Consider the following 69712-nt stretch of genomic DNA (forward strand, 5'->3'; position numbering starts at 1 on the left):
GGCCAAATTTCCCATGGGCCTAATAGATGACCACAGATGGGATATTAAAGCTGGCCCACTCCTGGGAGATGGATGGAAGATGGGTGGCTTTGGCTAGAGGACTCCCCAGTGGCCTCGCCAAACTTTCCTTGGAACTGCACTGCAGTCTAAGATGCTTCCACCCAACTTCCTTCCTTCTCTCTCTCCTTCACTCAGGGTCAGACTTGTAACATGATTTGATGGTTCTCCCAGGATCTCCTGGCTCCCTCCTCATTTTCTCTAACAGATGCTTTCCCCTAATAAATGTCTTATATATTTAACTCCATCTTGGTGTCAGCTTCTCTGAGCACCTGGACTAACACATTCCTAAACCTGTTAATGCATTTTGTACTTGTTATTGTAATTACAAAATTTAATGAAATGTAACTAAGCCATAGAAATATGAGTGCAAAAGGAAAGTGAATTGTTATTTCTATGAAAACTAACTTTACTGCCCTGGAAAGTTTTGAAAAAGATGGTCGCTAAAAAAAAAATAGCTGTTCACAAAAAGACAAATACTGTATGATTCCACTCATCAGAGGTATCTAAAGTAATCAAATTCATAGGAATAGAAAGTAGAATGGTGGTTACCAGGACTGGGGGAGAGGGAGAAATGAGGAGTTGTTGTTTCATGGGTTATAGAGCTTTAGTTTTGCAAAATGAAAGAGTTCTGGACATCTGTTGCACAACAATGTGAATATACTTAACACTACTGAAATGTACACTTGAAGTGGTAAGTTTTATGTTATGCGCTTTTTTACCACAATTAAAAATAAAATTTTTTGCACTGGCCCCATGGCTTAGCGGTAAAGTGCATGCGCTCCGCTACTGGTGGCCCGGGTTCAGCTCCCGGGCGCACACCGACACACCGCTTCTCCGGCCATGCTGAGGCCGCGTCCCACATACAGCAACTAGAAGGATGTGCAACTATGACATACAACTATCTACTGGGGCTTTAGGGAGAAAAAGGGGAAAAAAAAAAGGAGGAGTATTGGCAATAGATGTTAGCTCAGAGCCAGTCTTCCTCAGCAAAAAGAGGAGGATTAGCATGGACGTTAGCTCAGGGCTGATCTTCCTCACAAAAAAAACAAAAAAGAAAAGCCAGCCCCAAAAAATAAATAAATAAAAAAAATTTTTAAAAGCTATTGATTTTTTTTTTAATTTTATTTATTTATTTCCCCCAAAGCCCCAGTAGATAGTTGTATGTCATCGCTGAACATCCTTCTAGTTGCTGTATGTGGGACGCGGCCTCAGCATGGCCGGAGAAGCAGTGCATTGGTGCCCGCCCGGGATCCAAGCCCAGGCCACCAGCAGCGGAGCGCACTCACTTAACCGCTAAGCCATGGGGCCGGCCCATAAAAGCTATTGAGTTTGGCTTGGGGAGACCACTGTAAAAGACTTGGGAAACTCTATAGAAACCCAAGAGTCTGCACTCAGATTGCTTTGCAAGAGTCCCTTAAGCTCTTATGCACTTTATAGAATCTGGAAGTCTGGACAATTTGTTATGGGTATTGTCATGCAAGAAAAGAAATGTGGAATTCCAATCAGCAGACCCATACTCAAAGAAAAAGCCTTAGCATTACATCAAAAGATTGGCAAGTTAATACACATTTATATGTTTTAAGTTAAAATGTCCAGATACATATCATTTTTTTATGATACTCCTGACTTTTTTGTTCAATTGACCAACTTCTGGTATCAGTTGCATCAGATAAGAGGGCTTCTACTGAAATAATAATATTAAATGTGAATTGCTGTATTGTGCAATTACTATATATCCAGAGTGAAAGGCTTAAGTATAGACCCAGCAGAAGGGTGGGCAGAAAGGAGGAACGTTCAGGATTTGGCTAATAAGCGGAGCTCGGGGAACGATGTCCTTCAAGGTTGAGGAGGAGGCTGAAGTCTAGAGGCAAGAGGGGAGGGTGTGATTCTTGGGTAAAACCATCCCTGATGATGACAAGCCTATGGTGAGTCCATGGGAACACAATGGGTGGCTGAAGGAGAGACAAAGGTCACTGGAGTGAGGAAGAATCAAAAGCCTCAGGTGTTGGGTGGGTCGTCTAATGAACCCAGAAACCTCCCAGACTGGCAGCAAGATTGGGCCTGGAGAAGAAATTGAGGGGTAGTGATGTGCTAGAAGCAGCTCCTACCGGCTCAGGAGAGCCAATTGTTAAATTTTCAATTTCGTGATCTGGTTGTTAAACAGCCATTATTAAAAATTTAATTATGTTTACTTACAATTAAGTAAATTATATTAAAACCAAGGTAATAAATATTCAAAACTCGTCACTTTCTAATAACTTTGTGCCATTTTACTATCGTGCTCTTGAAGTTTTTACGTTTCTTGTATCTGTGTGGTGAATATTCTATATAACGGTTTGCTGTGGTGCATCATTGCACAACTCAGCATTCAGTGACATCATGTTGGTAGCTCGAAATCAACCAGGGTGGAAGTACTTGCATCACAAAAATTATCAAACACTACCAATAAAGAGCTTGATTTATTGTTTTGTTAATTACCTACACTCATCCATCAGTTGCAACCATAGGTGGCTGTGGATACAAGAGTTAAGGAAAAACCAATGAAAAGATTCTGTAAGAATCAATTGGCTATAGGGAATTTACAATAAAGAGTATGGTATATTTTATTAGCTGTGGGTTGTAACACATCCTCTATATCAGCAAAACTTATAATAAATACATGTGTACATTTTTCCCTGAAGAGCTGGTTGTTAAACATTTACCAAACACACTACTTAACCAAGGTCTCCTTTCCTTGAGACTGGCAGTGGGGTGATGGTGAGCAATACAGATGTGGGCCTGTTCCCTCATCCCTGCCCCAAACTCATAGCCTCATGGGGAGTCAGGCACCTAAGTAACAACACAACAGTGGGTGGCAGGGAGGGAAGGTGCTGAGCGCCAAGCAGAGGCATCTAGTCCGGGGAGGCCTCCAGAGGATGTGAGACTCATGTGGGCACTCAAAGAATGAGTAGGAATCAGCCGGCCAGAGGAACAACAGGAGCAAAGCTGAGTTGTTGACAGAAACAGTAGGGCAGAGGTGGGAAGTTGAGGGACACAGGGTGTGGTCTGCCTGCAGGCAGGAGAGAAATCAGCAGGCCAGGGGATGCTTGTTCCTCTGGGCCCTGTTATAACTGGAGGGTGAGGAAAGAGCAGTTTTTACGCAAGAGGGTTTTCTGGACCCCAGACCTAAGAAGGGTAAGAATTTCTGGGAAAAGAACAGGGATGAGAGGTAGGTGAGGGGAAGAGAGGATGGAACAGCATGTGCAAAACCAAGGAAGTGAGAGATAATCTGAATTCTTAGAACTGCAAGCAGTTCTGAGTGACAGGAGTGCCTGAAGGGGAGGGCGTGCAAAAGATAAGGCTGAAGAAGTGGCCAGGGGTGAGGTTAGGCAGGATGTGAGCCAAGCCAGGGAGAGGATATGTATCCACAGGAGCAGTGGGGAGCCTCAGGAGGGTCTAAGTAGAAGAGTGGCATGATTAAGACCTTTGTGGCCGCTTAGAAGAGAATGGCTTGAGGGGTGTTAGGTGGGGAAAGACTGAAGGATGTGCTATCTTTGGGGAGACTATTGCAGAGGTGATGGAATAGGGTAGTGGCTGTGGAGATACAAAAAGGAAGATTGATTCTAAAGATATGGGGAAGCAGAATTGATAGGACTGAACTTCCAGGGGTCTGGCTTGGGTGACTTTTTTTTTTTTTTTTGTGAGGAAGATGAGCCCTGAGCTAACCCATGCCAATCCTCCTCTTTTTGCTGAGTAAGACCAGCTCTGAGCTAACATCTATTGCCAATCCTCCTCCTTTTTTTCCCTTTTTCTCCCCAAAGCCCCAGTAGATAGTTGTATATCATAGTTGCACATCCTTCTAGCTGCTGTATGTGGGACACTGCCTCAGCACGGCCAGACAAGCAGTGCGTCAGTGTGCGCCTGGGATCCGAACCTGGGCCGCCAGTAGCGGAGCGCGTGCACTTAACCACTAAGCCACGGGGCCGACCCCAGCACAATCATTTTTGAAGAGTACTGGTCAGTTATTTTGTAGAATGTCCCTCAATTTGGGTTTGTCTGATTTTTTAAATTAGATTGAGGTTGTACATTTTTTGGCAAGAATATCACAGAAGTCAGTGAATCACATCAGGAGGTATATGATGTCAACATGTCTTATTACTGACGATAGGGCCATTTTGGAGGCAGGATCACAGAAGGAGGGACAAAAATAGAGAAAGGATCTGGGGTGCCAGTTTAGGATGGGGCTGGAGGGCAGAAGAGAATTCAGACCAGCGGCAGAGCTCTGGGGGCGCCAGGCACCTCAGAGGTAGCTGAGGACTTGGGAGGGGTGAGGTTGCCAGGGGAGATGGTGTTTGGCTGAGGAGGAGGAAGGGAGACAGGGGAGGTAAAAGCAAGACTGGCTTTGCAATGTATCTAAGTGGTCAGGCAGGTTAGGACTGGGATGTGTCCTGTGGATTTGGCATCCAGGGGCTCAGCCAGTTGTCCAAGGCTGGGACTTGTGAAGGGCATTTTTTCTCTCTGGGCAGTTAGTGGGAGCTGGTTTGGTTGGGCACTCCTGTTCTAACTCGACAAATGAGCAGTGGGTGGTGCATGTCCAGAGCTGCTGGCTAGGCTGCAAGTGGTGGTGTGATGAAGATGAGCTGTGTGTAGGCCAGCAGGCTACCCAGCGCCCAGTGCTTCTAGCCACCAGCACAGCAACCCAGCTGGTGGAGAATTAGCTCTGCAAGTGTAAGTCACTGCATGCGTGGGTGCCCCCAAGTGGTCTATTGGAGGCACTGACAGTAGAAGGGAACGTGAGAGGTGGCCATTGACTGGGGCTTTATATACAGGCAAGAGGTTGCAGGTCTGGAATCATCCTTGTTCCCTAGGTTCAAGCTGCCCCAGGGATCCCCATTTCCTTTATGCTAACAGTACTTTACTGAGTTATAGTTTACATACAATCAAATACACAGATCTTAAGTTTTCAGTTTGATAAGTGTTGACAATTCTGTATAGCTTGTAACTACCACTCAAAACAAGATCTAGAATATTTCCATCATCCCAGAAATTTCTTTTCTGTCCCTTTCCAGTCAATCTACCTCCCTCCCCAACCAGCAATCACTATTCTGATTTCTATCATATAAATTTTCCTGTTTTTGAATTTCATATAAGTGGAATTATATAGTATGTATTTTTTGGTCTGGCTTATTTTGCTCAACATAATGTTTTTTGAGATTCATCCATGTTGTTGTACATATCAGTTGCTCATTCATTTTTATTGTTGAGTCATATTTCATTGCATGAATAGACAATTTGTTTATCCATTCTCTTGGATGGCTGTTTGCAGTTTTTAATTATTATGAATAAAGCTGCAATGAATTTGCAAGTCTTTTGTGAACATATGTTTTCATTTCTCTCGGGTATATACCTAGGAGTAGAATTGCTAGGTCAAATAGTAACTCTATGTTAAACTTTATGAGGAACTGTCACATTGTTTTCCAAAGTGGCTGCACCATTTTACATTCCTACCAGCAGTGTATGAGGGTTCCAATTTCTCCACATCCCCATCAATACTTATTATTATCTGTCTTTTTGATTATAGCCATTCTAGTAGATGTGAAGTGGCATCTCATTGTGGTTTTGATTTGTATTTCCCTGATGACTAATGATGTTGAGCATGTTTTCATGTGCTGATTGGCCATCTGTATATCTTCTTTGGAGAAATTTCTTTTTTTATTTTTTTAAATTTTATTTATTTATTTATTTATTTCCCCCCCAAAGCCCCAGTAGATAGTTGTATGTCATAGCTGCACGTCCTTTTAGTTGCTGTATGTGGGACGCGGCCTCAGCATGGCTAGAGAAGCAGCCCGTCGATGCACGCCCGGGATCCGAACCCGGGCCGCCAGCATCGGAGCGCAAGCACTTAACCGCTAGGCCACGGGGCCAGCCCTGGAGAAATTTCTATTCAGGATCCTTTGCCCATTTTTTCTTTTTTGTGAGGAAGATCGGCCCTGAGCTAACATCTGCCAATCCTCCTCTTTTTGCTGAGGAAGACTGGTTCTGGGCTAACATCCATGCCCATCTTCCTCCACTTTATATGGGATGTCGCTGCAGCATGGCCTGACAAGCGGCGCGTCGGGGCGCTCCCAGGATCCGAACCGGCGAACCCTGGGCTGCCGCAGCTGGAGCAGGTGTGCTTAACCAGTTGCGCCACCAGGCCGGCCCCCCTTTGCCCATTTTTAAAGTGGGTTATTTGCCTTTTTCATATTGAGTCGTAAGAATTCTTCATATATTCCAGATGCAAGTCTCTTATCAGATATATGATTTGCAAATACTTTCTCCCATTCTGTGGGTTGTCCATCTGGTCAGGGAGAGAAGACAAATACAGGAAGGGGGGTGGTGGGCAAGAGGTGTGGAGAGGAGAGGCACTGTATGGGGACGTCTAGGATGAACTCTCTCAGCTTCAGGGTTGCCTACTGGGGTAGTGAGAGGACTGGACGAGCTGCTCTAACATCAGCATGGCTCTGCAGGCAAGAATGTGTGTCACTGTACACTCAGTGCTCATAAGACCAGGAGCATGGAGTGGGGCACGGGGAGCAGGAGGCCCTTTTTTAAGAATGGAAGCTCCATACCGCAAACTTCCACAGGACTAATAGGTTACCTTGGAGGCAGCATGATGTGCCTTGAGAGCCAGGCAGACTTGGCTTTACATCTTGGTTGTAGTAGATGCGACTCCATAGTGCCCTCCTCATACCCCCGTAGCCATTCCTGATGGCTTATTACTACAAGCCCCTGGGATTTTCTGCCTGAGGGCTTTCTCTGCTCAGAAGGTGCACAGGGAAGTCTGGAAGTACCGGGAGCAGCCCTCAACCCTTAGTTTCCTCATTCCTTTGGTGGGACAGCTGCATTGTATTCTACACTGTGTCCCAGAGGTCCCCAGTAGGATTGACCCCCATCGCCCACAGTTGTAACCTGCTCATTATTGCACCCTGAGTTGGTTTCCTTTCATTTCTTTGTTTCAACTTCCTGCACTCCTCCATTAGTGCTTCCTGGGATCATCTCTCAAATAGACCATTTGTACTCACATCCTTATCTCAGTGTCTGCTTCTAGGGAAACCCAACCTAAAGATACTGGTTCTTCCATTTCTTAGACATATCATTATATTTCCTTGGGCAGATCACTTTATCTCTCTGAACCTCACTTTCTGTTGCTTTGTAAACTGGCCCCTGTACATGGAGGGCAAAGAGAGACTGAAGAAACAGGCAGACCACTCCAGATTGGCAGGTGGTAGTTTTAATAAGCAAGGGAACTTAAGAGGCTTGTCTTGGACAGCTACAAGACCAATAGATCTCCGCACTCACCCACCAGAATCTTAAAAGTTTATATAGAGATCTTAACTGAGTTCAGTCACGTACACTAACCAGATGGTCTCAACAATATTTTACTCTCTCAAGGCTGTGTCCTTGGAACAGTTCCCACAATGGTGGGCAGAAAGTACATTCTAAAGACAGAGGAGGGGATGAGGAGCCTCTGATTGCCTGGGTCCGGTTTTCTGGTCAACTGGTGGTCATGTCCTCTCAATTACCTCCTCCAACACTTTCCTCATCTACAAAATGGGGATAAAAGCACTTACTTCATAGGATAGTCATGAGGCTTAGCATCTCGTTCAGACATAGTAAGGGTTCAGTAAATGCTAGCCCTCTTTTCTTTTCAGTTGTTTACTGGCCCGTAGCATAGGTACTCTTCTGGAAACCCTTGGGTAGACGTGCCCCATTCAGCCATAGCTGGGCAGGAAAAGACAAGCAGCCTGGAGCTGGCCCCGAGTGTGACGGGATTACTGCTCCCAGTTACTTGCTTCCTCCTTGCAACAGGATTAAACACCCGCACTGTTTGCTGTACCTTGCGTCCTCTAGAGGGAGCATGTATCCCTGTCATGCATTAGCCATAAGACATGCTTTGGGGAATGGCATGTGAGGAGATGTGATGGTCACCGCATTTGAGAGAAAGCTTTAAATGTGTTATTGCATGGTTTGGCTCAGGGTTTTTCACTCCTGCCCTCCACGATGAGATAGACATGTCCTCAGAGCCTGGCAGACACTATGAGCTAGCACTTATTAAACACTTATTGTGTACCAGGCACTGTCCCATGTGTTACATGTGTCTACACGTGTTAATTCATTTCATCCTCATAGGAACTTTAAGATACCGGTCCTATTATCATCATCCTTATTTACATATGTGGAAAACTAAGATTTAGTAATGATGACTACCTTGCTCAAACTTATATAGCTGAGGGCCGGCCCCGTGGCTTATCGGTTAAGTGCGCGCGCTCCGCTGCTGGCGGCCGGGGTTCGGATCCTGGGCGCGCACCAACGCACCGCTTCTCCGGCCATGCTGAGGCCGTGTCCCACATACAGCAACTAGAAGGATGTGCAACTATGACATACAACTATCTACTGGGGCTTTGGGAGAAAAATAAATAAATTAAAAAATTAAAACAAACAAACAAAAAAACATATAGCTGGGAAGGGGCAGGCAGTCTGCCTTTTAGGTCCATATTCTTTTTTTTTTTTTTTTATAATTTTATTTATTTATTTTTCCCCCAAAGCCCCAGTAGATAGTTGTATGTCATAGCTGCACATCTTTCTGGTTGCCGTATGTGGGACACGGCCTCAGCATGGCCGGAGAAGCGGTGCGTCCGTGCGTGCCCGGGATCCGAACCCAGGCCGCCAGCAGCGGAGCGCGCGCACTCAACCACTAAGCCACGGGGCCGGCCCTAGGTCCATATTCTTAACCACTGCACTATGCTGTTTCTCAATAGCAATGCTTGTTAAGTAAAAGTTTGTTTAAATGACTGTCACTACTGAAGCATTGTTCCTTTCCATCTACCCAAATTCTGAAGGCACAATCCACTGGAACAAAGATGGGTTTCTTTTTATTTCATTTTATTTTGTGAGGAAGATCAGCCCTGAGCTAACATCCAATGCCAATCCTCCTCTTTTGCCTGAGGAAGATTGGCCCTGAACTAACATCCGTGCCCATCTTCCTCTACTTTATATGGGATGCTGCCACCGCATGGCTTGACAAGCGGTGCGTCGGTGCGCGCCCGGGATCCAAACCTGAGAACCCTGGGCCGCCACAGCAGAGCGCGTGCACTTAACCGCTGAGCCACTTGGCCGGCCCCAAAGATGGGTTTCTGACTTTGGACCTGGGCATTTTTCCTGCCTCAGTTGTTAGCCAAACAGGAGGCCCTTCTGATTCTCCTGATTGGGGAAAAGTCATCTGGGGTCCTCAGATGGGAACTTAAACATTTCTCCTGTCAGACCCACATGAACCACAAGATATCTCTTGTAAATTCCGTGGGAATCCCACACATGTCCCCTGTAGACTTCAATGTGGATCTCAAACCCCTCTCCTGAAGGCTTATCTGAACCCCTATATCCCAACGTCTCTCCCATAGGAGCCATGCTTGATAACCTCCTCAGGTTTCCATCTCAGTGGGTCCTCCCACAGCTCTGTGAATCAGCTGAAGCTTGCATTATAGCTGGGATAAAGAGCAGTGATCATTTGGGTGAACCAGGGACAGGATCAACAGCAGAACTCCGTTGTCCTGCCTATAGTCCATGATTCTTCCCTCCTGATTGGTCTGGTGGCTAGATTATGCTTCCTGCTCAACCTTCCACAGCTTCTGAGGCTCCCCGCTTCTCTTCCCTCTCCCGCACTAGTTCTTGTCTGCCTTTCTTCACTCCTGCCCCCTTTCTATCTCAGCTGTGGGAGCGAGGCCTCACTCCAGCAGGCTGGAGCCAGACAATGGGCCCTTATTCTGGGCAAAGAAGCCCTGCAGTGTCTCCCAGCCAAGGAGGCCCCCTTCCAGGCCCAGGATGATGTGGGTGGAGGGCACTGTGGAGGGCAGGAGCCATTGGCTGGCAGGATAGAGGGTGACCCTGCTGTAGAGATCCCACAGGAGGCTTACAATGTAAACACCACTGACAATAAAAGCTTATCTTTCACTCCCAGCCCCATCTCTCCAAGTGGGTCTCCCTCAACAGTGATTAGTTCCGGGTTTTTAAACATTTACTCTGGTCTCTACTCTCTTTAGGTGTTCATCTCTGCATATCATGGTGTCTTTCATTCTTTTTTCTGTGTCTTTTTCTAAGTCTCTGTCTTTCTATTTCTTTGTGTATCTTGCCTGTCTCTATTTCTTATCTCTTTCTCACTTCATCATGTTCTCTCTCTCTCTCCTCTCTCTTTCCATGTATTTTTTTCTCTCCAGGTGTCTATATCTCTGTTTCATCATGTTTCTATGTCTCTGTTTGTGGCTCCCCTCTCTTGTCTTTCTATGTCTATCTTTCCATGGATCTGTGTGTCTATGTCTCTGTCTTGTCTCTCTCTTCTCGTCTCATCTCTGATTTTCCACCCTCCATCCCCTCTCTGTCACTTTGGGCCTGTGGATCTGAAAGACCTTCATCAGCCACCATGCTCTCCTGCTTACAAATCTCTTTCTCACTCCTTTCTAGTACATCCCAGTGGCGCCTGAGACTGCATGGGAGGTTATTCTCCCCAATTTATTATTTTTAAATTTTATTTATTTATTTTTCCCCCCAAAGCCCCAGTAGATAATTGTATGTCATAGCTGCACATCCTTCTAGTTGCTGTATGTGGGAAGTAGCCTCAGCATGGCCAGAGAAGCGCCCGGGATCTGAACCCGGCCGCCAACAGCGGAGCGCATGCACTTAACCGCTAAACCACGGGGCCGGCCCCATTCTCCCCAATTTACAGATTTGGAAGCTGAGGTTCTGGCTGCTGGTATGAGGCTTCCATCTCTGGGTCTCTTCTTCCACGTCCTCACCGTGCTTTTGTCCCAGCGGTGCCCGTCAGCCACCTGATCCGGCCAGGTCCCAGGAACTTAGCACCTCGGACAGCTCCTGCAAGGTGCGGGGGCGACCAGGCATTCCTTCTCGCGAGCGCAGGAAGAGCGGCCCTAGAGGTGGCCCAGGAGTCTCGCGAGAGCGGTTGCTGCAGGCTGGGGCGGCGCGGGCGCGCGAAGAGCCGGCTCGAGGTGCGCGCGTACGCGCTCCCGCCTCCAGCCCCGGAGCGGCTCGCGGCCGGCTCCGCGCCGCATCGCTGGGTGCAGCTCGGCGCAGCGCAGCGCGGCGGCCTTTCGGCAGCCGAGCGACAGCGGCGGGTGAGTCCCGGACCTCACGGCCCGGAGAAGGGCTTTGCAGGGAAGGTGGGCGAAGGGCGAGAGGGGGTCGCCCCCTCTCCGGCTTTGTTCCCCCTACGCTTCACCTTTGAATGCAGGGGGCAGGCCGAGTTGCTGAAGAGGTAGAGAGTTGAGGTGACCTCTGTTTGGGGCGGAGGAAGAGCGCCCGGAGTGCCTCCAGGCCCCCAACATCCCCATCCCCCGCTCCGTCGGAGGGAACCCGGGTCTTGGGTGACGTCAGACTCCTGGATGCTGGAGCCTGGGCCTTGGGCCCTCCATCCGCACCTGGCGTTCCCTGGAAACTGGCCTCCTCCTCCTGGGGATGGCTCACGTGCCCGGGGATGGGGGCGACTGGAGGCGGGTTGACTGTCGCCTTATTTGAGTCCTTCCTCCCAAGAGGCTCCTGCAGGTAGACACAGGTTGTACCCCGACCCCCCACCCCCACCCCCCGCCTCCCCGGGGTGGCCGACTTTTGGACGGTGGCCTGAGCCGCCTCAGGGTTGTGGGGGATGGGTGCACTGGCTTGAGCCTTGGGTCCGCCAGGGCTTTGGGGTGGTGTGTCGGCAGCGCCGGATGTAGCTTATTCCAACGCTGGCAGGAGTCGGTCATGAGGATGACAGTGAGGTGTTTGGGAAACCGTCCCTGTCCCTGCCTCTGGGAGCTCCTGGTCTGGGGGTTGGGGGAACCAAGTAGAGACTCGGACTGAGAATTCGCCATCTGAGGCGGTGCAAACCGGTAATGTCCCAGCTCCAGGAAGGGGCGTTTAGGGAGGCCAGGCAGACTTTGCTGCAGACACCTGGAGAAAGGGAGGCAAGACCAGTGAATGAGAGACTTCCTGGAGGAGGTAAAATTTGGATGGGAGGAGAGGCAGGAGAGAACATTCCCCAGTAATGGTACGGGCGAAGGCATAGAGGCGGGACTTAAGCACAGCGTTGGAGAGTCTGGCCTGTGAGCCCAGCCATGTGGCTGTGGCGGTGGGGTGGGGGAGTCTGGAGAATTTTGCAGCCTGTGCCCTACCTGTTCTACCTCCACTAGGCAGGGCTCTGAAAGAGGGAGATGGTTCTTGCAGGGGCATGACTGGCAGAGAGATTTTTTTGGGGGCTACACAAGTCTTGCTAGTTCAGATTTGATCTAGGCTTGGTGAGCCTGAAGGCAAAGTCCCCAGAGCTGAGAGATGACTGTCTCTAGAGACAGCCACAGAAAGAGGGTCATCTTAGGTCTAGCAAACTCCATGGAGAATGAGTGGGGTCCTGGGATGGGAGCTTTGGATAGGGGCCTTGGGCTCTGTAGCTGCTTCTTTAACTCTTTCCCTGGCTGACTGGCTACCTCTGAATAAGTTGATTCCCCTCTTGGGCGTCTCTTTGCCAGCACCTTTCTTTAGGGATGAAATAATAGGACTAAGTACTGACCTCCCTTGAGGAAGCTGCTTGTTCTAGTTTAGAGCGTCCCTCCCAGTTCTCCCTCTTCTTTTCCTTTCCTCCCCCCTCCCTCTGCCTCCCTCTCCCTGTGCCTGCCCCCTCCCAATAGCATTTCCTCTGCAGGCTGCACTTCCTTCCCTGCTGACAGTGTGGAGTCTCTGAAGGTTTCCTGGAGGAAGTGTGGTACAGCAGGGTTGACAGAAGCTGTGGGCTTAGCCTGATTGGGGGAGGGCATCAGTTGCTCCACTCCCACCACTTGGGAGGGTGTCCAAGTCTTAAGCAATTGACCGAGCTCTGTGCCCTGCTCTGTGCTAGGTCCCTCCTAGAAGCCTCATCCATGAGGAAGCAAGGAAGAGATTGGATGAGAATGAGTGAGCACTTGGTGCCCAATAGCCGGTTTAGAATTTAATCAGTGGGATGCATAGCAGGGATGTGTGGAAAGGCTTCCCAGAAGAGGTGGGATGTGAGAAAATAGTAGGACTTAGAGGAGCTGACAGGGCTCTGGTTTAGGGGCAGTGAAAGCAAAGGGATTGGCTACATATGATCTCCTGCATGAAGCTGGGTTGAGTGGGAAGCAGGTAAGCCTATGATGCAGAAGCAAAGGGTGCCAGGTGGGAATTTGTAGCTGATTGACACAAGGCCTTGAATGCCAGGTGCAGGATCAGTAGGGGCTACTGAAGAGTCATCACAGGACAGTGATAGCAACAGCAGTGCTGTTTTCTGAGGATGATTCATAGTTCTGGGACCTCAGGGCTGGGAATGGGATAAGAGGACCAGAGGTAGAGCAAGAGGGGAAATTTCCATCTTAGCAGATACACTCCAGGCAGGCAGGAAGAAGATGACTATTTCTATGCCAAGGATGAGGGGCTTATGATAGGGAGGAGGAAGGTCAGAGGTCTGGTGAGCTGGGAGCCTTGGAACTAACTGCAGGTTTCTGTCCTGATCTGAGGCCAGGCTTGACTCTCTTCTCTCTGCTGTGGACCTCACTCTCTCCACTGTGGGAGCGTCTGTCCTCCCAGCTTCACAGTAAGAAATGGAATAAACTGTATCTGGGCTTTTTGAACAAAATTCAGGTAGTATTTGCTATCTTATGGATAACTAAGGAGGTGCTTCCTTAGGTCTGCATCTTTGCGGGGATATGTAGCACCCCCCAAAACCCCTCAACATTATGAAAGACTCAGTTGAGGAGCAAATTGCTAATTCTCCCATTTTGCAGCCTAATAACTTTGGTTTGTAGAGGCCAATCATTGCTGTCTCTATCTGTCTGTCTGTCTGTCTCTCCCCCCCACCCTGTCTCTCTTTCTCTCACATACATATAAGTATAAAGGCTAGCCCTGAAATAAGAGCATCAGAGCCTGGGGTCTTCCATTCCTGTGACCTCAGCCTCCTGCAGCCCTCCCAAGCCTAAATTCTCTGTGGGCTAACCTTCATATACAAGTGAGGCAGCCTTGCCGTGTTCTCTGGCCCTGAGCTCTGGCTTCTCCCGCTGTCCACACTTTGCTACACTGACTTCTCTGTAACCATGGCCACACTTTTGGGAAATAGCCTGGGGCTAGAACGGGGGTCAGGCTGGATCCAGCTTCCTCTTTTGAGGCTCCTACAATCTAGTTATTACCCGCCCTCCCAGTGCCTCTCTTCCTTATTTTCCTGGAGGACTTAGTGCTGGACTGCAGTCTTCCCTCCGCATCCATTGTCTCACGGGAGGCGGTACCTCCTTCAGCCACCCTTTCTGCCAGCCACACCTCGGTCTGGTCATCACTGGCATGTGGCCACCTCTGAAATCTTAAACTCTAGTATCTTTCTCTGACCACAGTCCAACTTCTACTTTACCTGCTTTGTGACCTCGTGGAGACCTCTAGTTCTCTCACACCTCCATTTTCTCTATTCCCTGAGCCTAACACCTTCTGTGTCCTTCCTGGACCCCATGATCCAGGGTTTTCACACTTCTCTGGCTCATGCACTCAGTGACAATGCTACTTTGCCTGTGTGTCCCACCCCAGCAGCAGACCCCCCAATTCTGGATTGCACACTCAGAATGTGGAAAGCCTCTAGGCGCCATCACGTACTAGGGCAGTCTGGTTCTGCTTCCATACAAGGTCTCCAGCCTCAGCTGTTCCTCCATCACTTCTAGAAACCCTTCCCCTCTTCTCATCAGCTCTCCATTCCATTCCATGGGAGGAGTATTCCAAATTGGACTACTTTCCCAAAGCCCTTGACTCACAGAGAGTGGTTGGGGGTGTGTGTGGGAGGTGGAACCACCCATTTTTCCCCACTTCTCAAATCCCTGTAGGAAGGCTCCTAACCTAATGTGCCCACTCTGTGCTATGGATGCCAGTCCTTCCTGCCTCCCGAGGTTCCAATGTCCATCAGCTGTTTCCCCTTCTAACTGTATCTTCTGCCTCTCCACTATTTTCTGTAATACCTTCCTCCCAGCTTATAAGTATGCTCAAGGCTCCTATCTGGAAAAACCTTTTTTTCTGTGTGTGTGTGAGGAAGGTCAGCCCTGAGCTAAAATCTGATGCCAATCCTCCTCTTTTTTGCTGAGGAAGATTGGCCCTGGGCTAACATCCGTGCCCATCTTCCTCTACTTTGTATGGGATGCGGCCACAGCATGGCTTGACAAGCGGTGCATCGGTGCACGCCCAGGATCCCAACCTGCAAATCCCGGGCCGCTGAAGTGGAGCGCGTGCACTTAACCACTATGCCACCGGACTGGCCCCTGGAAAAACCTTTCTAACCTTATGTCCTCTAGCTGCTGCTGTTTTAAACCTATGGCTTCAGGGCCAGCCTCCATGGCCTAGTGGTTAAGTTCAGCATGCTCCACTTTGGTGGCCCAGGTTCAGTTCCCAGGCATGGACCTACACCACTGTCAGTGGCCATGCTGTGGTGGTGGCTCACATACCAAATCGAGGAAGATTGGCAACAGATGTTAGCTCAGGGCCAATCTTCCTCAGAAAACACAACAAAACCTATGGCTTTGTCTTACTACAAAAGGAATATATAACCATTGTAGAAATTTTAGAAAATTATCTTTTTAAGATTATAAGAAAATTATCTAAAAAGAAAGAAAACAAATAACCTATAATCTCACTATCAAGAGATGGCTACTATTAATCCTTTGATGTTTGGTGTTATAGTGTTGTCACTGATAGTCTCTGTGTTTGTGTGCGTGTATGCGTGTGTATTAAAATTTCAGCCAAGTTTTTTGAAAGACTAGTCTGCCAGACTTGTCCCTTCTTCCTCTTCCTCATTTCTTGGCAGCGTGGCCTCTACCCCACCACTCCCTGAAGCTGTGACCTCCTAACTGCCAAATCAGCCTGTGTCACACGTGACTGCTCCATGGCCAGGGACTTTGTTGACCCGGTACACCAGTCATTGAAAAGATCAAGATAACCTGTATTCGTTGACATGAAAAATTGTCATGAGATATTGTTAAGTGGAAAAAAACAGGTTATAAGACAGCATGTATAAAATGATCTCATTTTTGTTATATATGCTTATATATACATTAAAAACAAAAAGCAAAAACCTGAAGGTCAAACTGTTAAAGGGGTGGTCTCTGAGAAGGTGGATTTTGGAAGAACTTTTCTTTTTTTTTTGGTGAGGAAGATTGGCCCTGAGCTAACATCCCTTGCTAATCTTCCTCTTTTTGCTGAGAAAGATTAGCCCTGAGCTAACACCTGTGCCCATCTTCCTCTATTTTGTATGTGGGACACCACCTCAGCGTGGCTTGATGAGTGGTGCGTAGGTCTGCACCCGGGATTCAAATTGGTGAAGCCCGGGCCGCTGAAGCGGAGCACGCAAACTTAACCACTATGCCACTGGGCCGGCCCCCAGAACTTTTGTTTTCTACCTTATGCACTTTGATTTTTTTTTTAACTTGCACATATTTTTATACATAGCTAAAAAGCAACATATTTTCACTTTATTTTAAAACAACTTGGAGGGTATATTTTTTAAAAAAAGAAGAATAGAATCCTTCAGTGGCTCCCAAGGCTCTGAGGATAAAGCCCAAATCCTGGCCACGGCCTTCAAGGCCAGGATGACCTGGCCACTCCCATCTTTCAGCCCTATTTTTGCCTTCCTTCCTTCCCTCCCTCCACTTTGAGCTTGATGTTTGCTCTGCTTCTTTCTGTTCCTTGAATATGCCATGCTATTGGTTTCCTGCCCTTCACGCCTGCTTTCCTGATTCTCTCTTTCCCTGGCCAACTCTTATTCATCCTTCAGGATTCAGCTCCGATATTGCTTCCTCTGTGAAGCCCTCCCTGGCTCCTCCAGGATGGACCAGGGAGGTGCTCCTCGGTGTTCCCACAGCTTTTTGTACTTGTTTTCCCAGATCACTTCTCAGGCTGTGTTGTAATTGCCCATTGACTTAGCTGGGTCCTCTGCTCTTACCTCCTCCCTCTCAATTCCATCCTGTCTCCTATGTTACAGAGAAAATGGAAGCAGATACCTGGGATTCTCACCGTCCTTTCCAAGGCCTCGAACCTGCCTGCATCTGCTCGCATCATGTTCTCCTTCCCACCTGTTAGGATCGAGGCTTGTCCCACCTCCTTGTCTCCACACCCCGTGCTTCTCTCCTTCTCAGGGGCTTGCTCTATCACTTAACCTCTGTCTCTCTTGTAATTACAGCTGTTTCTTGGATCCTTCACATCTCTAGCTTATTTCCATCTTAAACAAACAACCCTCAGCTAGAGCCCTCCCTGGACTCCTGTATCCCACCTGTGGTACCCTCTTGCTGTTCTCTTCCTAGAAAAGCTTCTTCAAAGAGCTGTCTACACCTGCTTTCAGCTTACCTGTTCTATTATAGCTCTAATTTGGCTGCTACTCAAACCTACCCTCCACCCCTCCACGGCCACCAAAACAGTTCTTGCTGTGGTCACAGATGACTTGCTGTTGCTGAGTGTAACGAATACTTTTCAGCCCAGCCTTTTCATGCTGGACCTCTCAGTGCCATCTGTCACGTTCGTCCACTCTCTACACCTGGCCTTGGAGACTCCACACTCTCCTGGATTTCCTCCTGCCTCATCTGCTGCTGCTCCTCATTCTTTGCCAGCTCATCCTCTTCTGCCTTTTTTTCATTTAATTTTTTTGAACAAGTAATACATTTGCATGATTCATAATTCAGAAAGGTGTCCCAAATTTCATCAATTCTAAGATGAACATTTTGATATTTCTGAAAACATTTTAATGTCTGTGTCTTAAAATTTTTGGCATTTTACAATTACAAGTTGGCAGTGTTTTTTCTTTCTTTTGGTAAAGAAAATAATGATCTATCTTAAAATTGATGGTGTCTTGGATTAGATGGTGTAAAGATACATAATGAAAATTTTTCCTCCCACCTATTCCACATCTATTCAGTTTCTCTGTCCCTAGTGATTCACAATTATTTTTTCCTTGATATCTTACTAGAGATGCTTTGTGTATTGTTTGTATTACCAAATAAAATACATATATTTTCCCCTAACTTTTTATTTTGAAAAATTTCAAAGCTACAGAAAAGTTTAAAAAACAGTACAATGAACACCTGTACTAGGGTAGTTCATAGATTCACCAATTGTTAATATTTTGTGACATTTGCTTTATCTATCTATCATCTAATTTTTTTGCAGAACCATTTGAAAGTAAGTTGCAGCCGAGACTCTGTATCTCTAAATGCTTGAGCATGCATCTCCTAGGAACAAAGATATTCTCATATGTAACCACAATACCTAAGAAATTTAACATTGAACAATGATATCTACCATGCAGTCCCTATTCAGATTTGTCTACTTCTCCTAAAAATGTCCTTTATAGCTGTGATTTAAAAATCCAGTATCCACTAAAGGATCATTCGTTGCATTTGGTTGCATGTGTCTTTAGTCTCCTTTAATTTAGATGAGTCCCCTACAATTTTTGTCTTTTATGACATTAACATTTGCCTTGGAGAATTTTTCACAATCTGGATTTGTCAGATTGTTTTTCCATAATTATTTTCAGATTAAACATTTTGGCGACAATACTACATAGATGATATTGTGTCCTTCTATGTGTATCACATCAGTAGGCACATAATGTCCTTTCATTCCATTATCAGAAATGCTAGATTTGGTCACTCGGTCTGCCAGATCCTCTCATTTTAGAAGTTCCTTTCCTCTGTTATGATTAGTAAGTAATCTAGGAGGTGACACTCAGACCGTGTGACTCTCCTCTTCCCCAGCCGCCTCTCACCCAGTGGTTTTAGCAGCCATTGATGATCCTTGACTGTATCAGTTCTTACATAGTGGTTGCAAATGGTGATTTTAAAAAATTCTGTCATTCTTTCTATATTTATTAGAACTTACCCTTTCTCCCCTCTCTTTCTTTTGTATATCATCATGGACTTGTGCATTCTTTTCATTCACTGTGTTATAATTCATTACTGACATTATTCATATTTTTCTCCAACTTTTTATCTTGAAAATTTTAAAGTTGAAAGAATAGTACAGGAGACACTCATATAGCTTCACCCAGATTCACCAATTGTTAACATTTGCCATATTTGCTTTGAGTCTATGTCTATCCGTCTATCATTTCTTATTTTCTGAACTATTTGCAGCAAGTTTCAGACTTTGTGACACTTTACCCCTCAGCACTTGAGCACTTATTTCCTAAGAACAAGGATGCTCCTGCATTACCTCAATACCATCATCACACCCAAGAAATGTAACGTTGACATAATAATATCTAGCTTAGAGTCCATATTCAAGCTTCCTCTGTTATCCCAGTGATGTCCTTTGTAGTGTTTCCCCCTGAACCAGGATTCAGTCAAGGTTTAAACATTGGTTTTTGTTGCCATGTATCTTTAGTCTCCCTTAGTTTAGGGAATCCCTTATGTTTTTATTTAAAATTTTTTTTTTGTCTTTTAGAATGTTGGCAATTTTTAACAGTTGAGGCTAGTTTTTAGAATGCTCCGCAACTTGGATTTGTCCAATTGTTTCTCATGATTAGATTCAGGTTAAATATTTTGGGGCAGGAATGCTACAAAGGAGATGTTGTGCCCCTCCTGGGGCATCACACTGGGAATCCCATTATTGGTGAGGTTAAGTTTGATACCCTGGTTACGGTGGTGTTGGCCAGCTTTCTTCACAGTAACAGTGCCTCTTCCCCTTCGTAATTAGCAAGTCACCTTTGGGCTGGTACTTTGACACTCTGTGACTCTCTTCCTCCCCAACAGTCTTGCACCCAGTAGTTTTAGCAGCCATTGATGATTCTTGCCTGAATCAGCTATTACGTTAGTGATCGCAAAATTGGGAAATTTTCTAATTTTGTCACTCCTACATTTCTAGCTAGCATTCTCCTGCAACGAAGAGCTTTCTTTCTTCCTTCCTCCTTCTCTTTTTAAAAATGAGTGTTACTTTGGACTCATGGATTATTTTTTAAATTTAGTATGTTATATTACTATGATTATTATTTTTGATGCTCTTAATTGTCCCAGATTTGGCTGGTAGTAGCCCCTTCCAACTGGTATCCTTTTAAATGTCCCCATTATTTGAATACCTGCTTGTTTCTGGCACCACAAGATGTTCTAGACTAAGCTTTTATTTCCCTGTCCCGGCTTGAGACAAGCCTCACATTTTTTTTTTTTTAATTTTGAGGAAGATTAGCCCTGAGCTAACATCTCTTGCCAATCCTCCTCTTTTTTACTGAGAAAGATTTGCCCTGGGCTAACATCCGTGCCCCTCTTCCTCTCAGCCTCAGATATTTTTAAAGTCATGAGTTCCTACTGATACCTCCAATTCAAATCCAACATCACAGGGCCCTTTCTCACCTTCCCGTATTCCATATTCTATCTCCGAACTCTAACAGTGAGAACCCAGGTTCCCAACAACATAACACATTTACTTGTATGCTCTCTCCTACCATGCATGTGACAAAGTTTCAGAAGCCACTATACTAGTACCAAGTGTAACAATAAACCTACTAATATTTAAGATTTCTTTCCAGTTAGTTTTTTCCTTGAGCTATGTCCTTATAAGAGAACACAGAGGACTCTGATCAAGTTACTTGACCAGTTCTTTTCTCTGTGTGGTTGTGTTATCAATTTACGGTACAGTTAGCTTTATTTTTTGTTTGTTTATTTAAATTTTAGGGTTTGCTTTTCGTTCTGGTTTAAGTTTTTGAATATGTAAGACATTATATGTACAAAAGTATGTAAAAACCTTTACCCAGAGAAGTCTCACTAACTCATCCTAGCCCTTCCATCATGTAGGAAGCCATTTCATTAGTTTCTGGTTTACTTTTCCTGTGTTTCTTTTGCAAAAATAAGCAAATTTATATGCATGTCCATATTGCCCTTTCTTTCTTACATAAAAGGTAGCATACTATTATACTCGTCTGTACTTTGCTTTTTTCACTTAACAATATATGCTGGAAAACATTCCGTGGAAGTTCGTAGAAATCATCTTCATTCTTTTTTACATGTATGTAGTATTCCATTGAATGATGCACCATAGTTTATTCAAACATTCGCATTTAGTTTGCTTCCAACATTTTGCTGTTGCAAAATAGTGTCATGTTGAATAATATGTATTTGTTGTTTCTTATTTGTGAGTAAATAACAGAAGTAGGATTATTGCATCAAAAGGAAATTTTTCTTTTTTTTCTGTGAGGAAGATCAGCCCTGAGCTAACATCCGTGCTAATCCTCCTCTTTTTGCTGAGGAAGACCGGCTCTAAGCTAACATCCATTCCCAGTCCTCCTCCTTTTTTTTTTTTCTTTCCCCAGAGCCCCAGTAGATAGTTGTATGTCATAGTTGCACATCCTTCTAGTTGCTGTATGTGGGACATGGCCTCAGCATGGCCGGAGAAGCGGTGCGTCGGTGCACGCCCGGGATCCAAACCCGGGCCGCCAGTAGTGGAGCACGCACACTTAACCGCTAAGCCACGGGGCTGGCCCAGGAAAAAATATTTTTATTCTCTCCTCCCCTCCTTTTTTAAAAATATTAAAGGTATCGTATTATAAAGACTGTTCTCCATCTTGCATTTTTCCGACGACTAGTAGTTGTAGAGATCTTTCAATATCAGTATTGTTAAATTTTATTTATTTATTTATTTTTGGTGAGGAAGATTGGCCCTGAGCTAACATCTGTTGCCAATCTTCCTCTTTTTGCTTGAGGAAGATTGTCCCTGAGCTAACACCTGTGCCAGTCTTCCTGTTTCTTGTATGTGGGACACTGCCACAGCATGGCCTGATGAGCAGTGTGTAGGAATGTCTGCTCAACTTTTAAATGTTGCATTGTCTTAGTGCTTGATTGTAGACCATCTTCTGCTTTTTATTTTGTGTATATATATCTCCACCAAAGTTACCATTCTAGCAAGATGATTTCCCATTCACTTCCTTGCCTTACCTCACCAACAATTACTTAATGTATGTCTCAGTGCAGGCTTCCCACTGAACTCCCGACTGGAATATTCCCCATGCCTGCAAGGCAGCCCTGTCTCCAGGTCTTGCAGCGCTTCAGACTCGGCATGTCTATAATGCAGCGTCTTGTCTTACCCGGGGACCCTGCACCTCTTCTCATGGGTGCTTCCCATGATGGGGCTCTCAGTAAACAGCCCCACCATCCATTCAGTGGTTTACTCTGGCAAGGGGTCTTCTTGATGGCCTCCCTCCTCCCACTCCCCAAATCTACCTCAGGACCCCTTCAAGCTTGCCCGCTAAGGGCCTCAAGATAAACTCCCTGACCACCTCACCTCTCCAGCCTCCTCTCCTGCTGCTTCTCTATTTACACTCTTTGCTTTGGCCACAGTGGCTTTCTTTCCCTCACTTAGAAGTGTGAAGCTCCTTCCCGCATCAGGGTCTGTGCATGCTTTCCCCTCTGCCCAGAAGGCTGCCCTGCCCCAGGCAACTCCTCTGTATTCTTCAGGTCTTTGCTTACTGCTTACATTTAATTTCCATGACTGCCCAGACCCAGGTTAGATCACCTTGATATATGCTGTGCATGTTTTCATAGCAGCCATCCTTCTCTTTTATATTATTACTGCACAGGTCATTGACTGTTTCATGCAGAGGGTAGGGACCACATCGGTCTTACTCATGCTATCTCCCCAGTGCCTGGTAGATAATAAATCCCCAATAAGTGAACAAATGACAGAAGACAAAAGCAGGAGGAGGGGAGCCCAGCCTGTGACTGAGGCCAGGGCTCTGCCATGTTCAGGGTCAAGGAATAGAATTTCTTTCAGAGGTTTCTGGTCCCCTTGGGCCTTCTCTGTCACTTGGCTTTCCCTGCATGGGTTCCCCTCCAAAGTTCCTTTCCCACCCTTGGATGGGGTTTTCTGAAGACAGACTTTATGCCTTGAGGCAAAGGGCAGGAGTCCCTGGCAGGATGTAGTTGGTGGAATGGTGGCTCTGTGAAATGGGAGCTGCCTCCATGGACTTCATCGCTCCATGTGAGTGTGAGCCAGGTCCTGCCCCAGGGAGCTTCCAGCCCAGCTGGGGATGAGAGAGAGGCTGGGTTGGGCCGGGCTGTGATCCTCATCCTTCTCTGGCTTTTCTTTCCTTCTAGTTCAGGACAAAGAGGTGTGGGCAGGCCACTGGGCTGGCTGGTGCCATCATGGCAGGTAAGGAGAGGATGGGCCATGTGGGTAGGACATGGCAGTGAACATAGGGTGGGTGGCCCTTTTCCTGGTCCTCTTGTGTCCCCTAGTTTTTGGAGGTCAGGTTCTTTCTGTCCTTTTGTCCCCAGGTTTTTCCTGGTGCCCCACTGAGGCCTGTCTATCTGAGACCCTCAACATGATACTGTCTAGCCCTCTATCAGACCTCTGACCCTGGGGACCAGGGAAGGAGCATCCTGATGCCCTGGTCCTACTCTCCATCTGACTGTTGAGTGGCAGGGGTGGTTCAGTCCCTGTCCCCTCTGTCACCATTGCTCTCTAATACTCTAAGACCTTTTCCTTTTAGTTTCTGTGTTGTCTGGTTTCCAAAGGCTCAGGTGTACAATGCCAGAGCTGGAGGGACCTTTAGGGACTGTCTAGCTCAACCCCCACCCCACTGGATAAACTGAGGTCCTGAGAGGGGTGGTAACTTGCAGACCCAAGGAAGCAGGGATGGCTGGGTGGAGATGGCAAAGTAGCCTGTGGCCATAGGGGCCGAGAGGGTGGCCCAGGCCAGGGAAAGAATGATCATATTGGATCACTGGGGAGGGGAACATTCAAGGTGATACCATGCAATACCATGTGTGTTTTGCCCACAGAGAAAGTGAACAACTTCCCACCGTTGCCCAAATTCATCCCACTGAAGCCATGTTTCTACCAAGACTTCGAGGCAGACATCCCTCCCCAGCATCTCAGCATGACCAAGCGCCTCTACTACCTCTGGATGTGTGAGTGCTGTGGGATGGGGGTGGGCCGGGGTGAGCGGCGTGGAGGAGGGAGGAAGGTTGGTGGGTGCTGGGCATTGGGGTGGGGTGCCTGCAAGCCCAGCCGTCCTTCAGCCCCACTTGCAGCATCTGCATGGGCCAGTAAGCCTTTCCCTGCCTGACTCCCAGCAGGCTCCTCACATGGGCTGACTGCCCAGCAGGGCCTCAGTTTCCCTCATCCTCCCGTCTAGGCCTCTCCCCGTCTCCTGTTCACAGAGCATCTGGTTGAGCCTCTGTCTGCAGTGTAATTCCTCTCTTCCTGCTCTCCCTTCCCTTTTCTACTGGAGTAGTTTTCCAGGGAATCTCTGGTGACTGCCTCAGAATTCTGATTCGGAGAGGACTCCTGCCCTCAAGGCCTCATTTTTCTTGCTTTCTCTGGAAAATTGCTCACAAAGAGGAGCATTCAACCGGGAGTTGGGAGATATGGGAGCAAGCTGGGCTGGTCACTCCACTTCCTAAGCAGCAGGTTCCTCATTTGTAGAAAGAGGTGTTGGCTCAGTGATTGCTGTGGTTCCATGTAGCTCTGTGTTGTGTGGTCTGCACTTCTAAAGTCTAGAGTTCTGACGTTCTAAGATTTCGAAGTCAAGAATTTATAGGCCCCAGTGTCTGATGGTCTGTAGCAGGTTGGTGGGAAAGGTGTCATCTTAGAGGGATGGGTCTTGGCTGTGCCCAGGCTGGTCAAAGGCATGTGCAAGGAGGGCAGGTGGGCTGTCCTGTGCTGGGTATCGGCTCCAAGGAACCCCAGACACCTGCACTGTGACTGCAGCCAGCGTCTACCATGTGTGATGTTGCCTTGAGTCAGGCCGGCACTTAGCTGCTTACCTGGGGAGATGATTGATTGTGCCAGGAAGGTGGGAAAGAATGCTGTCTTTGAAGCAGGTCCTTCATGGAATGGTGGAAAGAGTATGGGGACAGACAGACTCAGTTTCAAGTCTTGGCTTGGCCTTTGGGTCACATGAGAGAAGGAAGAGATGGGGCAGGTGTGGGTAGGTCTGTAGATATTGGGAAGAGAATGAGGAGGTTTCCTCTGATGGCTTCCATTTTTTCCATCAAATATGATGTAGAAATTGGGATGGGAGCTTTGAGGAAAGTGGGATTAGAATGAGAGCACGTGTATGGACAGAGAGTGAGGACATTATCCAAAGAAACATGACCCCTAATATTTCTGGGCCATGCACAGGGTCCATTTGAGGTTGGCTACCATAAATTTATAGTCCTACAAGGCTTCTCTGTGGGGCTCCTTTTTTCCTAGCAACATTTATCTCAGGTACAAGTGGGAGCTGTGTTCATCCAGGGTGAGTGTGACCAGAAGACAGGGCAGGGGAAGGAATAAGAAAATGAGTGTAATGAATTATGGAATCTAAGTTGGACAAAGAGAGAAGTGGAGCTGGAAAAAAGCTGATGGCTAGAGAGAGAGTGGCCAAGTCCATGGATGTCCACTCCAAAGAATTGCAGAGTAATTCCAGCGGAGGTACTAGGTCATGTGAGCTGGAGAGAGATGGGACTGGGAAGAGACATGTGAACCAACGTAAAAACAGGTTAGTGTCTGTTCTGTGTAAAGTGCAAATACAATCAGTAAGAGCACCAAGGTTCTAGGAAATGGGGGCAATAAACAGAGATAGAGGAAATACAGCTGAAACACGCAGGAAGAAATGCTCACCCTCGTTATGAGGGGCCCTGAGATGAGTGTACCTGCAGAGGTGACTGCGTTGTCAGGCCAGACTTGGGGAGCACTCTCCCTGACCCTGGGCTCTGGTAACTCTGCCCCTGAGAAGATCTCATCCAGGAGCTGGATTTAAGGGCTATATATATCTTCCTAAGTCCTCACTAGGCACCCGCCGGATGCTTTGCTCCCAAGGAAATGTATATAACCCTGGAGATGCTTAAGGGTTCTATTCAGAAGCCAAGACCATAGATGCCTAGCTGTTTGAGGCCAAGATTGAGCCCACCTTTGTTTTTGTTTTTTTTTTTTGCTGAGAAAGACCGGCCCTGAGCTAACATCTATTGCCAATCCTCCTCCTTTTTTTCCCTTTTTCTCCCCAAAGCCCCAGTAGATAGTTGTATGTCATAGTTGCACATCCTTCTTAGTTGCTGTATGTGGGACGCCACCTTAGCATGGCCGGACAAGTGGTGTGTCAGTACACGCCCGGGATCCGAACCCGGGCCGCCAGTAGCGGAGTGCACGCACCTAACCGCTAAGCCATGGGGCTGGCCCCCACCGTTCTTTGTTTATTCAGCAAGTCTTTGTGGAGCCTTGAAAGGACTCAGCCTAATGTTCAAGGAAGGAAGCGCCCTGATGTGAGAAGACCTGGGTGTGTGTTAGTGCCAGCATCAGATGGGGAGTCTTTAAGGTCTCTGCTGGCTGTGACTCAATGATACGGTGATTCTGAGGTTCAGCTAAATTATATGGGCACAGAGGAGAGGGAGCCTGGGTCCCACTCTTGGGGAGCTTCTAGTCTGTGATGGGCTGAGATTTGTACTTGGGGAACCATGAGAGCAGCCCAGATCTGCAGGAGGTCAGAGGGATAGAGGATGAATAAGGCTACAGTAGTGAAGGGGAAGACTTCTTGGAGGAGGTGGCATGATAGTTGTCTAAAAAATGGATTAGATAAAGACTGAGATCCCAGCCACTGCTGCCTGCCCCCTGTAAGTGCAGGGCAGATGGTACAATAGCTTGAAGAGATGTTTTCACAAGGCCTTTTACTTTCCCCTTTTTGTGCCCCTACCTTGCAAGGGAAGATGTAAGGTGGGTTTCCTGTGCTGTGGGCTTAGTGATTGCTGTGGGTCTAGGAGGGCCAGGGGCTGAGGCCATTCGTATAAGGAGAAGATCATTTCTACCACTCTGAGGCATTGGGGCCCTTCAACGGGGCTTGCTGGGCTGAGGCTCTGGGTTCCTACTCTGGAGACTCTTTGTTCTCCGGATTTCTCAGATCCCCAGGAGCAGGTGTTGGGAGGGGAGTTGGGTTAAGCTCCCAGCTTTCTTTCTTACAGTCTGTACTCCCTCTGTGTGTGTGTATGTGTCTTGTGTATCTGTGTGTGTGTATTCACTGATGTGGGTTGTGGATGTGAATCTGTATGAATGCGGTTTGCACGTGTATTTGTGTGTCTACGTCTCTCTGTCCTTGTGTCATTTGCATGTGTTTGATTGTGGTCTGTGTTGAGTTATGGGTGTGTGTGTCCATGTCTGGGTGCTTATGTATCTCTGCATGGGCCTGGGTGTCTGTGTGTGTGTGTGTGGTGTCTGTCTCTGTGTATGCATGTGCTCCTGGGTCTGCAGTGAACAGCGTCACGCTGGCCGTGAACCTGGTGGGCTGTCTCGCATGGCTGATCGGAGGCGGGGGAGCCACCAACTTTGGCCTCGCCTTTCTCTGGCTCATCATCTTCACACCCTGCTCCTACGTCTGCTGGTTTCGGCCCATTTACAAGGCCTTCAAGTAAGTGGTTGGTGCTGACCCCAGCTCCTAACCCTGTCTCTTTGCCCATCTCCCCTGTCCCTTCTCTACATGTTTTCTCACTTGTTTTTTGCTGTCCCCCAAACTCGCTTTCTTTTCACTTGTTCAGCCTCAGCTCAGACTGCCAGGTAGGATTTGGGCTTGCTGGGAGCTCTAGGCTGGGGTGAGAGGGCTGGGAGCCAGAGCCTTCCTCTTAGTTCCGTCCTTCCTTACTCTGCCCTTGGGTGGGGGCAACATAGAGACCAGGCCTGTTTTTGTTTTGTTTTCCCCAGGTAGCTAGCTGCATGTTAAATTTTGCCAATGGGGCCACCTGTCTTGGTGGAACTGTCCATCTTTGTACCCGTGGGGCTAACAGATTTGGTGCCAAATGGACCATCTATCCATGTGCCAATGGAAGCAGCCATCCATGTACCACTGACACTATTTATGTGCTAATGAGGTCATCCAACTCTGTGCCAAAGGAACCACCCATTCATTTATTGGTGGGGTTAGCTGTCCTGGTGTCAATGGGTGTCTACCTCGTGTCAAATGGGATTTTCAGTCTTTGTGCCAATGGGACTATTCATCCATGTACCAACAAGGCTACCTGTCTTGAGGCCAATGGAGTATCCATTTCAGTGCCAATGGGGCCTCAAGTGTCTTTGCCAATCAGACCATCCGTCTATGTGCCAATTAGGGTAATATCTTGGTGCCAATAGTGTGTCCATTCTTGTGCCAAGGGGACTGTCCATCCATGTACAAATGGAGCTAGATGTCTTGGTGCCACTAGGGTTGTCCATCCCATTGACAGTGGGGTTGTTTATTCCTGCCACAATGGACCCAATCTATTTCTGTGCCAATGGGGCCAACCATCCATGTACCAGTGAGTGGTGCATTCACGAGGAGATCTCTCCCTATGTAATGTTGCAGTCAGGCCTAACACATGGAAACTTGTGAAGATCAATGGGTAAATGCTGTCCTATTTTGGCCTCTCAATTAAGGCCTTTAAATGTCTTCTGTCCATTGTATATTCACTTAAATTTAGAAGGGCATGGAGGTCTTGATGGCAGGGAAGCCCTGGCTCTCTGCCCAGGTGATGGGAACCATCTCCTCTGCTGCAGGACTGACAGCTCCTTCAGCTTCATGGCATTCTTCTTCACCTTCATGGCCCAGCTGGTCATCAGCATCATCCAGGCTGTGGGCATCCCAGGCTGGGGCGTCTGGTAAGAGACTGGGGTGTCTGGGACTGACCCAGGGCCAGCATGGGTGGCACCTTGGGCGTGTCCTTTGCTTTCCTCTGTGTGCTAAGCTGCATAGCCTGTGGGGACACCATGAGTTATTGAAGTGTGACAGGATTCAGGATAGTGTTGTAGACACAGCCATAGCATCAGAGGGGAAGGAGAACCTTGCAGTGGTTCTTGCAGTTTTTGGGGGTGCTGAGGGGTATCAGGCATCATGGGAGAACCTGAGAGAAGGAAGCCGTAAGTCTGAGCAGCTTGTCTTCTGAGCCGTGGGGAAGGGTTCTTCCTGAACCACTGACACAGGCCCTAGATATCAGTAAGATGGTCCCTTTGCATCCAGTGATATGGTCCCTCCCTGTGACAGTGAGATGGTCCCTTGCTCTAGTGGGGTGGCTCTGGGTACCTGTCACCATGGGGGGCAGCCCCACAGCTGGCCTCTTCCTGCAGTGGCTGGATCGCTACCATCTCCTTCTTCGGAACAAATGTTGGCTCAGCGGTGGTGATGCTCATTCCCACTGTCATGTTCACGGTCGTGGCCGTCTTTTCCTTCATCGCCCTCAGCATGGTACGTGGTCACCTCAAGGGTGAGAGGGTGGATTTGGGTCTGTGATCTGTTCAAGTTATAGGAGAACCCAGAGGTCTTCCAAGGGACTTACTCTGGAATGGCTTGGTGGACTTTGCTCCTAGTGCACAGGGCACGGGTAAGGAGGGAGGACTGGCTTTTACAGTGACTTGTCTCTGGCTCCCATGTCTTTCCTGGATGGCCTGCCTCTTCCCTTTGATTAACACTGCCTTGTGCTCCTCCTCTTACAGGTTCATAAATTCTACCGGGGCAGTGGGGGCAGTTTCAGCAAAGCTCAGGAGGAGTGGACCACGGGGGCATGGAAGAACCCGCATGTGCAGCAAGCGGCCCAGAATGCAGCCATGGGGGCGGCCCAGGGTGCCATGAATCAGCCGCAGACTCAGTATTCCGCCACCCCCAACTACACGTACTCCAATGAGATGTGAGCCAGCTGAGCCTACTGGGAGGCAGGGCTGGGGGCCAGTGGGACAGGGGCTCAAGCCACATCGTCTGTTGTGGTGACCAAGCAGGGTTCCCCCTTCCCTTTTCTCCTCCCCCACTTTGTACAAAGAATCAGAGTTATATATATATATATGTATATGTATATGTATATGTCTACCCCCTCACCCCCCAACACACACCCTTTGGATTCTGCTCTCAGCACTCTAAGAGCTGTGGGCTGTGAAGGGAGCTGTCCTGTGTGGTAGTAGCTGTGTCCGTGTCCCCCTGTGAAATAGTGTGCAGTGAAGGTCTCTGTTGTTGTGGTGCTAGATGTATGTTTAGAACTAAACCAGCCCTCCATCCTCCACCAGCCTGCCCCTTCTGACCTTGACCCAGGAACCCATCATGGGGCAGGGGGAGGCATAGCAAAGAGCCTGGCCCCCTCCCCAGGGTTATGAGCTGAAACTGTTTCCACTTTTGGTCTTACTGGGAAGCAACAGTATTTAGCACTCATGGGGGTGGTAGGTGGGAGTGTGGGACAGGCAGGGGATCTTCCTTTGCTCCTTCTTATCCGAGTCTCCTCCCCCTCAACCTCCTCCTCCCCTTCAACCACCTCCTCCTCTCCTCTCGTCCTGCTGTCAGATTCCCTGTGGTCTCTTCTCCCGCCCAGGGTCTCTCTCTTCCCTATGTGGCTTTTCTTTGTCTTCCCCAAGGCTGAGTGTCCCAGTTGTATCTGCTCCTGAGACTGAGCCCATTCCCAGATCAAGGAAGCAGACAGGGAAGCTGAGCCTTAGCCCTGATGTGAGAGGGCACATAGCCAGAGATGCAGAGCCCACCTGGGTACCTGACTCCCAGGGACTGGAAATGCAGGATCATCTCCTTGACTCTCAGAGCTTGTCCTGCAGCGGCAGGCTCCTCTTTTCGCTGCCCTGCTTCCCCTCCTTCTCTTCCCAGAGACCCTTTGAGCCCCTCTGCTTATGTCCCTCCCTGTACCCCCAGCTGCTGTGGCTTGATTCTTCTACCTTCCCCCACCACGTGCCCAGTGGTGTCTGCTGTCCACAAGGGCAGATTCCACTGCCTTCCCTGAAGAGCTGGATGGTGTCCAGGCAATTTTCAGGTATAAAGGTACAGCTGGAGCAGAGGGTATGTAAATAATTATTGGTCCCTGGGTGAGGTCTGGCTGGCCCAAGCCCTCTGGGCAGGTGCTAGGTATCTCTGAAGGACCATTGGATTCCTGGGAGCAGTAGCTGTTCTGTTTGGGTCTGGCTCAGAGGGCTGGGCCTGGAGGGGAGAGCAGAGAAGACAGGCAGGGCCCAGTGAGAGGGGAGCATGCCTCTGCCACCCCAGCTTGCTCTTGGTCACAGGGCAGTTCTGGGCATTTGAACTCAGGGCTCAGGGAGAAGCACAGGCCCAATCCTGTCCACAAGCACAATGGCCAGAATGGGATTTCAGGGTAGGTGGGGTGGGAGGGGAGGCTTTCCAGCTTTTTCTTCCTTTTTTTTTTTTTTTAATGAAGATTACTTGCTCCCCTCTGCCTACCAGACTTGGTTCTTGGCCCTTCCTCACCCTATCAGAACCCCTTTCCTTTCCAGCACAGTGATTTCAGGCCTGTGGGGCTGTTCTATTCCAAGCATCGTGAGAATGTTGCTGGTGGAGGCCCTGGCTCTCTCTGAGGCCTGTAGGGGAGTGGGTTCCTACCCAAGTAGCAGCTGCCTGTTTCCCACGCCCACTTCTACCTGGGCTATTTGGCCTGAAAACGAAACCCCACTTGGCCACTCTGGGCTGGCTCCAGCTTAGAACCCAACCCCTGGGCTTCCTGGTGCCATCCTGAGCTTTGGGCTGCAGGTACTTCACTTTCCTGTAAGAGGAGCCAGGATCTCCGGAAAGTTCTCTTCCTAATGGTCCCTTAGGCTTGGGCCAGAGTGTGATTGGCTCTCTCCTCTATCACTGTCTCTCTGGAAAGCAGTCACAGCCCCTAGTACCTGAAGAGAGACCCAGGTCTAGGCTCTTCCTCCACTTCCCTCTCCCCCACCCTAGACCCCTGGCTCCCTTTCTCTTAGTCTCTCTGGTCGCTCCAGGAGGCCTGTGATCCAGCTGCCAGCCCAACATCCATGACCTGTTGGATGCCACCTCCAGTCGATCTCCTGTCCTCTCTGCCTTTCCTCTTTCCTGGCTCAGACCTATATGGTCATGCCCTGGTTCTGCCCTTGGGAAGGCCTGCTACCTGTGTGTGCCCCAGCTTGTCCAGGCCCTGGGATGCTGCATCTCCAGGCAACTATGCACTTTCCAGGGAGGAACCAGTATGAGAAGTGGGGGCTGGGCACAGATTTAACTCTGCTGGATGGTCTGGCTTGGGGGTGGGGTGGAGGAAGGCCCAGGTCAGTTCTGGGAATCCTCAGGTCTGCAGCCAGCCAGTGACCTGCCTTTGCATTCTGCTGGTGCCCACTGCTCCTTGTTTCTGGGAGACACAGACCATTCTCCAATTGGCAGTTGACCTGCCTGAGCCAATGTGTCTGTCTGTGGTAACTGAGTGAATCATAATAAAGGGGAACATTTGGCCCTGCGTGTCCTGCTGTGTCATGTGTCTTCATGTGGGCCTGTGTGGAGCTTCACCATGGGCTATGGGGCACAGAGGTAGGGGGGTTGAGTGGGTCTGTGGCCTGTCATTCCCAGGGGCCAAAAGTCACACACCTCTGTGTGGTTCTTTCTCTGAGGCAACCTTGAGTAGGCCTTGAAATTGCCACAGAGGCCTCCTGCCTGTAGGAGGAGTTCTGAGTTCCCTGAGGAGGAAGTAGAAGGCTGGATCAGTGGGCAGGGGGGTGGTTTGCAGATGGGCCCTGCAAGCAAGGGCAAGGGTGGAGCACAGAGGGCCCCACCTCAGCTCTCATCGATGGAGACTGGCAGCTGATGGAGCAGCCTCTATGGAACACAAGGGGATCCAGAGGCCTGTGGATGCTGGAGAAGGAAGAAGGCAGGGAAGCATACCCAACGTGCTTTCTCTCGCTTTCCCTTTGCCAATGCCTGTCCTCCATTTGGAGTGCTGTCCTGGCACTCTAAGTTCCTGGTCATCCTTCAAGATTCACCTTGAATGACTCCTTCTCTGAGAGGGCTTCCCTGCCTCTAGTTGTTGCTTATTTTCCGCTGCTTCCTCATGGACCTTATTCTCTAATTTTCTGTGTCCCTGCTTGTCTCAAGAGCGGGGAAGAGTCCGATTTATCTCTGTATCCTGTGCACTTAAAACATAGAAGAGGCTCAGTAAATATTCAGTATTAAGTGCCGCAGTGATGAGCACTGTGTCTGTGTGGGATAGGGGTGGGCAGTGAGGAGGTCCGACAATTAGACCAGGCCCAAGCCAGAGCACAACAAAGACCAAGAACAGGACGCCAGGGTTTGCGTCAGGATTCCTCCGAGTGGACTACAATGACCAGGAGGAAGAGAAGTGGACTACAACTCCCAGAAGGCTGCACGAGCACGTACGCTGCCGGGGGCTCTTGTATCGTTGCCTGAGTGAATCAGCGGGAGGAGTGGCCGAGGTATCGCGATATTTGGGAGCCGCCCCGAGGCGCGCCTGGCGCGGGTGAGGAGTGGAGGGTTGCTGCCGAGTCTGGGTCTTCCCGGCGGGAGGGAGGTCGGAGAGTCTTCGTTCTAGACTTTGGCTCCGCGCGGCTGTGTGGGCGTGTATGTGATGTCACTTTTCGTGTGCATGTGTGTGTGTGAAACCTCACTTTGCTATCTGTGCCCATGAAGCTCTCCTCGCGACTGTGGGTCGGCAGCTATGTGTGTGATCTGCTCGAAACCGTGTGTGTGTTGTAGGGGCTGTAGAGCCTGTGGGACCTCGCTTTCCTACCTGTACGCGTGTCGCCAGAGCATTAGGGAGCCCTGCCCCGCTCGAGCCTGAAGCGGGGAATTTGTATCTGCGCGCTCCCATCCCGGCTTTGTGCTGCTCTGCGATTGTCCAGTGCCTTTGAATCTAGTGTAAAAGGTGGCCCCATCAGTTCCCCACACCTACTGCTTGCCTGTAAAAAAAATTATGAGCCTACTTCGACAAAGGAATAGGGGCTGCCCAAAGTACAAACTATGTTTGAAAATAGGTAAAATAGAAAAACGAAAGCCCTGGAATGCTGCAATTATCCCCTAGAACCACCTCAAAGTGTTGAATGGCATTTAAAAATTAGGCCAGATTTTGTCAGAGAAAAACTTTGTGCTGTCCTTTGAAGTATTGGAGGCCTATGCCAGATGACGGGCAAGAGAGATTCCCATTCCTGGGGAAGTGGTGGGTGTGTTGGGAGCAGGGGTTTTCCACATCTCTCCCAGTGGCTGAGGTGTCAGTACTCCGTTGCTCCCTCGCTAGTAGCCCGTGTGTGTGAACATATATATATATCCTGATACGTGGCCATGAGGAGGGCTGCCTAACGGCATTACAGGAGCAGCAGAGTCAAGCATGCTTGCCTCTCGTTTGAGAGACGAGCAATCTTAGGAGAATGCCAAGGCCTGGAGCTCTCCTGAAGAGGTCCTTGCCTTTCTTTTGGGGAAGGGGTTTAAAGTGCCCCTGTGGCCATGGGACTCCTTTTAATGACTTTGGATTGGGGGGCAGGGTGACACTTTAGGGAGCTACAAGCGGTTCATTATTACTGGGACAGAGAGTAGGCGGTGTTGAGTGGTGGGAGGTGAGGCCAGAGCAGAAGTCTGGGGCCGGTAGTGAGGGGCTTTGTCATTAGGCTAAAGGATTCAAGCTCTTAATGGATCCTGGATCCCTCCCCATCCCCCTACCCCCCGCCCCACACCCACACCCCGGAGTTTGATTCTATCTTGTCCTAGGCCCCAGCCCCTCCTTCCTGCGTTGGGCTGGGCTCATACCCTGTCTGGTCCTTTTTTAGCTCTAGTTCTGTCCTGGCTCCACAAGTGCCCATATTGTGACTGGCAGGTATTCCTGAAACTTTTACTTAACTCTGCCCTAATTAAACTCTTTAGAGAAGGAAATTTACACATCACAAGCCTGCCACAAGCTGGGGCTCTTTATCTGGCCCTGTCTTTTTTTTCTTTTTTAATTAATTTATTTTTCCCCCCAAAGCCCCAGTAGGTAGTTGTATGTCATAGCTGCACATCCTTCTAGTTGCTGTATGTGGGACGTGGCCTCAGCATGGCCGGAGAAGCGGTGCGTCGGTGCGTGCCCAGGATCCGAACCTGGGCCGCCAGCAGCAGAGCGCGTGCACTTAACCACTAAGCCACGGGGCTGGCCTGGCCCTGTCTTTCTAAAGGAGAGAGAAGCTGCCATTTTTCTGGCTGTGGCTTACCTGCATGGCTGGTGCCCTGGGAGCTTGAGGCTCAGTAATCACAGCCCTATGACCTCTCTGCCTGCCAACTCTTTCTGCTACTTAAAAGTTCCTATGAGTCCAGCAGAGCCCAGGGAAATAAATGAGGTGCTGTCTACAGCTACCTTGGCTGTGCAAATAGATGGTTCTAACAGGAACTGGATAGAGTAACAGACTTCCTAGTTTGGGATTTGATCTTTTTTGAGAGTAAACAGAGAACTCCTACGGGCTGTCACTCTCCATGGAACTGTCAGATTGAACCAATTTGACCTTGCTTTCAAATGTTCATTAAATTATCCACTTTCTATTCCTCAAGTGCATATGTCTCCCCACCCCACCCCCACCCCTTCTAGAAAGGTAAATAGGCTTTGGTCCTTAGCAGTGCATGCTCAGTAGGCTGAATCTTGGGCTGTACCATCTACTGTAGGGAAGTAGTTGAAGTTACCAACATGGATTCCTGCCCCAAGTTTAACTGCTTTCAGTAACCTATTCCTTAGAATGAGATCAGCTTCATGTGGCGGAGGTTCAGGGGCTGCGGAGGTGAAATTCAGCTTCTGGTTTTGCAGGAATCTCCCTATCCTAGCACCAGTTGGCTAGGGTGGGACGGGGTCAAGGTTTGAGATCTGGCAGGTAGGTTTCCCTGGAGAGTCAATGTGCCTCTTGGGGCTGGCCTGGTGGCATAGTGGTTAAGTTTGCGTGTTCCACTTCAGCAGCCCAGGGTTTGCAGGTTCGAATCCTGGGTGTGGACCAACACACCACTCATCAAGACATGCTGTGGCGGTGTCCCACATACAAAATGGAGGAAGATGGGCACAGATGTTAGCTCAGAGCCAATCTTCCTCAGCAAAAAAAAAAAAAAAGGTTGGCAATAGATGTTAGCTCAGGACCAATCTTCCTCACCAAAAAAAAAAAAAAAAGGAAGGGCCCTCCATCACCAGTGTGGGTGCTGATCAGCATGCTGATTAGTTCCCAGAAGAACCTGGCGATAGGCTCTCTAGACCTTGCCGGTTGGTAACGGGGCTCCTCAAGCCCTGGAGTAGACTCAGTTCTGCTCTGGGCAAGCACGGCCTTGGCTGAGGCCCTGACGTAGACCAGAGACTGAGATTGCTGGCAAATGGAACTTTGGAGGTGTCTTGCTCTAGGGAACTGGCCTGTGCTTAACCCTTGCTGAGAAGGGTGTGGGCCTCTGGGACTCCCTTCCAGGTAGGAGTGGGATAATGGACCCAAACATGATCCTCCTCAGCTCATGTGGGTATGTGCCTGAGTCTTGAAGGAAATACTGGGCAAAGAGGCCCTAGGGAGCCAAGGGGCCTGTGGAGTGAAAAGGAGGCCCCTGTGGGTGCAGCCACAGAGGTAGCCATTGGGCAACTCACAGGCACTTCCTCCTTGGGGGCTGCCTTGGTGTCCCCTCCCTCTGCTGATTCTGCCCATTGTGAGTGCATCTTCCAGAACTCGCTCTTACTGCTATCTTTCATGTGTTGACTCAGAAGGTTTCTGCTGGAAGGAGCTTCAGAGATCACCTGGTCTTACCTCTGCATTTTTCAGATGAAGAGACAGGTCCAGGGAGGAAAGTACCCTGGGCCAAGGTCACACACCAGGTCAGGAGCACAAACATGGACAGGGCCCAGGGCCTCTGATTCACAGGCCAGGCTTCTGTCCTCTGCCCCACCCTACTTTATTTATTTTTTTGTGAGGAAGATCAGCCCTGAGCTAACATCCAATGCCAAGCCTCCTCTTTTTTTTTTTTTTTTTTTTTGCTGAGGAAGATTGGCCCTGGGCTAACATCCATCCCCATCTTCCTCTACCTTATATGGGACGCCGCCACAGCATGGCATGGCAAGTGGTGTGTCGGTGGGCACCCGGTATCCAAACCTGTGAACCCAGGGCCACCCAAGCAGAGCACAGGCACTTAACCGCTGCGCCACTGCCGGCCCCACCCCACCCTACTTTAGAGAGTACAATTTGTTCTTCATTCGGCAGGTGTTCAGGACCCAGAAGGTGCCTGGCAGTTGGCGATTAGACTTGGTCACACATTCAGGGAGCTTGGTGGTGGTGGGGAAGTGGAGAGGGAGAGGCAAGGAAACTGACAAACAAATCAAATCAGTGATCACAAAAAAGGTACATCCCAGAGAAGGACCCAGCTCAAATGATTTCAGGTGTGACTCCTGTTTTCTCAACTCGTCTACAGATTCCCTGAAGGCAGTGGCTGTCTTCCACAATTCCTTTGTCCCGTGCTAGATGTAATTGGTCCTCAGAGATGGTTGCTGATGGAATGAGTATGTTTTCTGGCCCAGCCTGCAGAGTATATATATATATGTATATATATATATATTTTTTTTGAGGAAGATCAGCCCTGAGCTAACATCCGTGCTAATCCTCCTCTTTTTTTTTTTTTTTTTGCTGAGGAAGACCGGCTCTGAGCTAACATCTGTTGCCAATCCTCCTCCTTTTTTTTTTTTCCCCAAAGCCCCAGTAGATAGTTGTATGTCATAGTTGCATGTCCTTCTAGTTGCTGTATGTGGGATGTGGCCTCAGCAGGGCCAGAGAAGCGGTGCGTTGATGCGCGCCCAGGATCCGAACCCAGGCCGCCAGTAGCAGAGCGTGCGCACTTAACCGCTAAGCCACGGGGCCGGCCCAGAGTATATATTTTGATGTATCCATTAGCCATATTATCATGGGCACTCACTTCTAGCAACATGTGAGGGCCAGAGGAAGAAACCAAGCAGCAGCGAGGCCGGCCTGGTGGCGCAGTGGTTAAGTGCACGTGCTCTCCTTCAGCGGCCTGGGGCTTGCAGGTTCAGATCCCAGGTGTGCACTGACACACGCCATGCTGTGGCGGCATCCCATATAAAGTGGAGGAAGGTGGGCACGGATGTTAGCCCAGGGCCAGTCTTCCTCAGCAAAAAGAGGAGGATTGGCATCGGATGTTGGCTCAGGGCTGATCTTCCTCACACACACACACAAAAGAAACCAAGCAGCTGGTTTCATGGGATGGCCTATAGCCCCTTTATGCTCGTCTCCTCCTGGGCTTGGATTAGTAGGGTGGTACCCACTCAGATCCACAGGGACAGAGACAGAGAGGCAAATCTCTTAGCTCTCTGGAGCTCCCAAGCCCCCTTGTTGCCTAGGGTTCCACCTCACAGGCATCCCTGGAACCTGTTCTGTCCTACCAGTGCCTTCAGTCAGCCAGCGCAGCCCACAGCAGTAGCTCCTTCCCCTGCCCTCTCCAATCTCTCCACCACCAGGGCCCCCTCCACACTGTCTCCAGCACCAGCACCATCTTTCTAAAATGAAAACTCACCTGGCCCTCACTGCCCTTGACACTCCGCCCTTGACCTGATTTTGCAGCCTTATCCTCCTGCTCCTCCATCACACTTGGCCATCACTACTAAGCTATTCCCAGTTCCCCAAACTTGCCACCCTCTTTCAGGCCTTGTCACTTTTGCCAGATTGCTCCTTCTTGCAGTTATTTCCTTTTCTCTAGAAAACTTACTCATCCTTCAGGACTCAACTGGAATATCATTTTTTTGGTCCCTGACTTCCTCAGACAGTTACTCCTGGGCAGCCACAGCCCCTGGTATAGACCTTCCTCACAGCGCTGGCCACATTACATTGTAACTGACCCGTGTGTGACAGGGTGTCTGATCCAACTGTCTGCTCCCAGAGTGGGGGCTTCTGACCCCTTAGGAACCCCAGCATCTCGCCCAGGGTCTAACACAGGGTTCTCAATACATTTTGGTCAAATGTATGAATGAAGCAGGTACACCTTGTTCTGCTTTTAGATCCTAAATCCTGACAGAGCCTTATGGAGCCCAGTCCTGGCAGGCCAGGACTCGAAGCCACCAGACCCCACATGGAACCAAGGGCCTCATGTCCAGCTGCTGCACCCTTGCTGGAGAGACAGTTCCATGTTCTCGTGGGTGTCACTGGGAGCGTTGCAGCTCTGAAGTTGCCTCTTCTGGTGTCAAGGCTTTTGGACATTCCTGGTGTGAGTATCCTCACTAGACAAGCGTGGCAGCCTCTGACATTAGAGAGCTGCTGCTCCTGGGGCCATTTTTGAGTGGTGCACGAGGTTTCCTTTTTCTTAATCATGGTGTTTGTGGAAGTCTTCTGTGTGCGTTGGTATGTGGGGGACACAGGAGACAGAGTCCAGTGTGACAGTATAACCAGGAGCTAGATTAGATGGTGTGGACAGAGCGTGAGGGGAGACTAGAGAAGGAACGCTCTGGTAAATGGAGCGTTCGGGCTCCCATATGTTGACCCTGAGATTCCCTAGGTCCTGGTGTGGGAGGAGGGCTGTCTGGAGAAATGCAGCAAGTTCTCGGTGTCCCCTTGCTGCCTTGGGCGCCCCACCCCTGCTTTCACTCCATCGTGAACACTGTGGCTCTATTCTCCCTCCTCGTTAGACTTCGTGGCTGTCCTGTCGGTCCAAATGCACTGGAAGCTCGGGGACTCCCTGTTGCCCACAGCTCTGGTTTCACACTTTGCTCTTCAGGTGTTCAGAGATGCCCAGGGGCCACCACAGTGTGTTGGGGGTGGTGGGCTTAGCTGCCTGCCCTGCGCCAGACCACCTCAACTTTGATCAGTTATATATATTGGGGTTCTGGGGCAGATTCTTTTGCAGGAAAAGTTCAAGGCTTTAAACAATGTGAAAGCCAGCAGGTGATAACCCCACTCCTTCATCTGGTATCCAGGGCCCTTCCTTGGTCCATCGATCTCCCACTGCCCCACACTCCACCCTGATGGCCTCTGCTTTGGCCGGGCCCCTGCCAGGCTGCACTGTCCTGCCTGCTCCTCTTGGCCTTTCCAAATTCTGCATGAACACTTCACGCAAAAGCCTGCTTGACCTGCCTCAGCCCATGCAGTCTTGCTGCCTTCATTTTAAAACTCGCTTGTTGTGCTAAAGAAAAACCAGAGCTGGGCAGTAAAGTGGTGAAAACAAGCCGGCCCCGTGGCGGAGCGGTTAAGTGCGTGCGCTCCGCTTTGGTGGTACGGGGTTTGCAGGTTTGGATCCTGGGCGCGCATGGGCACACAGCTTGTCAAGCTGTGCTGTGGTGGCGTCCCATATAAAGTAGAGGAAGATGGGTACAGATGTTAGCTCAGGGCCGATCTTCCTCAGCAAAAAAGAGGAAGGTTGGCATCGGATGTTCTCTCCGGGCTGATCTTCCTCAAAAAAAAAAAAAAAAAAAAGGTAAAAACAGATTTTATTCAGAAAAACTATTGCAATAGGGGAAAAGAGACCTCAGTATAGATAGAAGTAGGCTTAATTCTGACTACAACAAGGAAAAGTGGGGATTTATAGCCAAGGAGCAGACATGGGTCAGCGGATGAAAAATTCCTGAGGGAACATCAGGGGTCAGGGGAATTCTGGCTGAACGTCCTGGCAAGATTCTTGCTGAAGGTGATCAGACACCATCTGGGGGATGCTGGGGGCTGAGGACCCTGTTGAGATATCCAGGCTGATCAGACATCGAGGGTGGGGATTCTGGTTAAATCAACTTAGCAGGAATCTTGCTCTTGAGGACAAGGCCCAAGGAGGGGCCTTGATGAAAAAGTGCCTCAGAGGGGCCTGACTGGAGTTTGGGCAAGGAGAGAATCTTGACCAAGATATAGAACCATAGGTTGCCTTCGACACTGCTCATGTTGTCTGACGCTAGTTTTGTGGGGTGTTGTTAAGCCCCTGGGGCTCGGGCTGTGCTTTTTCCTTTCTTGTTTCTGCACAGCACCTAACAGGGTGGCACAGGTGGATGTTCCTAGCATGTCCAGCAGGGGGCAGTGCTCACTTGCAGATGACCATGTCGAGACTGCAGGCAGGGGCGGGGGAAATCTTTCATTTTTTTACTTTCCACAGACTTCTACCCAGAAAGTCACCCCCTCACTCACCCCCCCCCCCCCGCCCCGTCCCCCAGGTTAGGACTAGCAGTGAAGCAGGCAGCCAGGATGCCAGCCAGGCCAGCAGGGGGAAGGGAGGAGAATCTCCTGGCTGCTCTGAGGCTGGGCACTGGTGCTGCTGGGGCAGTACTGCCTGGGGCCTGCCATCCCTCATGTGCCCAGAACCGTTGGTAGGAGCTGGCCAGCTAGAGCCGTGAGAGCGGGAGGCCTGGAAGGGGTTGTAGCATGGACAGCCTCTGCCACTGCCCCCTGGGGAGGGAGGGAGCCAGGCAGTTCCCTTTTCCCATAGCCCCGGAGCAAGTGAATTTCCGGAATGGGGGTGGTGGGGGCGGGGAGTCCTATCCCAGGAAACAGATGGGCAGCCTCAGAACGGAGGGAAATGGCAACTCTACCGCTTCCTGCCATCCCACGCAGCCAGCATTATAGGGATGTGAGGAAAGGGTTGCCTGAAGCGGGGAGGCTCTCTGGCCCACCCCAGGCCTTTTAGCCTGCCCGTTGCAGGGACAGGCTGTATCTGGAACAGGACTTGTCTCTCTCTCTCTGGCTGGATTTGAAGCCTGAAGTCAGGCAGCCAAAGGCCACTGACCTGAGAGGGAGGACTCCCTGACTTAGCCTCTTGCAGCCTGCCTTTCTCGTTTTAAAATGAGGTTGATTACTGCCACCCATCCCCTCAGGCTCTTATCAAGGCTGGGGGAGGGAGACACAGATGAAACGGTTTGTCATCTTGTACCAACAACTAGGTGTGCCTCCTGGCACACGGAAGCACTTAACAGTATTTGTTTCCTGTCCTTCACCCGCTCCCCTTGTTGTCATGTCCTTTGGGCCAGCCACGTGATGTGAGGTGTTGAGTTGGCGAGACAGCTCATGTGGCAAAAGCCATGGAGTCACAGTCCATCTGCTTATGTGGAGGGGCCCGCTTCCTTCTCACCTCTTGGCCCTCTCATCCTGCAGGGAGATGGCTCACCAAAGAGCCTGGGTTTGCTCGGCGGGGTCCTTGTGAGGTTTGGTAACCAAGATGGATCCCTGGCTTGCCTTGTGTTGGCCCCGAGGCAGTGGCCTTTCCCCTAGCCCTTCCCCACATTCCCTGATGGTACTGCTCTCCCCATTGCCCCCTCTCTGGGTCACCCTCAGGAGCAATGTCTGTCCTCTGGAGCAGTCATTCTTAGCTCTTTGCCTGCTAAGTCATGGGTTCATACGAGCTCCCTTAGGCATACCGAGGTTTTGACTAGCAAACGAGCAGCAGGGGTATGGGCTGCAGGGGCCCGGGTGATTCTACAGACCAGAACTACTCCGGATTCACCAGTGTGTCCAGGCATCCCAGGGGAGCCACCGACCTGGAGCCAGACCAGGGGACCGTGACGGGGTGGTGGAGAGGGGTAGATTTGGCTTCATGCTTCACATAGCAGTCGGGGAGAGTGGCCACCAACAAAGAAGGCTTGGAGCCTTTACGTGAGGTAGGAGGAGTTGGACCGTGGGCGCCAGCCTTACCTCAAGAGAGGCTGCTGAGCATAGAGGATTTCTCACACTGGGACTCTGGGCAAGTCAGTTCTTCTTTATGGCCTCAGTTTTCTTATCCCAGCAATGAAGTGGGGGGCGGGTACTCAAATGATCCATCCTCTGAGGCCTCTTCTGGCACTGGTGGTAGAAGATCCTAGATGTGAAGGCAAAAAGGACTAGGACCTGAACGCAGCCTAAGAGAAGGTGCTGGGGTTCAGGAGCTTCAGGGTGTTTTGCAGTTCTGTGACTGTCTTGTAATTGGGCAGCAGTTATGACTGAGCTGTCAGCTCCATTTCTGCCCTTTGGTTGGCATCCTTCTTACTTGGGAGGAGAAGACAGACCCCTCTCTAGCTCCTGCCACAACAGGCGACAGCAGGGCTGAGAGCCAGAAGGGGATTTCCAAAGGTGGAGAAAATCTCTCGCTCAGGGGGTTGCCAGGCCCTGGGCTTAGAGAAGTAAATTTCTAGAATGCCTGTCAGGACATTCAGGGCTGCCATGGGTGAGGGAAAGAGGGCCCCGCTCATACGCAGTAGGAAATAAATTCTGTTTTTCTGGAGGACCATTTGGGAATATCTAGAGAAATCAAAAATGTTCACAGCCCTTGATTCACCCGTAGGATTGAACCCTGTAGGGTACAGAAGTCACTGTATGTACCAGGATGTTTATTATGGCATTGTTGATCATTTCAAAACAAAACTGGAAACAAACAAATGTCCAACAATAGAGAGCTGTGGTGCAGTTATGGTACAGCCTCTCAATGGATTGCAAGGAAGCGGTTCAGAAGAATGGATGGATCTCTGTGTGCTGATGTGGGACAATCATCAAGATATAAGTGAAGGGGCCGGCCCGGTGGTGCAAGCGGTTAAGAGCGCGCACTCCGCTGCGGTGGCCTGGGTTCGCCGGTTCAGATCCCGGGCGCGCACCGATGCACCGCTTGTCAGGCCATGCTGTGGCGGCATCTCATATAAAGTGGAGGAAGATGGGCAAGGTTGTTAGCCCAGGGCCAGTCTTTCTTAGCAAAAAGAGGAGGATTGGCAGATGTTAGCTCAGGGCCGATCTTCCTCACACACAGACAAAAAATAGATATAAGTGAAATGGGCAAGGTGCAGGAGTCAGCAAACCGTGGCCCACAGGCCAAGCCTAGTCTTGTTGCCTGTGTTTGTATGGCCTGCAAGCTAAGGATGGTTTTTACATTTTTAAGTGGTTAAAAAGAATCAAAAGAAGAATATTTTGTGACACATAAAATTACACGAAATTCAAATTTCAGTGTCCATAATGTTTTTTTGGAACACAGCCACACTCATCATTTAAGTACTGCCCATGGCTGCAATCTGGCTACTACAGAGTTGAGTAATTGTGACAAAGCCTAAAATAGCATCTGGCCCTTTATAGAAAAAGTTCGCCAACCGCTGGTATAGAGTATGATTCCTTTTGTATGTTCACATCTCTGAGTTACTGCCTGCACTTCTTCCTGGAGGTGGTTACCCTTGTGGAGAGATGGGGGCAGGAAGGGAGCCTTGCATTTTTCATTTCGTGTCATTCTGTTCAATTTTAATTTTCTAACCCCTGCGTCTGTTTATTTTATTTTTAAAGTCAGTGGGGCTTTCAGTGGGGATATTATGGAACATTCTGTGTAACTTTATGCTTTTTTTTTTTTAATGCTCGTGGAGGAAAGAGCAGGAGAAACAAGGCCTGGTTTGAGGTTTCCCTTTCTTTCCGGGCAGGGGCCGCCTGCCTGCTCTGTGGTCCTGCTATGGAAACTGGTCTGTTCAACTGTAGTGCTCTGAGGCGTTTATCTGGGCCTGTGCTGGCGTGGCTGGCCCCTTCCTTTCCTGGCCTGCTCCTCCGGGGAGTGAGCTTTGCAGGCCGCTGGTCAGAGGCAGCCAGCCCTGGACTGAGGGATCCTGCACCCCAGGGTCCTTCCCTGATATCCCAGAACAGTGTCCCCATGGAGGGCCTCTGCAGGCCACCTCTCTAGCTCCATCCTGAGAATTTTCTCTGGTTGGGGAAGGGCACAGAGGGATTGGCAGCTTGGTCCTGCTTGAATGGCAGGAAGGGCTGATGTGATCAGAATACCAGCTCCCCCAGGAGGCCCATTTGGAGGCAGATGAGAGAAAGGCTTTCCCTGCAGAGCCTGGTGGGAAAGGGCAAGGGTCACGAGAGGGCTGAGATGGCACATCCTATTCAGAGAGAGCTGGACGTACCCCTGGAGGCCATATGGTCTAAATGGCTCAGGGCTCAAAAGGGAAAACCAAGGCCAGAGAGGAAGAGGGATTTATCCAAGATCCCCCAGCCAGTGAGCTGACAGAACTGGGGCTTGAGGCCGGGTTTCCTTACTCCCATCAGCAGGTGAACTTGAGCTCAGATCTGGAGCATGGGCATTCTCTGCTTAAGCTAACGATGGCTGTGAGGATGAGAATCCCCAGGAAACTGTGGACTCTTACCTCGTCTGCCTTGCTTTATGGTCGGGGGTCATATATACCCCACCTGCTTGTTAGACTGACCCTTACTGAGGGCAAAGTTCATGTCTTACCAGCTCTGGCCCCCATGCCTAGAATCAGCTTAGTAAATGTTTGCAGAGTCGAGACATCATTATGAGGCATTGGGACACCCACTCAGCCAATCCTCAGGGATTCGTTAATGAGACCACCTCCTCCACAGCTCCCTGCCCCATGTGCCAACTGCCCTGGGCACTGAGTCCTTTTTCCTGGAGTATACCTGCCACCCCCATGCTCAGGTTTGTGTCACCTTCTTGGCTGGCGCCCAGGCCGTGGGGACTGGCAGTGTCAACACCGGCCAACCCAACGTCAGGGGCCTCTGCTGCGTGTGCCAGCCCAGAGGCCTGAGCCACTAAATCTCTGGGTTCCTTGCCATGTGACAGGTTAAGTCATGGCTGGTGCTTCCTCTTTAGAATCCTCAACAGTCCCCCGTGGAGCTGTCATCACACACCCTACTAGCCACCCTTCCAGCCACTCAGCTGGGGCTTTCAGCTGGGGCTTTTCTTTACTTGCGTATACCAGAGCTGTGCTATCTAATACAGTAGCCACTAGCCACGTTCAAATTTAAATTTAAATTATTAAAATTAAACCGAAAATTCAGTTCCTCAAGCCACACCCCAAGTGCTCAATAGCTATGTGTGGCTAGTGGCTCCAACACTGGACAGCGCAGGTGTGACATGTTTCTATCATTGCAGAGAGTTCTGTTGGATAGTTCTTTTTTTCCCCCCCCCCCGAAGCCCTAGTAGATAGTTTTATGTCACAGTTGCACATCCTTCTAGTTGCTGCATGTGGGACGCGGCCTCAGCATGGCCGGAGAAGCGGTGCATCAGTGCGCGCCTGGGATCCGAACCTGGGCTGCCAGTAGCAGAGCGCGTGCACTTAACTGCTAAGCCACGGGGCCAGCCCCCTTATCCTCATTTTAAAGATGGGAAGCTGGGGTTTGGAGAGGAGAGGTAACTTGCCCAAGGTCGCAGAGCTAGCAGTGCAAACGCAGGTGGCCACTCTGGAGCTGGCTTCTCCCTGCTCTGTGCTGCCTCCCTCTTGGCTGAAGGCGGCAGGGACAGGCACTGTGGTGTGAACAGCGTCTGTGTGTCCCTGTGCCAGAGATGGGATTGGAGGTGGAAATTCAGGCCATGGGATGTGTCTCATCCTGTGGCTATGAAAGTGCTTCTCCACAGGTCCCTTTGATAATCTGCCCCAGAAGCAGCCTGGCCAGACTAGGGGCCTAAAAGTAAAAGTAGAGGTATCACCCCAAATTCTGTTTCCGTTTCTCCTCCCTGACTCTCCAGGAGCTCCAGATGGGATTGCTGATGTATCTTCAGAGGAAAGGAAACCAGACTTGCCAACTGGTTTCAGAAAGGAATCTCTATAAATGCCAGGCAAAATGCAGGCAGCTTATATAACAGGGTCTGGCCAAGCCTTGGTCACATGACATAAAGAGGTTCAGGTTAAAAGTATTAGATATAAAAACTTTGCCAGGGCTCTCGCCAGGGGCCCAAGCACAGAGCTGCCTTTCAGGAACTCTGTAGTGTGTGGGAGATTGTTTATGCCCAGCCCTGCTTCTACCAGGACCCAGGAGGGTGTGAGAGAAAGTCAAGGAGGGCTCCCGCCCTCAGGAGTTTTCTGCCCTGCCAGGGCTCCTTGGCATTTGCTGGGGCAAAGGTCAGGGTGAATGAGTGAATAGTCTGAGTTATTTAGTATCTCAGAAAGTAGCACAACATGCTATATATATATATATAGCACATATATATATTTTTATGTATGCAAACCCAGGGCCCGGCCCTTGGCTCCCAGGACCTTTTGGCAGAGTGAATGAAAATAAAAGAAGAAAGCCTGTAGGGCTGATGAATCAGATCAAGTGACATCCCTCTAAAACCAGAAAAACTGGCCTGGGCCTGCCAGGCAGCACTGGGGTCAGGGTCACTGCCAAGGAGAGGTGGCTGCTTCAGCAGGGTCAGGGGAGGGGCATTGGGTAGGATGGCTCATCACATACTCTTCACATTACTCTTGAGGTAAAGACATTGATCCCAGGAAGCACCCTAACAACGACTAGGTAACCTGGGACGGCAGCCAGAGAGGGATGGCTCAGAGACTGGGGAAGGAGCTTCGAGGGAAGATCTCAGGCTGGTGCCCAGGGTGGGAGGCCTACCTGGACCCCTGGTGGGAACTCCCCAGGGGTCAGGGGAGGCAGTATGAAGGCTCTGAGACCATGAAGGGGATGTAGAGGGAAAGAAAAGGTAGAGCTGGAAGGGAGGAGGGATCCCCTGAACAGGGCCTTTACCAAACTGGCAATGTTTCTGAAGGCTGGCCCTAGGCACAGGCCTCACTTTGAGAACTGGCAGGTGGTTTAGGAGTTGGGGAGAGTAGGGGAACTAGATCTTCAGGAAGCAGGTTTCTAAATTTCAGAATAGAGAGAGGATGAACTGGGATGTTCTTAAGTGGTTGGGAAGCTCTTAGAGATGAAAGAAAGCTGTCCCTATGAGGAACAGAAGGCAGTGACCAGAAACTGATATGGCTACCTGGGAAGCCCTCTGTTGAGGGAGATTGGAGAGCAGTTAAATGGAAAGGAGGACATGTAACCAAAGAGGAAGGTAGAATGTGGTCAGAAGCCACCAGGGTGAGCTGAAGCTTGCAGTGAAACTCAGGACGACCGAGGGGGCTGTTAACATACTTTGGAAAAAGAACAATGAAACCACGCCTGGTCCTGGAGGCCAATGGTGTAACATTAGGAGGGGACAGAAAGAAATGGGAGGGACTCTTGAGTCCCATTTTGTTTCCATTTTTTCTTTTGAGCTTGAAAAAGTAGGACAAAGGGTGGTAGAAGGGACTTGAACCCAAGTTGGGTGATTCATCTCCTGACCTGGGCAAGTTCTGTCCTGGGGTGCTGAGGTTGTGGTTGGTGACCTACAGGATGTGTGGGGAACAGCAGAGGGGCTGGGGGCTGGAGACGACTAATGTCCATTTATCAAAAAGGCAAGGGAGGTGGGCTCCACAAATTACTATAGACGAGGCTTATGAGCATTTAGACAATGTTTGTCACTGGGGCTTGACTGGGCTTGCTGGGAACAAGGCATACCAATTTTAGTTTAGTTTTTTGGATATTAGACAAAGTATTTTTGGATTTAGGTGAGGCCTTTGATGGAATCTTAGGACATCCCCCGGACCACCTGGTGATGTTGTCAACATGTTTATAACCAGTGAAATATCCTCCTTGGAGAGGGTTCGTTCCTGATTCTTCCCGCCTGCCCTGCCCAACCTGTGGACCCCATGGACAGGCTCTGTTCTTGACCTTGTTCTGTTCATGGTTTGTATTCGTGTCTCAGGCTGCTGGTTGAGAACAGGCCAGGAGGAACAGGCTTGAGATGTCAGGAGCTCTCCGGAGACTGAGCAAACAGGGGCCAACTCTTGGAAAGGTGTAATTTACCAGGGAAATGTGAGGGACTGCATTTGGGACCAGAAAGTAACTGTGTGGGTACAGTTGAGGCTTGTGGCTTAGTAGCAACATGGGTGAGAAGAACTCTTTTGAGTTTTTGCTGATTGCAAACCCCATATCCATCAGCAGGAGAATGTGGCTTCCAGAAGAGCTGATGTGGGCTCAGGCTCCGTTGACAGACACTCAGTGGGCCAGGGACGTGATGCTCCAGGTTCTCTGAGCCTAACAGTGCGACACCTTCTTAGACCCCTACAGGCAGAAGAGCTGGCTCCCACCTCTGAGGTCTTCAGTTCTGGGAAATTTCATTTCATTTCTTTCATAATTTTCTCCTCTCTATTTTTCTGTCCTCTCTTTCTGGAACTCATTATTAGTCAGATTTATTTCTCCAGGGCTGGGTTCTGTCGGGGGACTGCAGCCCTGTTCATTTGCCGTCTTCTTCAGAACTGGACAAGGCTTGTTCAGGGCTGTCCTAGAGGGGACTCCACTGGTTTAAATGACCTTTAATAAGGTCCCTGAGTGGCTGGCCCGGTGGTGTAGCGGTTAAGTGTGCTCACTCCGCTTCGGCGGTCCGGGGTTCGCAGGTTTGGATCCTGGGCACAGACTGATGCACCGCTTGTCAAGCCATGCTGTGGCGGCGTCCCATATAAAGTAGAGGAAGATGGGTACAGATGTCAGCCCAGGGCCAATCTTCCTCAGCAAAAAGAGGAGAATTGGCAACAAATGTTAGCTCAGGGCTAATCTTCCTCATATACACACAAAAAAGGTCCCTGAGATTTTATGCAACTTCTGAGGATGGTAGACTTTAAGAGGGAGTGAGAGGGAGGATGGACAGGTTCAGGAGCTCTCCAGTAGAGCTGGGAATGCCAGACCATCTGCAGTTCTTCCGTAGTCTGCCTCTCTGAGATTTCAACTCCTTGGTCCCAGCTTCTCTCTTTTTTTTCTTTCTTTCTTTTTTTGAGGAAGGTTGGCCCTGAGCTAACATCTGTTGCCAATCTTCCTCTTTTTTTTTCTTTTTTCTCCCCAAAGCCTCAGTACATAGTTCTATATCCTAGTTGTAGGTCCTACTAGTTCTCCGTGGGATGCCACCTCAGCATGGCTTGACGAGCAGTGAGTAGGTCCATGCCTAGGACCCGAACCGGTGAACCCTGGGCTGCTGAAGAGGAGTGCACGAACTTAACCGCTAAGGCACCAGGCCGGGCCCCCTAGCTTCACTCCTAGGTACTGTGCAGAAGAACACTGTCCTACAACAGGCAGGAAACAAATGAGGAGAGGGGGGCCTCGGTGAGATGATAGGGAGGGGTAGGGACTAGGTTGAATTGTCATGGGCATGGCCTATCGAAGGGCATCCAAAGAGGCAGCCATTACTCAATGGCACCAAATCATTATCAAGTAGTAATGTGGGCCCAGCAGTGCCAGAGCTTTCAGTTTTTCAAGAGAAGCCAGGAAATTGGATTTTCTATGTGAAATCTCCTGATTTGTATGTATTGGCATACATACAAATAAACAAAAACGTTTATAACCCCATGCAGGGGAAATAGTGTGTCTGCAGGCTGGATCTGGCCCAGACACGGCCACCCATGACCCTTGCTCTGGTTAGTCGATGATTCTGTGCTTGTCACTTTGGACTCTTCTCCCTGCTGGATAAATGTCCCCCAAAGATGTGATTTCCTAGACCCTTCCCCTCCCAGCCACCTCTTGTGGGCCCCTCGACTCTGCCAGCTTGCTAGTCTGACGTCTCATTTTACACATGATGACAACCCTTCTAGAGCCATTCACACTACTGGGTGCTGTTTCTCACAGCCATTTGTTCTGCTAAGCACCTTAACCATCCCCTTGTTTGCATTATTAATTTATCTAGAAAATGAGTAGTGTGAAGGTAAACTTCATTCTTGCCCCATGAGTGTGGGGCACACAGGTTTAGTTTTCCTGGAGCTTGTCTGCAGCTGGAGCCCACGAGGCCTTGTTCCTAGAAGTACACGAAGGGACTCTGCCTGCTTTCTTGTTGGGGCCTGGGTGCAGACACCGTGTGCAGGGCTCCAGCTCCCCAGAGCCTTGGCCTGCAGAGGGCAGGGCTGCAGTGTGGCCCAGAGCTCGGGACCTCTCACCCTCCTCAGGGTGGCCCCTCCTGCCTCCCATGGCCTCTGTGGCCCTCTTGCCTTGGGTTCCCTTCCCGTCACCGCGCCTGCATCTGCCTCTCATCTCACTCTGCCTGAGCGGCGGGAGCCTGCAGCTTTATATGCACTGGGCAGTTGGTGACTCATTCCTCAGCAGCCCCCAGAAGGGAAGTGAAACGGCTGCACCTGGTGGGGCCTGACCTTTGGGTGACAGCGGAAGTAGCTATGCAGACATGGGGCTCCCTGCTGCGAAGGGAGAGCCACAGCCAGGCTATGAAGAAAGCCCTTGCCTGGCCTGGCCCCGTGTGGCCTCCAGGCCAGTGGCTCTGGTAACAGTTTTTCTTTCCCTCCCTCCCCCCACCTCCACTTTTTCTTGGTGACAGCTGGAAGTAGCAGTGGTCACAACTGAGAGAGCCAAACATTTCTACAGTCCCCAGGATGTTCCTGTCACCCTCTACAGCGATGCTGATGAATGGGAGGTTAGTGTTGGGGACCCTCAGGGCTGAGTGCCATGGCGTTTCTGCCAACAGGACAGGACTGTCCTCCCTGCAGCCTCTAGTCCTGGTGGCGGGAGCAGACAGGCCAGGCTCAAGTCAGTGGTCAGGGCCCGCTGGGCAGAGGCGATGAGGAAAACATCTGTCTAGCTTCTGGCCTGCAGGAGGCCTGCAGCTCCTCCCACCCCAGGCAAAGCTCAGCTTTGGCCCCGTGCCTGAGGGTGAGTGTCCTTGTACTTATCTGGGCTGATGAAACCACAGAGGAGCTCTGTTCCCACCACCCTTGTCCACGTGGCTCCCAGTGTCAGGGCTGTTGAGAGTGCCTCACTTCCCACGGCCGCTGGGCTCTGCTTCTGCTCTCCCACAGAGGGGCGGGCGTGGGCCGATTCACCAGACGTCAAGTGTGGGCCTCACAGGGGTGCCCTGCCAGGCATTTTTAAACATTCTCAGCCTAGAACATTTCTGACTGGCCTGTCTTCCTCACCCCACCCCCTCCGTTTCTCACCGCCCCAGAGCCCTTCCACTGGCTTGGACAACCCAAGCATCCGCCTCAAGCAGACAGGCCAGGAGTTCCCTGCCAGATGTCAGTTCTCTTGAAAACCAAACCATAAAGGGAATAGCTTGGAGAGACAAGGGGCGTTTGTTTCCTCAGGCCTGGTTTCTCTCAGGCTGTTGGCTCCATAGCCCATGCTCACTAGCTTAGCTGTGAGAGGGAACTGCGAGTGGACTTGGACAGGGGTCGCTCAGGAGGTCTCCCTCCGGTTCCTGACTTAGTGTACCTGGCCTGCCTTAGCCCTCCCCGTCCGCCTTCCTCCCTCCACACTGAGTGAGTGGCTGGCCCGGTGACCCCCTTTCCTTCCCTCTGCCAGATGTGGAAGCGCCGGTCCGATCCAGTTCTCCACATTGACCTCCGGAGGTGGGCAGACCTCATGCTGGTGGCTCCTCTTGATGCGAATACTCTGGGGAAGGTGGCTAGTGGCATCTGTGACAACTTGCTTGTGAGTGACTCTCTGTGCCCTCCTCCCTCCCTGGGCCTCACTCGCAGTTTGCTGAACTGCAGACTGCTTTTGTACAAAGTTCTCGCCTTGGAATCCTGTTATGGTGGGGCTAGTTTGCTCAGAATACAGTCCCCCTGGACCGCCCCCTACCCCCGGACTTGTTCTCACCTATGCTCTGCCAAGTGGGCAGAAGACCTGGTCCTGATGAGTTGGCTTGACTTGTGGATGCTCTCTGAGGGTGTCTGCCTCTCACCTGCCCCTCAAGCTCAGCTCCTCCTCCTTTGTCCTTCATTCATGGGCTGCCCTTGACGTGCTCCTCCATTGGTCTCCCTACCCAGCCCCATTGCCTGCCCCAGTCAGCTCTACCCTCTCACGGGGATCTGCATATCCACATGGGTAATCTGATAAGAGGGTTGACTTCCTCCTGGATCTCTCAGGCTCACTTATCTCTCCTGTGGCGTTAGCCACAAGGCTGAGATGCGGTTTTCCTGTATATTATGGAAAGCTTAGAGAGAAAGAGAGGAAAAGGACAGAGTGAGAGGTGCGAGCTGGTGGGTAGTGGAAGAGAGGAATGGAAGTCCAGCTGTACAAAGTGGGGATTGTCTTAGGCCTAAGGGACGTCCCGGGAGCTATTATCCTTAAAGAGCCTTTGTTTATATGCTCATCCTGGGAAGGTTTGAGCAGGATCTTTCTCCTCCCTCCCCCTCCCTGTCACCCCCTTTCCCTCATTCATTGAGCTTTTATCTGCCATGAACCAGGCCCCAGGCAGAGGGACACACAGGAAACAGGGACCTCACAGTCTGGAAGGAGAGGGTTTTTGGTCACCCATGCAGGTGAGAAGGGAATGTGCTCTGGTGTGTGGTACAGTCTTAAATGACCCCATTTGACAATGGAGTCACCACCTTGCACAGAGCTGGGCATACAGGAGGTGTTCAATAAATACTTATTATATGTATGCAGTAATTAGTAATTTGACTTTGGCAAACAGCCAGGAGTTTTTCAGAGTTTAATATGGTCAAGTAGGGCCGGCCCCGTGGCTTAGCGGTTAAGTGCGTGCGCTCTGCTGCTGGCGGCCCGGGTTCGGATCCCGGGTGCGAACCCACGCACCGCTTCTCCGGCCATGCTGAGGCCACGTCCCACATACAGCAACTAGAAGGATGTGCAGCTATGACATACAACAATCTACTGGGGCTTTGGGGGGAAAATAAATAAATAAAATCTTTAAAAAAAAAAAAATATGGTCAAGTAGTGAATAACGAAGCGGAGTCAAGATTTTTTGGGGTCAGATAGGAGGTTAGTCTCCTCGTATGCTTGTTGATGGGCGCTTAAGGCACTTCTTGAAGAATCTGCTAGTGATTTAAGCATCATTTTAATAAGAGCACAGGTGACCAGAAGAAGAGCAACACCCAGACTATGTGGCCAGGAGCAGGGTAGGGGTGCAGAGAAGGGCGAGGCTTGGAGCAGTGTTACCAAGAAGGCTTCCCAGTGGGTCTGGTGCCAGGCTGATGGGGCAGCTGGCACAGCTGAGGCTCCTGACCGCCGTTGTCTAAGAGGGTCAGAGTTGTGTGTGACGGCACCATCTCACCAAACCTCCAGGCTTCCCACTGGCTGGTCAGCAGCCAGCTGATGTGACGAAGCACGCTGACCTCTAGGAGGTAAGCCTTGGCCTGGACTGGCTCTCTGAGGCTTCCTTCCTTCTTCCCGAAAGCTCTGCTTCCCTTTTTTCTTCAAAGCTGCCATCCTTCCCTGAAATCTTTGGGGTTCCCACCTCCTGAGTTGGCTGAGCAGTAGAATATGTTCCTAAGATGAGCCCCCAGGCCATTTGCCTCAAAGGGTTTCACTTGAAGGCACAAATATTTTGCAAATCTTATAAAGTTTAATCTGTCATCATGTTTGGTCTGTGGTTCTGTCCTCTCTCAAAAGATGTTCTCTCCTTATATCCCTGAAAAGAAGCTCACCCTGCTACCTTCCTCCTTCAGATCTTTTCCCTTTCCCGTGCCAAGAACTTGGGGTGCGGTTAGAGCAGCGTGCTAGGTGTGAACCTGTTCACCCAGCCTCCGGGCCCTTGGCCTCGGCGATGTGCATCTCCTTCTGTCCTCTGGCCCACTCAGGCGCTGCCCCTTCTTTCTGCTAAATAGCCAAGCAGATCCAATCCAGAAAGAGGAGGTGACTTCCCTGGGTCACCAGTCCAGTTGGGAGCTGGTCTCCTTAGCGGGATCCAGGCCTTCTCTCCACCCAAGCAGATTCCCAGGGGCAGACCCTGAGGTGCTGAACTCCACACTGGCCAAACAGAAGTGACTCTGGGAACTGGTTCCTCCTCTCATCCCTCCTGCTGCTGGAAGGTTCGGAGGAGCCGTGGTTTGTCTAGGAAGTGCTGAGCTGAGCTGGGAAGAGCTCGAGAGGCGTGGGACACGGAGGTGTTGGGTTTCTGCTCTGGTCGGCGTGCTTTGCTTTGAGGACAGCTAGAAACCCCAGCCCAGCTCCCACTCACCCCACACGTAGTCCAGGGGCTCTTCTAGGTATGCTCATGACTTCTGCAGAAGCAGCAGGTGGCACAGGGCCAAGAGGAAGCGTGACTGAAACTGGCCACTCATAGCCTGGTTGCCGAATTGGGAGGACTTGTGGGAAATAAACGCTGGTGTCTGAAACTGCACAAGCAGCTGGATCCTGAGGCTGTGTGCTGTCCCGCTTCCTTCCTGTCCCTAGGAGAGGGCAGGGGCACCGAGAGGGGAGGCATTGGCCCTAGCCTGTTTGTGGCATTGTTCTCTGGACTCCTCGCTCATTTCCCAGAGGGGCTCCACGTCAGGGAAGGGGCGTGCCAGCCACTGTCTCCCCAAGAGGCCCACGGCCCGGGAGGAGGTGCTGGAGCAGTCAGAGCACGGGGGAGCACACTCCTGTGGGCCCCAGAGCTTACTTCTCCCCCAGGCAGCCCCCGGTCCAGGGAGCCTGTGCCTGTGATCATAACAGGGGCTACTGTTTACTTTGTGCCAGGCCCTGTGAGAGGAGCTTTAAGCATTTTTACCCTCTATCCTCACAACCACCCAGGGGTGGGGGGACTTTTGCAGAGAAAAAGCTGAGACTCCAGACATTAAATAACTTGTCCAAGTTCTCATTGCTAGAAATAGTAGATAGCACAGCTGAGATTTAAACCCAGGTCTATGTGATTTCACAGCCCACAGCACTAAGGACTCTGTGAGCAGGTCGGTCCCTTTCACAGCTGCTCTGGTCTGTGACTTGGTGGATCGCCTGGCAATCGGGAGGCTGCGTGGCGCGGTGGAGGATCACATGGGTGGCGTGCAAAGCCTCAAGCCCTGGATCATTGTCTCCGTGTGACCTTGGATAACCGCTCGCCTCTGGGGAGTGCAGCTTCCCCATCTGTGAAACGGGACAGCACCTTATTTACAGGGTTGCAGTGAGGGTTCATGGGATAATATACGCAAGAGGGTTTTTGTCATATGTAAGATGTTATTTTCATTGCCGAGCTTTAGTTGGCCTCAAAGTAGAGCCAGTGTCAGGATAGATGGGCCCCACCTGATGAGCAGTCTGGTCCTTAGCTTTGTGGGGATCTGCAAAGCCTGCCTTCTGCTCTCCACGGTTGCTTCTTTCTGCGAGGTGTGGCCTGCTATGGAGAAGCCTTATGCTTGGGCACAGGGAGACCTTTCTGCACAGGAGGGAAGGTCTGTTTGGAGGTGGCTGGGCCATTGTGTGCATTGGTGGAGCGTCTCCTGTTTATAGGGCCCCATGCCAGAGCCTTGGGGAGGTGGAGAGGGGCGAGGAGACACATCCCTACCCCCTAAGGGACGTGAGACAGCTCCCTGCAGATAGTAGTCATCCCAAGCCCATGACTGGCTATGGCCCGGAGGACAGTGCGTAGGATTTGGAAGGGCTGGGGAGGGGTGGCAGGCAGAGCAGCAGGCACGCCCACCCTCTCACCCCCTACCCTGGGACCTTCTTCACAGACCTGTGTCATCCGGGCCTGGGACCGCAGCAAGCCTCTGCTCTTCTGCCCGGCGATGAACACCGCCATGTGGGAGCACCCCATCACCGCGCAACAGGTGGGCCAGCTCAAGGCCTTCGGCTATGTCGAGATTCCCTGTGTGGCCAAGAAGCTGGTGTGTGGAGACCAAGGTGGGCATCTATCTGGTCAGGCTCACAGCCCATCCTCACAGCCCGGGGCTGCGGAAGGGCTCAGCTTTGGGGTCAGATCTGGGTTCAGATCCCAGCGTGTTGTGACCTCGGGCAAAACCATTTACCTCTGAGCTCAGCTTTCTCATCTGGGAAATGGAAGTCATAATTCCTTCCTCTCAGAGTTGTTAGGATTAAATGAGATAGTGTGTGTAAAGTGCCTGGTATCGTCCCTGGCATGCAGCCCATACACAGTTCATGATGGCTACTGTAACTATTCCTGAAGCCTGTCCTGGGGGTGTCTTGGAAGGGAAGTGATGGGTCTAGCTCAGGCTGAGACCATCCTGGCCTTCTTAGGCATTGGGCTCTGGGTGGAGCATGTGCACTGGGGAAGTATTGAGCAGGGTCGGGGAGGGATGGTCCCCTGCCTCAGTCTGCAGAGCCACAGCAGAACTTTGCTCCTAGGTCTGGGGGCCATGGCTGAGGTGGGCACCATTGTGGACAAAGTGAAAGAAGTCCTCTCCCTGCATGGTGGCTTCCAGCAGAGTTGAACCCAGGATTTCTGTTGTGTGTGTCCCTCTGCACTCAGCGTGTTTTCAGGCCAAGTTGGTGAAGAAGATGGACATTTGCAAAATATGATGAAGACTCCTGCATTTACTGAGTAGGGGTCCGGCCTGGGCCTGCTCTAGGGCCTCCCAGGGGCCTGACTGGCCCCAGGTTAAACTAGACCAAAGGCCCAGGTCTCAATTTCTTTCCTATTAGGAGACACTCGCTTTCTGGAGCCCCTCCCCACCTTGTCCTGGATAGGTACAGCAACCAAGAGGAGCAAGCTGCTGTACTGTCACTGTGCTCTGGGAGAGGGACTGAGGAGTTCCTGAGAAACCTTGATTCTACATTGTGCCCAGGAGCCGCTTTTAGAAACAGCCAAAGCTGGAGATGCCCAGCGTGGTGGGCACCTGGCCAGGCCTTTGGAACTTCAGCTCCCTGGTGAGGTGCCCAGGTGCCACACAGAGCCAGGGAGGCCTGTGAGTTGGAAAGTCCCTGAGATTTCCCCACAGACCAGGCCATGAGATCGGGGGTACTGGAGAATAAAGTGACCATGTAGGAGACTCTGTCCTTCCTTTATAACCCATCTGTGGCCTCAGAGATCAGAGGCATTGCTAGGTGTGGCTGGGGAAGGGTCTGGGCTGATGACTGACCGGCACTCCTTAGTCTTCATGTCATATGGTGGTTAAGGGCAAAGGACTCTGAAGCCAGACAGCCCCTAGTTCAGATCCCAGCTCTGACACATACTAGCAGTGGGACCTTGGCTCAGGGCTCAGCCTTTCAGACCCTTACTTCCTCATATGTATTATCATCCTACTCTCCTAGAGTGTTGAAAGGATTAAATGAGATAATATGTGCAAAATACCCCAGTGAGTGCCTCGTGTGTAGTAAATGTCAAATAAACAGAAGTTAAAGCTAGATATGTATACATACCAGTGAGCTTTCCCAACATTTACTGAAATAGGCTGTCTCATTTTGGGAAAAATAAAATCCTGACCCTAGCTGATGTGGCCTTTTTCAGGTGACAGGCACACGGCCAGGAGGGTTGGAACCTGCCCTGGAACTCAGGCCCTTTGCTTCCTGATGTTGTCCTCATCAGGTTTGCTGTGCCTGAGAAGGGGCCTGGTTGTCTGTCTCCTCCCCGCCCCCCACACGAACGGGGAAGTAGATTCCAGAGAGACAGGGCTCTGCCCTAGAAACCTTCCACTGCCCTGCCTTTGACCCACTTGCTGTTTGATGGCTGCAGTGGGGAGGGACTTGTTGGCCTGTTTGGAGCTGAGGTTGGGGCGGGCTTCCTGCCCTCCTGCCTTCCAGGCCAGGGGTGAGCGGGCACCCCATGCATGCCCTCGGACCACTGAGGGTAGAGGTGCCTTCCAGGGGCACCAGGAAGCCTCTGGCTGGAACCTAGGCCTCCAGCAGCCTCCAAGAGCCTTTATCTCTACAGCACTTGACTTGATCAAGTGATCTTTTGCGATAAAATGGCCTTAGGGCACTAAAGAAAATATAAATAAAATAGCATCAAGAACCAACCTCTTTGACTGGTTTAGGGGTTGGGGCTTGGGGAGGGCCTGGTAACTGAAATCCAGAGACAATCCCCAAGTTCCATTTAAATGGTTTCCAACTTCCCTCCTCCTGTCCACGTCACCCTTCCTTCCCCTCAGCAACCTGCTGGTGAATGGTGAGGCTTTCCAGTTTTAACAGAAACTGCTACCATTTGCTGAGTGCTTATCTTGTGCAAGGCTCTATGCTAGGCACTTGAGGGAAGACAGTTGCTCAGGAGACTTGCTACAAAACACCTGATTTAAAAGGCTACGGGAGGGGCCGGCCCAGTGGCCCAAGCGGTTAAGTGCACAAGCTCCGCTTCAGCAGCCCAGGGTTCGCTGGCCCAGGTCCCAGGCGCGCACCGACGCACCGCTTGTCAGGCCATGCTGTGGTGGCGTCCCATATAAAGTGGAGGAAGATGGGCACGGATGTTAGCCCAGGGCCAGTCTTCCTCAGCGAAAAAAAGAGGAAGATTGGCAGATGTTAGCACAGGGCTGATCTCCTCACACACACACAAAATTAAAAAAAGAAACGCCATGGGAGCAGAGAAGTTCACAGGCCTCTGAAAATGGCTGTAGCTACTCAGAGCAGGACTGAGCCTTGAGCCTTGTTGACTGGAAGGAAAGAGATGTCGCCAAGGACGAGGGTCAGCTGGAGGCCCTATCCTTGGGGGTCCACCACTCTATCACTCCAGTCCTGCATCCCTGTTGCCCATTTTGAATGGGGGTCTGGATGAATTGTCTGGGGCTGAAGAGCCCAGTTGTTCCCTGAGCCAGGCTGGAGCTAAGAGGAGAGGGCAGTTAGTGTCCGAGCTGTATTTACCTGGCTCTATCTGCCAGAGAGGTGCTGAGATGAGAGTGATACCCACGGCCTTCCCCACCAGGAGTCAGAGCTCTTAAAATTGTCATCATCTTGGGTAGAAATGTTTCTCAGAGAATATGCTAGCTTCCCTGATGATTTTTATAGAATTCTGGAAGTTTGACAGAATAGAACATTTGGGTCTGAAATTCACACTCTTATTTGGCAGCCTGGAGCCTCTCTAGGCTGTTGTGGCTCCTGCTGGGCAAGAGGCAAAAGCCTTGGAGCCAGGGCCCAGCCTCCTCACTGGGCTGTCTCCAGCTCTTCCTCCACGCCGCTCATGTGTCCTTCTGCTGCCTCCTCACTGCCTCAGGGTAAGGCCCTGACTCCTGGGCGGTACAGAGTTGGCATCCATTGTCTGGTTCCTGCCTATCTTTGTAGCTCCACCCCTAACCACACATCAACCCTGCAGGGCTCCCTATCCTCTTACCATTCTGGACAACCTTGACTGAGCCCTGTTGCTTCTTGCTTCTTGCCTTTGCATGTGCTGCCACTTTTACTGGAAGGCCATTCTTCACCTGGCTGACTCCTACTCATGCCTCCAATGTACTTGGGGCCACCTCCTTTGGAAAGCCTTCCCTGGCCAACCTAGGCTGAATTAGGTGTTCCTTGCCCAGGTTCCCATTGTGCCCCCTTTTATTTATTATAACATGGAGTTGCAACCATCAGTTTTCTTTGTGTCCCCCTAAAATTGGGATCTCCTGGAGGGCAGGAGTTATCCTGTTCCTCACAAAACCTGGCAGTCATTCCAAGCTTCTTGTGCTGATAAAATTTTAAAAAGGTGTTTATAGCGGGGCAGTCTTGCTCCTTTCTGAGCAAGATACACAACCTAGGAGCCATAAAAGCAAAGAGTGATTAATTTGACTACAGAAAAATAAGCAATTCCACCTGGCAATAGCCCAAAGGCAAGGCCAAAAGACAAACAACAAATGGGAAATTATCTGCAGCTCTACAACAAAGGGCTAATTCCCCTCATATATAAAGAGCTCCTATACAATGATAGAAAAAGACCAAGAAGACAAAAAAAGCCGAGGATAAAACCAGTCCACATAAACACACACATAAATGTACGTGAAACAAAAAGCTACTCGACCACATTCATGAGGAGAGCGGTGCAAATCAAACTACACTGAAAGTTTTCACCTATGAGGTTGGCGAGGTGTGAGGAACTGCAGCCTCATACATTGCTGGTGGGAGTGTAAATGGATGTAACCTCTTTGGAGAACAATCTAGGTATATCTATCAAAATTACATATGCTGGGCCGGCCCTGTGGCTTAGCGGTTGGGTGCGCGCGCTCCGCTGCTGGCAGCCCGGGTTCAGATGCCGGGCGTGCACTGACGCACCGCTTTTCTGGCCATGCTGAGGCCGCGTCCCACATACAGCAACTAGAAGGATGTGCAACTGTGACATACAACTATCTACTGGGGCTTTGGGGGAAAAATAAATAAATAAAATTATAAAAAAAAAAAAATTACATATGCACCCTACCCTTTGACCCAGCAATTCTACTTGTAGGGTTTGTCCCACAGATACACTCACGTATATGACATGTCTGAATAAGGCTATTCATTGCAGCGTTGTGTATGGTAGTAAAAGACTGAAAACACTCTCACTATCTCACAACTGGAGGTTGGTTAAATAAATTAGAGTCGTTCCTACACTGGAACACTACAGGCCACAAGACAGTGTGAGGAAGCTCTCTAGGAGCTGAGATGGGGTGATGTCTGAGACACATTGTTAAACAGAAAATGCAAGATGCAGAACTGTGTATTGCATGCTAGCTTGTGTATGAAAAAAGGGGGGAGAAAAGGAGGGTATATTACTATTGGCTGGTATATGCATCAAATACCTATTGAAAAATAAACAAGAAACCAGTCTATTGTTTGCCTCTTGGCAGGGGAACTGGGTGGTTGAGAAACAAAGGTGGGAGGCCGACTTCATTTTATGTTTTGAGCCAAATGAATACATTATCTATCACAAAAGCAATAATTACATATGTTTTTAAAAGGGTTCCTTCTGCCCTTTATCCAGAAGTTCTTAAAAATGGCTTGGCAGGGAGTTAATGCAAAAGACTTGGCAGGGGCATCTGGAGATTTCCATCAAGGTCTTTGGAGTAGAAACAGGTCTGTTTTTCTTGTCATGAGCTAGTAGAGGAAGATGACTTCTGAGTACCCCTGGGTGCTCCTTATAAGCCTTTGAGGTCCCTGATCTCAAGGAGCTTATGGTCTTATGGGAAGAAGACTCAAGGCTTTAAAACAAAACAATCAAATGAGGGAGAAAATCAAAAGTGAGACCGTGTGCACAGACTCTAGGTGCCATGGTTCAGATTTGAGAGGCAGTCAGGGTGGGCTTTTGGAGGGAGCAGAACTCAGGCTGGTGCTTACTGGAAGACCAGTGTAGTTAAAAGTGTATATGATGGGTGAAGACACGCGGCCACGTGCTTGATGTGGGCCACCTGATGGGAACTTAGACTCCATGTGCTAAGGAAGTCGGGAGCTGTTCAGCAGGAGAGGCACACGGTGAGTGTGGAGGGTGGTAAAGATCAGCCGCGTGCTGTATGTGGGACAGATGGGAGAACTGAGAAGTCAGAGTCAGGGAGGAAGCCAGATGCTAAGCCAGGGAGCCAGGCTGTGCTGAAGGCCTTGGCCACACCCATGGTTCTGGAAGGGGAGGGGTGCAAAAGTGAGGGAAGATGTGAAGGAAAATCAGCATGATTAGCAAGTGTAAAACACTGTCCTGTGGCTAGTGGGGGGAATGGGAACTTAATGACAATTGTGTGCATGATGGTGCAAGATTTATTAACAGTCCCTAGTCCCACCCACTGAAAAGAGTTTTTCTTTGCTTACCACAGTTTTTTCTCTCAGGATTGTTCAGTCTGCCCTCATAGTTCCTAGACATTTTGTAGTGTGGAATTAGAGAAAACAAATTGAGATACAGAACTGAGAAGATGGGAGGAAAAAGGAAAGGAGTCTTACTTTTGGGGTTGGTCCTTTGTTGTGGCAAATTCTGGTAACTGGTAAAGGGGGAGAGAGATTAAAGCAAGGAGCAGAGACTCGATTAACTCCATAATAACTCCTGAGAGGGCCTGGGTGGAGGGGGTGGCAGCAGAGCCAAGCAGGCTGGCCAAGAGTTGGGGTACAGTTTGGGGTTTGGCTTAAAAGAGTCTCTGAGCTGCTAAGGGGTACGAGAAGATGAGGGTGGGAAATAAAGGGATTTTGAGGAATGTTGCTAAGGATTGTGACTTGGACACACTTTAATGTGCTTCAAGAGTCCCAAATAAAGATTGGGCTTCCTTCTAAATTCTTTTGCCAGTGTGTGCTTCTCCGAGTGTGACTCTGTGCAGGGTTGAGCCATAGGGAGCCCCAGATTATATTCAGGTTGTGTGTTGTATTCCCTACGCTGCTAAGAGTTTCCTTGATCTCATCTCACCCTCCTAACACGACAGCTTCATGATAGAGTCAACTAGTATATTTAATTCCATTTTATAGATGGGAAAGTGAAGGTCACCTAGCCGGTTTCTCTTTTTGCCCTACAGCCACCTCCAAACAAGTGGCTGCCCTCATTAGCATTCACCTCCCTGGGATCCGTGGAAACACCCCCGCCTCCACCACCACCACCAGATACCAGTTTTTTGTCCCAATTTAGGAGCTGCTTCGTTACCTTTTTCTTCTCGTAGTTTCCTTCATACATATGTTGCGGTTTCTAGGGCAGCACGAAAATCCGAAATGTCACGCAAGTGCCTCTGAACAAAGAGCCCTGGAGTCAGATCCCGGTGACTGACAGGTTGTTTACACTGAGAGCTTCCTGGTGGAACCAAATATTCTACAGTATTCAAGGCAGGTTTGGTACCACCTGGGGCAAGGCAACGGGAAGGATCAGGCCAGAAGAACTGCCAGTTGTCTAATAGCAAAGGAATGCTGGGAGCAAGTGGGTGTGAGGGCAAGAGGCAGATGGGAGATGTGAGCTTCAGGGCCTTGGGAGGACACACTGCTATCCAGGTGTGATCTGGGAACATGTCATCCCCTTGCTGCAACAGGCTGGTCTCATGGTGGCTTTATCTGCTGTGATTACATGGTTACCCTTTGCCTGCTGGCCCAGATAGTGGGTCCCTAGGGATTGGAGGCCCAGCAGACTCCCTTTCGGGCCTCTGGATTCCTGAAAGAGGAGAGAGAGTTCAAAGGTGACTTCTGTTCATGTGGGCAAGGTAGGTGAGGGCTGAAGGGTTTCCAGCTGTAGCGATGGGCTTGGAAGCACAGCGTAGGCAGAAACACCTGGACGCATGCAGGAAGGAGAGGCTGGGATGCCTTCAGAGCCTGCAGTGGAGCCTGGGGGTGGGGGTGAAGATGGTTTCTTGCTCTCAGGAGAGATCATGGCTTGGGAGCTCATTGTCACCTGGAACTTCCAAAAATCGCGCTCGTGGTAGGGGAGAAGTTGAGTTCTGGAGCCCCATTCTTGGGGGGAAATCGGCATGACAGGAACCAGGGAGAGCAGGCCATGGAAGGGAACTCATGTTTATCTGGCATCTGGCCTGTGCCAGACATGTGCTTTGAATACCTTATCTCATTTACTCCTCCTATTCATCCTTTAAGATAGGCATTGCTATCCCCATTAGGAAAAATAAGAACCTGAGACTCAGAGAGAAGGGTATAAAAATTCTCCTAACAACAAACCAAGACATAGCCTCTAAAAAGGGGAGAGGAGAAATGGCTGGTGCTGCTTACACAGGCTGGACCTGAGTTGGGAATAGGAGGTACAGGTCAGCTGACTGTGTATTTTGTTGTCCAAAGTGGCACTTCTGAGAGTGAAAAGGGGCAATAAATATGCCAGGACAATAGGTATCAACTGGGACTGTCCTGGGCAAACCAGGATGTATGGTCACCCTACACACAGGGCATGAGAAGGAAGTACCACTCGGAAGCCGTGCCCTGTGAAGTAACAGGTACTATTTATAATGTAATCCTCATAGCAATCCCTAGGGTGGATATTATTATCCCCATTTGACAGATGAGCAAATTGAGGCTCAAAGAGGTTACTTAACTTTCTCAAGGTCTCACAGCTTTTAAGTGGGGAAGCTCTGGCTGGCTCCAAGCCCTTGCTCTTTCTATGGGTCATGCTGCCTCCTAGGCCCAGGGCCTTTGGAGGAAGACAGAGGAAGAGACCACCTGGAGAAACAGAGCTAGAAGTCTTGGGTCTTGGAGTGTGACAGACTGTTTAGCAGGCCATCCCTTGCAGTCTCTGTGTGGCCTCTCCCAGGACTGGCATGCAAGCAGTGGCTGGGGAAGGTGAGTGAGTGTGTGGTGGGGGGCTGTGGCAAGGTGGAGGCCCCAAAGTCTTCTGCAGCCTCCTGTGATCTTCCTGGACCTCCAGGGAGGTGATGGCCAAGGCAGTGAATTTCTAGGGAAAAAAGTCTTCACTGAGTTGCCCCATTTCTACGTTTGGTGAGAGAAACACTGAGAAATCTAATGGCAGGTATCTTGGAGCCAGGACTGCCCCTTCCAGTCTACAGATCCTGCTGTGGCTCTAGCTCAGTCCCTCTGGGGCTCCGGGAGAGACTGTGGTAGTCTGGGTTACAGGAATACTCTAGGTTAGAGGCAGAAAGTCTGCAAGATCATGCACGCATGGAGCCTTGGGGTTAGTTCCTGCTACATTCAGCAGCCAACCTGACCTTCCAGCAGTGGGTCAGCAGCCACTGCACAGACAGTGGAGGGCCCAGTCCAAAGCTCAGATGGCATTTGCAGGCCCCTTGACGGACTGCATCACAGGTGGATGGGCAGGGAATTGGCGCTGGTCATCCATCCAGGCAGAGCACACCACCTGTGTGCACCCAGGCCTGGGCAGGTTGCAGGCTGGTGGGGCTGACGAGGGAAGGGAAGTCCCTGCCCTTCAGGGACGACCAGTCTGCCTGGGGTACTTCACACAGTACAGTAGCCCGAGGCCTCTGCAAGCCAATGTTGCATAATCAAGGGCTGATCGTGTTCCTTCATGCCTTCATTCAAAATTTTTTAAAAAAATTAATAGACTGTATTTTTTACAGCAGTTTTAGGTTCACAGCCAAATTGAGTGGAAATTACAGAGACTTCCCATATAGCCTCATCCCCACACAAGCACAAGCTCTCCGTATTCATTCATTTTTCAAACTGCGTTCCAGACACTGCCCTGGACCAAGGCCCAGCCCTGTCCTCAGGGCACTTCCAGTTCAGTGAAGTAGACAGAAGAGCAGATAGACTAGCCTGGGGAGGGGGTAAGGGATGGAGGTAAGTAAGCCTAGGTGCCAAAGGAGCCCTGCAGGACAACACCCCAGTCTGCAGGGGAGGTCTGAGGAGTGAGGAGGGGGGCTCTGAGGAGGTTCCACCTGGGCTCAATTCTAAAGGAGGTGTAGGCATTAGCAAAGGAGGCAGGGAAGGCATGCGGAGTGGGGTGCCGTGTGTGCAAAGGCCTAGGGCCAGACAGCACGTCTGACCCAGGTTTTGGGTCTGGCTTTGTGGTTGGACTTGGTAGGTGGAGGCAGGAGGAGCCTCATCCTGCAGAGCCCAAAGCTAAGGGGTTTAATCTGAGGAGGGAGGGTCCCCGTGGGCCAGAGCAGGCAGGAGGGGCTTACCAGTGTGGTTAGGGCCAGCACTGGCCCTTGAGAGAGTCTAGGAAAGTTCAGTACTGGATCATGCAATTTGTGGCTTTAAATGTGTCCTGAACATGCCTCAAGAGTTTTCACTGATGCCTCAAGTGCCAGCCCCTTGAGGACGGGGTCATTTTTCTGATGGCCCAGAGGCTGACACCCTTTCCCTTCTGCCCAGATATAGCCTTGACCAACACCTCACAAAGAAGCAGATAAGGCCCACCTGGTGTAAATCTGCGCCTGGGAGGGCTTCTCAGATTGCATCAGGTTTTCTCCATTTATTCATCCCTGGTGGGGGTTCCAGGAAAGAGGGGCATGAGAAAAAGGAGCCCCTTTCTAATAGAGCGAGCTGACCCAGGCACAGGGAGGGCAAGGACTTGGACCCTCTCCCCAGCTAGCCAGAGGCAGAGCCAGAGTCACCTGGCCCCCTGAGCCTCCTGTGAGAGGCAGTGGCCAGGCCTGGAGTAGGCGAGGGTGCCCCAGCTAGAAGGTAGAGACAGTAAAGTGTGCCCTTTCCCTGTGGCTCTGAGAGAGGGACCAGGATGAAGGGACTCTGAAGCCTCCAAGAGCAAAGATGGTCCCACAGTGGATTAGAGAATTCCCAGAGCAATCCTACCTTCTTTCCCACCCACACTTTGCTGGGCCTGCAGGAGAGGACCCCACCCAGGTGATGAGAACCTGCCTGTTGAAAGTCCTGGGATGTGAACATGCCCCTCTCACCAGCATCCTGGAAAGGAGACTCATGGGTTCTGAGCACTGTGTGCCAGGCCCTTGGCATTCATGACTATTTCAACCATCATCCTGTGAGGTGGGTACTGTTACCATCCTCGTTTTACTGGTGAGTAAACTGAGGCTCGGAGAGGTGAAGTGACTCACCAAAGGTACAGTCTGCTAAGTGGCAGTGCTGGAACACAGGCCCGAGTCTCCTGTCTCCAAAGCCCACGGTCTACACTGCATACTCTTGCTCCATCTGGGCAGGCTGGAGTGGTGTGGCAATTGAGGGGCGTTGCCTAGTCAGGTAAAAATCGCTGTGCCTCATTCATTCATTCATTCATTCACTTGATCCATCTTTACTGTACATGGACCCCATCCAGCACTGTGCTCAGTGTTGGGGATACAGTGAAGAGCAGAAGCAGATGTGCCCCTGCCCTCAGGGGCTAACTATCTAGTGGGAGGGACAGACCTTTATCAGATAAGGAAGAGGAGACACTCTGATAAGCACCGGGAAAGAAAAGTACAGAGTACTATGAGGGAGTAACCATGAGGCCTGACAGTGAGGGGGAGAGGGGAGCTTCAGAGAAGACTTCCTGGAGGAAGTGAGCAGAAGAAAGATGAGTGACCAGGAGTTAGCCAGGGGAAGATGAGCCAGCATGTTCCAGGCTGAGGCTACTAGATGTGCAAAAGTGGGAAGGAGAGGGTTAGCTGGGGGATCTGAAAGAAGGATCATGAATAGGGCAGAGGGTAGTGAGTGAAAAGAGGATAGGGTGGGCAGAAGCCCGATGGGGCAGGGCCTAGGGGACTACAGCAAGTGGCTGTGGGAAATCAAGGCAGGTGCTTTTGAAATGAGAGCTTCCTCTATTTCCCATGAGCTAAATGAGAACATACAATAATGCATGTAGCTTCCCCAAAAGTTTGGGTTGCATTAATAGTGGCATAGCTTGCAGGTCAAGGAGGTGATTGTTGCTCCTTCTGGTTCAGACTGCACCTGAAGGGTCGTGATCCTTTCAGGGTCCCCACTGCCCAACTTCTGCAGGAGAAGAGCCAGCATGCTGAAAGGCTGTACAAAAACCGGGCTGGATAAGCAGGGAAGAGTGGCCTCAGGGGAGAAGAGTGTGTCCCAGACCTCTGAGGAATCTCCTGGAGGCAAAATTCAACCCCATAGAGGGAAAAACATCCTGGCACGTAGGGCTTATGAAAAATGGGGTGAGCTACTGTGAGGTAGTGAGCCTCTTGCCCTGGGGATGTCTGAGCGGACGCTGGAGGACCAGAGATGTGGAGAGGGACCCTGCTTAGCTTTTTTTTGTGTGTGTGTGAGGAAGATTAGCCCTGAGCTAGCATCTGATACCAATCCTCCTCTTTTTGCTGAGGAAGATTGGCCCTGAGCTAACATCTGTGCCCATCTTCCTCTATTTTATATGGGACGCCGCCACAGCATGGCTCAACAAGCGGTGCGTCGGTGCGCACCTGGGATCCAAACTGGTGAACCCTGGGCCGCCACAGCAGAGCGCACACACTTAACCGCTTGTGCCACCAGGCGGGCCCCAGACCTTGCTTAGCTTAATGAGTGGTCTAGATTCAGTCCTCAGCATGGATTGAACACATACTGTCTGCCCTCTCCCTTCCACTCTGAGCTGGAGACTCACCACGCATGTCCCTAAAACACAGGGTCTTGGGGCACACAATGGTGGGGCTGACGCTGCCTAGCCTGGGGTGGGCTCTGGTTTGTTCTGCCTACACTGCTTTGGGGAAACCAGGCATTGGGGATGGGCTTGGCTGCTGCTGGGCTGATCACCATCTGAGGTCATTTCCCAGGGCACCTCTTTCAGAATCCCGAGTGTTTTCTGGTGCCCTGGATCTTCCAGCTGCCTATCATGCAGTCCCTACTCAATCAGAACCCAAGAGAAGGCCACAGATCCCTCCCCCACTTCCCCATCAGCTGTGTGCATACCGAGGCTTCCAAGAACTCCCTGATTTCCCTATAGAGAGGGCTGCCCCGGCTCTCGTACCCTGGAACTCTCGCTCCTGATCCCCTCTGTCTCTGACATTCTGTTAGTTCCTGTTAGTCCTCTGGCCTTTGCCTTCTTCCTTGACAAGGGCTCCAACCCATGCCCTCAGCTCCTTCCCACTGCTACCTGCAGGCCTCCAGACCTGGCGTCCCCAGGGGTCCTGCCACCTGCCTTCTGCTCCCCACTTGGCCTGTCTACTCTCTGCTGAGTTCTGGGGCTGGGGCCAGTTACAAGTTTTTTAATTGATGTATAACATATATATATGTATAAACATAACATATCTATATAAAAGTGCACACGTTAAGTGTACGGCGTGATGATTTTTGCACGTGCATACACCTATGTAACCACCACCCAGATCAAGCTAGAGAACATTTCCAAGTCCATCCTTTTAAAATGGCTCCATCCTCTAGGTTCCTACAGCTTTATTATTGGACCCTTGGCAGGTGTTGCCTTTCACTCCAATTAGCTGGAGGACAGGGATGCATCCTGCTTGCTGTTTTTGCCATGCCCCACCTGACCTAGCACAATGCAATGCCCATAGGAGGTGTCCCTTGAGCCCCATTAGATGAAGGGGTGTAGAGTTTGCCAAGTGTGTCTCAGAATGTGTGCTCAGTTGCCCCTCAGAAATGCAGGTGAGGTGACAGAGATGAAGGATGAAGTCACCGGAGTGCAGGAGAAGCCCTGAGCACTGAGTGTGCTGTGTCTGCTCAGGTGACCTGTCACCTCAAGGATAATGTGCACAGGCCTGGAGGCACACATTCTCAGCAGAGGACTTAGGTGTGTGGAACTCTTTATATGGAACATCCTTCCCAGAGTGTACTGGCTATAGCATGAAGCTGGCCAAACTCCCATCCTGGGCCCAGAGATCCCTGGCTTGAGCACCCACCATGGCAGGTTCAGAGAGCTGAAGGAACAGGGCCAGGCCTGGCTCAGGGGAGCCTTTGAAGTCAGATGCCTGGTGCAGAATGCTCTGAGAGGGACCCGACTCTCCCTTGGAGACCAAGACCTCCCATGCTGGTCCCTTGTCTGAGAGAGCCTATCCCTTCCCTCCTTTTGGTTCATGGCCTTGGTTGGGAGATGGTACCCTCAAGGAAATAGTCTTGGCCTGGGCTTGAGCAGCAAAATAGGGGCAGCAAGTGACACCGAACCAAGTGGGCTCACCTCCTGGTGAGTTAAATAAGACTCTATACCAGTGGAAGTTGTCTCACAAAGTAAAGTGTATTTGCAGCAAATAGGAGGCCATGAGGAATCATTTCCAAAGTCATGGCTTCCCCGAACAAAGGGAAGCAACTTTATTTCAGTTGGGGAATGCATATTCAAAAGGGAGAGGCGAGTACATGGCAGATTATGGTAATGAGGCTTAATCTC

The 69712-nt window shown here is 50.4% G+C and overlaps 2 protein-coding genes across 4 annotated transcripts; both read left to right on the forward strand.

The window, feature by feature from the left end:
* The first annotated feature begins 11338 nt into the window (after positions 1 to 11338).
* Positions 11339 to 32259, forward strand: SCAMP5 (secretory carrier membrane protein 5). Its single transcript, XM_058542096.1, has 7 exons — positions 11339 to 11631; positions 23166 to 23220; positions 23853 to 23981; positions 27295 to 27451; positions 28570 to 28671; positions 29137 to 29254; positions 29503 to 32259. Exons 2-7 carry the CDS (start codon positions 23214 to 23216, stop codon positions 29695 to 29697), a joined length of 708 nt encoding a protein of 235 aa, XP_058398079.1. The 5' UTR covers positions 11339 to 11631; positions 23166 to 23213; the 3' UTR covers positions 29698 to 32259.
* A 392-nt stretch (positions 32260 to 32651) lies between these two features.
* PPCDC (phosphopantothenoylcysteine decarboxylase) lies at positions 32652 to 57162 on the forward strand. Of its 3 annotated transcripts, none has more exons than XM_058542097.1 (6): positions 32652 to 33269; positions 38787 to 38992; positions 50822 to 50917; positions 51802 to 51930; positions 55890 to 56058; positions 56818 to 57162. In XM_058542097.1, the coding sequence occupies exons 2-6, from the start codon at positions 38810 to 38812 to the stop codon at positions 56931 to 56933; spliced, it is 693 nt and encodes a 230-aa protein (XP_058398080.1). In that variant the 5' UTR covers positions 32652 to 33269; positions 38787 to 38809; the 3' UTR covers positions 56934 to 57162. The 3 variants fall into 3 exon arrangements, with proteins under 3 accessions (XP_058398080.1, XP_058398083.1, XP_058398082.1); XM_058542100.1 differs by having other exon boundaries at positions 32657 to 33269; positions 56521 to 56901; XM_058542099.1 differs by lacking the exon at positions 32652 to 33269 and adding an exon at positions 36759 to 37280.
* The last annotated feature ends 12550 nt before the right edge of the window (positions 57163 to 69712 follow it).

Source organism: Diceros bicornis, chromosome 5, assembly GCF_020826845.1.
Source record: "Diceros bicornis minor isolate mBicDic1 chromosome 5, mDicBic1.mat.cur, whole genome shotgun sequence".
Lineage (NCBI taxonomy): Eukaryota > Metazoa > Chordata > Mammalia > Perissodactyla > Rhinocerotidae > Diceros > Diceros bicornis.

Excerpts from the sequence above, each read along its gene's own strand:
- PPCDC (XM_058542097.1), top strand. The coding sequence starts at position 38,810 with ATGGAGCCCAGTCCTGGCAGGCCAGGACTCGAAGCCACCAGACCCCAC. Across the intron at positions 50,918-51,801 it reads GCGATGCTGATGAATGGGAG|ATGTGGAAGCGCCGGTCCGA; the intron begins GTTAGTGTTGGG and ends TCCCTCTGCCAG. Across the intron at positions 56,059-56,817 it reads GCTGGTGTGTGGAGACCAAG|GAGACACTCGCTTTCTGGAG; the intron begins GTGGGCATCTAT and ends CTTTCCTATTAG.
- SCAMP5 (XM_058542096.1), top strand. Across the intron at positions 23,982-27,294 it reads CCTCTACTACCTCTGGATGT|TGAACAGCGTCACGCTGGCC; the intron begins GTGAGTGCTGTG and ends CTGGGTCTGCAG. Across the intron at positions 29,255-29,502 it reads CCTTCATCGCCCTCAGCATG|GTTCATAAATTCTACCGGGG; the intron begins GTACGTGGTCAC and ends CTCCTCTTACAG.